Here is a 63,262-nt window from a genome sequence, read left to right on the forward strand (position 1 = left end):
GGAAGATGAAGGACAAACTGGAAGGCGACCTGTGGAGTTCTGACCTGTAATCACCTGAGGAGCTGTAATAATCTGCCCTAATGTAGCATTCTGTCCCAACTGATGCATCATATTACTACCATGAGTGACATAGCTTTGTTGATTAACAGACGGGGGTAATGCACTACCTCGGACATGCTGAGGGTTTGTGCCAGGTCCATTGGAACAAACTGGAGTAGGTAGTAGTTGTTGAATATGTGTCTGGTGACCATAGGAGTAAGGTGCATACATGTGCTGACCTGCAGCAATAAACGTAGCTTGTGTCGGTAATTGAGAGGCTTGAGAAATAACGTTTACCGTTGATACGTAATGTGGAATAGGCATGTTTAGAGTAGGTAAACTAGGTTGAAGAGTAGGAGGCATAGTAGCAACAGAATGTGAAGTATAAGACAAACCCATAGGCTGGAACTCAGGAGCGTTGGGATCGAGTGTTGATTTCTTAACACGCTCTTCAGTACTGCTTGATTTACTAACAGACGACACAGGTACATCAACAACATTGGTTTTCACAGGTGCTGACGTGCACACGCAAGTAGGTGTAGACACTTTAGTAGGTTGGTCGTGACATAGTTTGACCTTATCTTTATCGGCTTGGGTGCTGGATTTAGATATTACATTAACTTGTGGAACAACGTCTGACTTTAGTGCATCCCCAACAGATATACTCACACGAACAGCTTCGGTGTGACTTGGCTTACTTGACTGAATACATACCTGAGACAGTTGACTGCCAAGGCAATTGACTTGAGTTTCTGCAGGAGCTAGATTTGTTCGAGAATTGCTTTTCGCATTCCGCATCGAATTCTGGACTGTCCCGTTGCGTCTAACAGCACTATACTTTTCCTCCTCATTTTCCATCCCAATATCTTCATTGTCAACTAAACTAATACATGGAGAATTTTCTGTGATGTCTTGCGCTAGTTTTGCACACCGCGCCTCGGTTTCAGAGAAATTTGGAGCAGACCTGTCAACAGGTGTCCTGGAAAATAAGATAGAACTGAAATATAACTTACGTATACTCTCGGAGATCGTCATTATACGTGGAAACGACAGAAAACATTTTTTCATTCGTCTCAAACATTTCCATCGCAGAAAAGCTTCCCTGATCAAGTAAACAGTCTTTGACGACATCAGACGAGGCAAAGAACGGCACCAGCTCCTTGTCTTCCACAAAGTTGTTAGTTGAACAGTCTTTGGCGATCTCACTGTCCGTTTTTATATCATCTGAAAGAGTTCATAATTAAGTTTTTTACTCACCGACTAGGCAGTCCAACCTTTTAACGTTAGATATTTGAACCATTTTAATTTCTGTCCAGAGAATGGTTTTGTCAGCCACGTTCTTACGATTACCTTTGTCATTTTTTTGTGCAACTTGAGCGTACGTTATACCGAGGTCAGCCTTGCAATATATTAAAATTGGCACTTACGGAAGGAGAAATAGCCTTTATCACACCGTGAACATGGTCGCCTTCAAGAGTAATGATTTCCCCCACATTTCCCTACACATAAATGAAGTAAGTTATGCTTACAATAACATGGCGTCCAAGAATATACGTTAGTCTGGGGTTCGCGTATATCCCCAAGTTGTCATTTGAGGCATTCTAAGGAAGCTAGGAACCTGATAAATATCGCCATACCTGAGCATGCGCCACACGCAAAGGATTAATGGGGGGCATTGACATACGTTGATTTCGAGCTCTACAACATTTTGTTGTCGGAGAAAAGGAACTTACCTCAAAGACTTCGTCTTCCCACGTTGTGACTGACCTGACATCTTACGTTGTTGAGGAAAATGTGCGTACTGATAAGTAGATTTGGGAAACGAACAAGAAAGCCGTTCAACGATAATGAATGGACAGATATTAAGGACGTCTCGATAAGAGCAAGGAGCCTCACGATAGAACGTTTACCGCTCTAAGGGAACTTAAACAAGTTGTTCAACGTCCAATAAACTCAGTCTTTAGTCCTCATTAATAGGGATAGTAGGTTGGTGAAACTGTATTAATCCTGACACACTGCTTTCCAGTGAAGGATCAGCTTCTCCTGAAAGTATTCACTGATGGGGCTGATACCACTTGTTCGGGTAAGGCGTTCCAATGATTGACTACTCGATGAGAAAAACGGGATCCCACTTTGAGTTTATTAGATCGCGGTTTGTGAACCTTCTTGCTATGACCTCGGAGATTATTAGTGCTGGAGGGAGCAAAATGATAAGACATATTGACACCCAAATCATAATTAAAGATACGAAATGCCAGTATAAGGTCACCTCGTGTCCTACGATACGACGAGGGGAAAAGATTTAGGCATTTTAAGCGCTCATCGTAAGGGAGTCTAGAAAGACCCTTCACTAATTTCGTTCCTACACGCTGGACACGCTCAAGGGAGTTAGTATCCTTTACCAGACACGGGCTAGCTGCTTGGATACAGTATTCTAAATGTGGTCTAACATATATGGGATATAAAATTCGAAACGTTTCCTCGTCAAAAGATTTGAACGCTTGGCGAAGTGACGAAAACCTTTGACAGCGGCTGCTTTGCAATGCGCAGTTGCTTTTAAATCATGACTTAATATTACTCCTAAGTCCTTATGCTCTTGAACGCATGGAAGAGGTTTATCCTCAATAGTATAACGGTAACTATTACCGTGACCGATGTGCATTAGTACACTCTTCCTAGCATTGATTTCTAAGCCCCACTCTCGAGCCCATCTAACTAAATCGTCTAAGTCAGCTTGAAGATCCAGATGATCAGCCGCTTTTTTTATTGTTCTCCAGATTTTTACATCATCCGCAAACAATAATGTCGACGACCTAAGTAACAGCGGTAACTCATCAACGTAGAGAAGGAAGAGCAGAGGGTCTAAGATGGTGCCTTGGGGTACACCACTTTTGACCGACTTCCAATCGGATAGCGTTCCGCTGACCCTCACTCCCTGTCTGCGGTCACATAAGAAATTTCCTATCCACTCATGTACAGTACCTATTATTCCGAAGCTCGTGAGCTTCTGCATAAGACCTACGTATGAAACTTTGTCAAATGCTTTGCTAAAATCTATGAATATCACATCGACAGACAGACCGTGATCTAGGGCTGCTGTCCAATCCTCTCTCGCAATAAGCAAGTTAGTCAAGCATGAACGCTTGTTACGAAATCCGTGTTGCTCAGGAGCTAACAGATTGTGTGAATCTATGTGGCTTAGCAACCTAACCCGAAGTAACTTTTCAAATAACTTAACGACTATGGTGGTTAGACTAACAGGTCGGTAGTTAGATACTATATGTCTCTGACTGTCCTTAAATATAGGACTGACAATAGCTTCCTTCCAATCTCTAGGGAGTTGAGCGAGTGAGAGGGACATGTTGAAGTGTTTCGCAAACGGTTTTGAAATAATGTCCGCAAGAGATGACAGCAACCGTGGATGTATTCCGTCAGGGCCCGGTATCTTACCAGGTTTGAGGTTAGTTATCAATGGAAGGACAGTTTCCTCAGTCACCTGTACAGATTCAATGGTTGGTATCTCGGTGTGAGTGGGACAAGTATTTGTTACAATAAACGAAGAGAAGACTTCGCTGAAATATTTTGAAAAAGTCTCAGCTTTTGCTCGATCTGATTCAGCTAGTAATTCTGAATTTTTGTGTAACAGTAACGGGGAATACCATCACTACGTTTCGTCCGCCGTTTAACATACGAAAACAATCGTTTCGGCTATCATATACTAACTGTCGTTCGTAAGTGGAACGGGATTTGGCTATGGTTTTCTTACAGATATTACGGAATTTCCGGTGCTCACGCTTAAATGGTTCATGACCTGTCAACAAGAATAAGTCCCAGAAGTGTTTCCTACATTTTAACAGCTTCCGGGTTTCCTTATTAATCCATGGAGGGCAGTGTGATAGCTTACGTGCTGACCATGGGATAAACGGCGACGTTACGGACTCGAATGTAGCCTTAAACTTATTCCATTCATCTTCGATCAATCCATCCGCGTCGACCGACCAATCAGTCGAGATAGCACAGTTTCTGATCGCTGGAATATTGGCTCGCCAGATATTGGGACGGGGTAGAGCAGATACGAATTGTATACCATGTGTCCTAAACTTAAAGTGAATTACAACGTGATCACTGTTCACTAGTGAGGGAAGGTGCTGAATATCAAAGACATCCTCACGGTGGTGGGTGATGGCGAGGTCCAGCAGTGACGGATCGCGATTGAAACCAATATGTGTCGGTTTTGTGATACATTGTACAAGTGCACACTGAATAACGGTAGATAAAAGGTCGCTATCGAAACCACTACCTGGAGCTGTAAGCTCTATCCAGTTGATATGCGGTGCGTTGAAGTCCCCAATGATGAGACAACATTCTGCTATACTCCAAGAACAGATGTGTATTAGGATAAAGTCATCAGCAAGACAAAACGGACTACGGAATATCCCCTCAATAGTCACTAACCCATTTCTAGATTTAATCTTACAACATGCAACCTCACATGTGCCACTGATATGAGCCTCCGATATTGTTGATTGTATACGAAAGTGATCCCCAACGTATAGTATTATACCTCCTCCTTTGCGACTTGAAACTCCAACACTTCTAATACAGATATAGCCTGCAATGAACGGAGAACAGTCTATATCTACGGTGAACCAAGTTTCTGTAACAACGATTATATCGGGACATAATTCTTGCACCATCAGACTTAGCTCGGATGTTTTATTTCTAAGACTACGAGCGTTCGTGTAGCACACACTTAAGGTGTTTTGGAAATCAATCGTCTTACAATTAGCTTTTGGAAGACTAGATTGAATATCGTTTGGTGGCTTTTTAGCACTGTCAGTGATACGTTACTTTAAGCTACAAATTGAAATATTTCTTGCCGACTATATGTAATATAATCGAGAATAACTGGAGTTTAATTCTCAGATTTTCATTTTAAAACCAGAAGGTGAACTGATTGTGTTAATCCTTTTCTAGAAGGCTGTATTGGTGATCTAACAGTCCCTCTAATGTGTAAATGGATATTGTAAGTACCATTTCTCCTGGAAGTATGTTCCAAAGTTTGATTACTGGTTGAAAAACCTCTATAGTATTATTAGTAATTTGTTTATGCTTGATTTTTTAGATACTGTAGAGGTAAATAAATCCCCAAAATAAATAGCTCTAAGTTTTCGACATTGGATGCTGACCATATGTTTTAGTGGACTCATCTAGCTGAAGGCGCTCGTTCATGCATCCGCATCAGATCACGTGTGGTAACGTCGTGCTCAACATCCTCTGCAATCGCTAGCCAGATTAGATCAGAGAATTCCGATAGAACGGTAATCGCCAAATACACTCTTCCGATCTCCTCGACTCTGTCTTTTGATTTCTCTCGGTGGGTACAAATCATATTAGGTGTTACTGGTAGAAGCGTTGTCAAACACTGAATACCTGTGACATCATCAATACCATATCGCGTTGTGTGAAATCCTCTGACCTTACATAGGAATGCTGCTTTTTTTAATGACCAACAGTCAATTAGTCATCATCGATCGACTCTTTTATGTGCACTTCCTTCTAGTTCTTGTGCTATTCATCCATTTATCGTCTCCCTCCTGTCCTAGACAGGGTGTGTCCATTGGTTTTCTTTTTCCCTTTCCTTTCGAGATTCTGAGTAAGGACCGGACTTGCGATGCAGTCTTCAGTCTTCAGTAATAAGGATAGTAGGTTGGTGAAACTGTATTAATCCTGACACACTGCTTTCCAGTGAAGGCCCAGCTTCTCCTGAAAGTATTCACTGATGGGGCTGATACCACTTGTTCGGGTAAGGCGTTCCAATGATTGACTACTCGATGAGAAAAACGGGATCCCACTTTGAGTTTATTAGATCGCGGTTTGTGAACCTTCTTGCTATGACCTCGGAGATTATTAGTGCTGGAGGGAGCAAAATGATAAGACATATTGACACCCAAATCATAATTAAAGATACGAAATGCCAGTATAAGGTCACCTCGTGTCCTACGATACGACGAGGGGAAAAGATTTAGGCATTTTAAGCGCTCATCGTAAGGGAGTCTAGAAAGACCCTTCACTAATTTCGTTCCTACACGCTGGACACGCTCAAGGGAGTTAGTATCCTTTACCAGACACGGGCTAGCTGCTTGGATACAGTATTCTAAATGTGGTCTAACATATATGGGATATAAAATTCGAAACGTTTCCTCGTCAAAAGATTTGAACGCTTGGCGAAGTGACGAAAACCTTTGACAGCGGCTGCTTTGCAATGCGCAGTTGCTTTTAAATCATGACTTAATATTACTCCTAAGTCCTTATGCTCTTGAACGCATGGAAGAGGTTTATCCTCAATAGTATAACGGTAACTATTACCGTGACCGATGTGCATTAGTACACTCTTCCTAGCATTGATTTCTAAGCCCCACTCTCGAGCCCATCTAACTAAATCGTCTAAGTCAGCTTGAAGATCCAGATGATCAGCCGCTTTTTTTATTGTTCTCCAGATTTTTACATCATCCGCAAACAATAATGTCGACGACCTAAGTAACAGCGGTAACTCATCAACGTAGAGAAGGAAGAGCAGAGGGTCTAAGATGGTGCCTTGGGGTACACCACTTTTGACCGACTTCCAATCGGATAGCGTTCCGCTGACCCTCACTCCCTGTCTGCGGTCACATAAGAAATTTCCTATCCACTCATGTACAGTACCTATTATTCCGAAGCTCGTGAGCTTCTGCATAAGACCTACGTATGAAACTTTGTCAAATGCTTTGCTAAAATCTATGAATATCACATCGACAGACAGACCGTGATCTAGGGCTGCTGTCCAATCCTCTCTCGCAATAAGCAAGTTAGTCAAGCATGAACGCTTGTTACGAAATCCGTGTTGCTCAGGAGCTAACAGATTGTGTGAATCTATGTGGCTTAGCAACCTAACCCGAAGTAACTTTTCAAATAACTTAACGACTATGGTGGTTAGACTAACAGGTCGGTAGTTAGATACTATATGTCTCTGACTGTCCTTAAATATAGGACTGACAATAGCTTCCTTCCAATCTCTAGGGAGTTGAGCGAGTGAGAGGGACATGTTGAAGTGTTTCGCAAACGGTTTTGAAATAATGTCCGCAAGAGATGACAGCAACCGTGGATGTATTCCGTCAGGGCCCGGTATCTTACCAGGTTTGAGGTTAGTTATCAATGGAAGGACAGTTTCCTCAGTCACCTGTACAGATTCAATGGTTGGTATCTCGGTGTGAGTGGGACAAGTATTTGTTACAATAAACGAAGAGAAGACTTCGCTGAAATATTTTGAAAAAGTCTCAGCTTTTGCTCGATCTGATTCAGCTAGTAATTCTGAATTTTTGTGTAACAGTAACGGGGAATACCATCACTACGTTTCGTCCGCCGTTTAACATACGAAAACAATCGTTTCGGCTATCATATACTAACTGTCGTTCGTAAGTGGAACGGGATTTGGCTATGGTTTTCTTACAGATATTACGGAATTTCCGGTGCTCACGCTTAAATGGTTCATGACCTGTCAACAAGAATAAGTCCCAGAAGTGTTTCCTACATTTTAACAGCTTCCGGGTTTCCTTATTAATCCATGGAGGGCAGTGTGATAGCTTACGTGCTGACCATGGGATAAACGGCGACGTTACGGACTCGAATGTAGCCTTAAACTTATTCCATTCATCTTCGATCAATCCATCCGCGTCGACCGACCAATCAGTCGAGATAGCACAGTTTCTGATCGCTGGAATATTGGCTCGCCAGATATTGGGACGGGGTAGAGCAGATACGAATTGTATACCATGTGTCCTAAACTTAAAGTGAATTACAACGTGATCACTGTTCACTAGTGAGGGAAGGTGCTGAATATCAAAGACATCCTCACGGTGGTGGGTGATGGCGAGGTCCAGCAGTGACGGATCGCGATTGAAACCAATATGTGTCGGTTTTGTGATACATTGTACAAGTGCACACTGAATAACGGTAGATAAAAGGTCGCTATCGAAACCACTACCTGGAGCTGTAAGCTCTATCCAGTTGATATGCGGTGCGTTGAAGTCCCCAATGATGAGACAACATTCTGCTATACTCCAAGAACAGATGTGTATTAGGATAAAGTCATCAGCAAGACAAAACGGACTACGGAATATCCCCTCAATAGTCACTAACCCATTTCTAGATTTAATCTTACAACATGCAACCTCACATGTGCCACTGATATGAGCCTCCGATATTGTTGATTGTATACGAAAGTGATCCCCAACGTATAGTATTATACCTCCTCCTTTGCGACTTGAAACTCCAACACTTCTAATACAGATATAGCCTGCAATGAACGGAGAACAGTCTATATCTACGGTGAACCAAGTTTCTGTAACAACGATTATATCGGGACATAATTCTTGCACCATCAGACTTAGCTCGGATGTTTTATTTCTAAGACTACGAGCGTTCGTGTAGCACACACTTAAGGTGTTTTGGCAATCAATCCTTCTACCTATATAGGCCTTGGAAGCCAATGCTTCCAAGGCCTGAATAATCAAAAACCCTTGATGGTAAGGTTAATTTAGCCATTTAGTTTGCGAGTCCTCAACTCCTTAGGAGCATTCTTCCACTTGATTCGATCCTCAAACGGCCAATCTGGTCGAATAGGGATATTTGATTCACGAGTTTTTAGTGCGCTTTTCAATATTATGTCTCTTTCTTCGAAACTCCCGAGAACCAGCTTCAGGATTCTTCTTGGTTGGGTCTCGCCTCCAACGCATTTACCAAGTCGTATTACTTTTGTAATATGTACCCCTGGAATCTCTTCATGTAGTACATTTCTTACCACAGACTCCACCAACTGCAGGTCATGTGCATGTCTTCTAGCAGGGTCGTTATCTTTCGACTCCTCCAGATTCCAAATAATTAAACTAGGAACGGGTTTAGCTTCCTTTGAAATTGTGTTAACAGCTTTCGACCGTGACGATAGATCCTGTATATTAACCGCTGGTATCTTACGATTAGCTTTTATTGTAACAGAGTCCTGTGAGTGACTCACAACAGTGTTAGACGAAGCTTTACTTTGGAGCTTTGACGGATTGGTCTGAGAGTCCACCAAGGACTTATCAAGTAAACAGTCATTATTTTTAGCTGTTATTTGATTTTTCTTCACAGTCACGCCAGGATGGGTTTCACCCTTACCATCAGATTTTGGTAGTGCAGTATGTGACTCACAATGAGAGTCCATCAGTGAGTTACTAACTACATGTGTACTGCCTACAGCTTTTTTCTTTTGTTTCGTCTCCTACGTACCGTAGTTCATTTTTCATCCCTCAGGACATTGGGACTATTTGGAACGGTGATGATCTTATCCAGTTCGTCGGTTCCCACTAAAGGTGCATTGTTATCAATGTCAGCACCAGGTGGTATTACTCCCCTTGTTAATGTTAACGGCGATCTCACTTTTGCGTCGGTCAGAGTCGTTTGTTTGAGGCGTCGCGTAACAGCAGATACTACACTGACACAATCGTCACTGCCAGTGCCGGTGTTGTCAGCGCATGTGTCATCGTTTTTCTTGCAGGCCAAAGCCAATAGGCCCATAGCCTCCTGAATTAGTACGTTTTTGTCCGTACAGCAGAACATACAAAGCCAATGCGAGTTAGGCTTCGAGCATCTTTTGTATGCCATCGGACTTAGGCGTGCACACATTTTGTGGTACCACTTTTTACAGTCATCACACTGCATTCCCCCCTCAACGGGGAACAACCAATTTTGTTGCCCACATCTGTGAGTCTTACCAACCATTGTAATTAGATTTAAAAGATTTAAAAACACAAAATGATCACAATGTGAACACAAGTGTTAGTCTAGGAGTAAACAAAGGTACCTAGGACAAAATTTAGCAAAAAAATTTCAAACTTTAACCAAAGTACTTTTAGTTAAAGTAGACCAAGAATGCTTTTTGGTGCAATAAGTACCCAAAGCAAGTATAAACACAACGAGTACAAAAATCACTGCCTTTTTTGAAACGAGCGCGTAGAGGTTGTCATGAGTGTTGCGGTGTGCATCCTACCTACTTACAGAGTCTTTCCTTAATCTCCTCCTCACGTTCGATTTAATTTGTTCCCTTCAAAAGAAGGTTGTTGTTGATGATATCGGACCAACGGATAGGAAGTATTTTATACGGACAATTGTGTATAACTACCTGCACATTGTTGATGATTGTTGAAGAAGTGGATTCTGAAAAGTTTCTACAGGTGTTGTAATAATAATGACAACAGTAATAATGATAGTAACAGTAATAATGACAAGATGCGTGAACGAGTTTAGATTAAGCTACGAAGATTAACATGATTCAAATTAGGTCAAATGATCATAAAAATGATTATCAAGCGATTACGCCAAAAGTTGATAAAGGTAAAAGGGATGGTTGAACATACTTCTGCTGGACACAAATATCCGGATTTTTGATCGAAATAGCTATTGCTCTAGTCGTCCGAAGAATTCTCAGTCTCACAGATTTAAGCGGATTTTTGTCAACCTGATATATTATTGTGGATGGTTGTATCATATTAAGTGTTTGTACTGAATGAGCTAAAATTGAGTGTGTATAGTGAGTTTTTCGAATACCAATATAATGAAATGAAATTAATTTCACGGTTGTATTTTACACAGAGAGTCAGCTTGCTAATGCATGAAAGTATTTTTATGATGAACTTTTGTGTTGTGGGAAACTACGAAAAATTAGAAATGTCTGGAAGTTATTTTGTCATACTTTCGAACTTGCTAATAATGTACATTCATCAATCCTCATGGTGTCGATCCCAAGAATTTCACGGCTACTCATAAACTTAGAGAATTGTGTCACCGCAAGTATAAGAAAACATGGAACTCAAAACAACTTTCAACCAATGTGAAAGTGAGAATCTTCAATGCGAACGTCAAGACGGTTCTACTGTATGGAGCTGAAACTTGGTGAACTAGGACAACCATCACCAGGAAGGTGCAAGTATTTATGAATAGTTTTTTACCCACGATACTCAGCACCCAATGGCCAGATTCCATCATCAACAGCCTTCTCTGGGAGAGAACAAACCAGGTTCCAGCTGAAGAGGGAATTAGGAAAAGACGATGGAAATGGATAGGACATACACTTGGAATTAAATTTCATATCCCTAATACATATGCCGACAGAATCGACACAGAAATTCAAGTTGAGAATTTATTTGATGAAATTAAAGAGCTACACCCAGTTAGTGAAGAAAAGAAAGGCTGGTTCAAATCTAAATGAGTCGATATCGCAAACTAATATATTGTTTTACCCGCTCCACAGTCTAGGCTTTTATCCAAAGACCACCAAACAGCATTAAGAAATCTTAAACGAAATGATGATATAATGATATTACGGTCAGACAAAGGCTGAAGTGTTTTTCTAACTAACAAAACAGATTATTTCTCTAAGATGAAGTCCATATTGAATGAACATATGAGATCTAAGTTAGAAAAAAGTAACAAAGACTTAACTGATTCCATTGAGAAAAGAATCACCAAAGTACTCAGAGATCTTCTGAAAAAGAAGATGATCGATAACTCTACTTACTACAATCTACGACCTCGTGGGTCTCGTTTGCCCCACATGTATGGATTACCGAAAATACATAAACAAGGTTATCCTCTTAGACCTATTTTGTCAATGATCAATTCACCATACCACAAAGTTGCACGATGGTTGGCAGATATGTTAGAACCAGTGCGTCAACGATTAGCCACCTACACACTAAAAGGTTCATTTGTATTTGCTGACAGCATGAATCACATAAATATTGCTGGTAAGTTTATGGTTTCTTTTGATGTAACATCATTGTTTACAAAAATACCACTTCTTGAAAGCATAGACATAATTTGTCAACATTCTGACATTCTACCTCTACCAGTATCAGAATTCAAACGACTATTACTCATCTGTGCAAAAGATGTTCAGTTCCATTTCAACGATATCATATACAAACAAACCGACGGTGTAGCGATGGGAAGTTCGTTAGGTCCTGTCCTAGCAGATATTTTCATGGCTAACCTCGAAAGAACCAAACTCAAACGAGCGATTGATGAAATGACGTATTATTCGAGGTATGTTGATGATACTTTCATCGTATGTAATAATCAACAACATGCAAAAAATCTGCTACAGTTTTTCAACGAAGCCCATCCAAATATCCATTTCACTATGGAACATGAAAAAGAAAACAAGTTCCATTTTCTCAATATCGCAATAAAACGAAGAAAGGATGGTAAAGTTCAACGTTCAGTTTATAAGAAAGACACATGGAATGGTGGTTATCTCAATTTCAATAGCTTTTGTCCAATCAGTTACAAAAAGGCACTGGTCAAAACACTGTTTCACAGAACAGAAAGAATATGTACTTCCGATACACTAGAAGAGGAAGTTATGAATGTTAAAAAATGTTTAAAGAATAACGGACACCCACTGAAATTTATTGAGAAATATGGCAAACGTGAAGATAAAAAACCCAAAGAAATTACAGCAAATAAAGAGCCTATTTTTATTTAACTTCAATTCAAAGGTGACGATGTCACAGGATCAATCAATATGAGGCTAAAACGTGCACTGACAAGAACTTATCCTGCAGCGAAATTGATTGTCCTGTCCAAAACAACATGTTCTTTGACACGAACAAAGGTCGACAGGTATCCCTTTCATGTTACCACCAACTGTGTATACAACTTTACATGTGCCTGCCAAAGCAGTTACATTGGTAGAACAGAAAGGAGAGCCTACGTCCAATTCAAAGAACATATTCCGAAAAGTTCAAAATTAAATGGATTGAACGCATTCAACAGTGCCATTGCAAGACATCTCCTTGATGCAGGACATGAAGTTGATATACTGAAGTCCTTCAAGGTGATTAACAAACAATCAAACTCAAACCTTTTGAAATTTGCTGAAGCAATAGCAGATCTATGTATACAAAAAGAGACAGTAATAAATCTTTCTTTACCCTGGAAACAATAACCCCTTTTATTCATTTATTTCTTTATTTATTTATTGCGTCATTACCCCAACTCTGTTGAATTATATCATACATAAATGATTGATTTCAATTCATATTTTCTTTATTACCATTAATCTGTTTTCATGAGTTCTAATCACTATTTCGATGTTCTGGAACTTTCCCTCTCAAACTGTATTTATTCGAGAAAAAGAATTTTTTTATGACCTCATTAACCCTATCGGAATCTTTGCTACATCATGATACACATGTATTGATCCTTAATCACACTCTAATGTATAAGTATATCAATATCTGTAATAATGTTGAATTTCAAATAATTTAGGTTGTAAGCAGCTGATGAGAACGTAACCAAATAAAATCAATCCATTTATTATTCTGCATCAATCTTTGTTCTTGCTCCCTTTAGGATAATAAAGGGAACTATTTGTATGAAAAATATAATAGACTGCCTGTATGATCGCCCATCTAAAACAGATGTTTTTTAGCATCTATTTTTGGCCATCAGAAAATAACAAAATTTTTAAAGATAATATACGTGAATGCTAATAATGTTAATACTCTGGATGAAAACTGATGAATCATGTAATGATAAGCTGAATGTCAGAAGCATGGCAATAATTAATATCAATGAACTGCATAAAACCAGGATGTAAGTATAATGAAAGTCCATGGGACCGAGGAAGAGTAGTGATGAAAACTATTATAATGATAAAAAAGAGATCTTTTAGTACAAAAATTGCATGAATAATACCAGAATTCGGGCCAGATACATATGATGGTTGTCACATATCTATCCGGCCAATGTACTCTTCTTCTCGACTTTTTTGTTGAACTTTGAGTGGTGTTTGTTGCAGGTAGCCTGTTTGAGTCTTGTTCTGCCGTGAATTTAGGGTATTTCATTCTCGTCTGGTTTTCAGCGCTCTCTAAAGATTCTGAGTCCACTCGATCACCGACAACAGTGTTATATTTACCTTTCCACAGTTACTGCTTATTGTTATTCCGGATGATATTCAAAGAACCCTAGCGCGGATTCTGTAATGAATGTCTTACTTTATCATTTCTGATGAATACAGATAGGTATTTGTCTGATTCGATATGCACGAATGGTCATGCTTTATGGGTTCATGGAGTGAAGTACCTAATGGATTCCACTTGCTGTCTTAGATGTTGTACGTAGTTGGTGGCAAAAATCCACCTGAAGAACGCAGCGTTGTTCCATGAACCAACTCAGCAGCACAGCAACGGGCATCTTGTTTGTGAGTTGAGTAGATTTTTAGTATTATCAAAGGAAGCTTGACATCCCATTTGTGATCTTTCTCAGTGTCTGTTACAGGCTTTCAGTCGTCGTAGAACCTTTCGATTATTCCGTTAACAGTCGGACGATAAGCTGCCGTTCGAATTCCCCTCAAATCAAAAGTTTCTGTAAGTTGTTCGAACAGCATGCTTTTCAAATAAACCTCAAGGTCGGTTGTAATTGTTGCTAGGACGTCAATTTTTTCAATCCAGTGTTCACTGATTTCCTTGCATAATTGAGGCTGTCCCATATTTTAGTGAGACTGTCATAGACCATTTCGTGCATTAGTCTACACGAATTAGTAAGTGCGCATACCCATTGGAAACTAGTAGTGATATAACTTGTGGTGGACCAGACAAATATGAACGCAAAAAGTATAAACAAAGTTACTAAAGATAAATAGTAATATTAATATATATACAGTTAAATGTTACAAATACAATAATAATTAAGGACGTTACTTAAATTGCCCAAACGTTGCGTGTTCTGATTAGGTCCAGTAATGTAAATCCACAATTATAAATGCTTGATGACTCTGAGCAGGTTGGCGAACTCTCTAGCGATATAGTCCAACGTAGGATGTGATATATTCCGATTACAGTCTATAAATGTAGATAGTATTTGATTCAGACTTCCGTTAACTCAATCACAAATGGAAATAGAACGAGGAATGCGAGAGTAGTAATGTATTTGTTAACCCGCAAGAATGTCACGTTATGTAATAGCTCAACGGAAAGTGTCTTCAAGGTCAATGACTAAAACAACACGTACAGTCATTTAATGATGAATGTACATACAGTGAAAAATTGACAAAATAAATACAAATAATATTAAAAACTATTTACAAAATAAGCTTGTTAGAGTTATCTCCACATAGCTCCCCCCAGAGTGTCCGGAGGTAACACTGGTTATAATAACAACAACAAAAATGTGAGAATATGATATGTATATAAAAAAAAAATAATATTTACAGTTATAACCAACAAAGATGTGGAGATGCGTATGATATGTATATTAGTGAGACATACCGTGTGTTATCGAATGAAAAAAATAACAGTGATGTCACAGAATAACAAACACAAAAAAAAAAAGAATATACTGTCATTTAATGTTTTGTTTAGCTAACAATGATAATAATGTGTAAAACTGTTAATGACCCACACACACACAAACAAAATTGAACTGTTTATTTTTGTGACAAAATTTTTTTTTTTTTGAAAAAGTGACAAAACGAATAATTGTGGGAAAATGTGATTAATCATATACACTGTTAAAAAAAAATTTTTTTTAGATGGGATTGATAGTGTAGGTCCTCGATAATTGTTTGCTTTGATTGTTTTAGTTTTTTTTTATATGGCAAAATGTACGTAACGCTTTGGTTTTTTTATAAGTCTCCCAGAACGTGTTAAACAAGAGGGTGTAGTGCTAAGTTTTTCCTCTTCCTCTTGTTTCTTAGCAATAGATGGAAGTGATTTTTTGTTCGCAGTATTGTCTTCTGTGTCATGAGGGACTTCGTAGGAAGCTGGTTTTATTCGGTCTATAGAAATTGTCTCATGGTTCCCATTTTTGTTGATAATGAAATATTTGTCAGTGCGTTTTATTACTTTATAAGGGCCTTCATATGGTGGTGTCAGTGGCTTTTTCACCGCGTCTACTCGGACAAAAACAAATTTGCACGTTTCTAAATGTTTATCGAGATGGACTCGGTTGTCGTATTCTCGAGGTGGTATTGCTCTGATGCTCTGCATCATTTGTAGTAATCTGCTTACAAAACGAGAAGGGTCTCCTGGTGTTGTGGTTTCATTCTTGACCAGTTGTCCTGGTAACGTTAATGTCGTGCCATAGACTAGTTCAGCGGCCGTGCATCCGATGTCTTCCTTTACAGACGAGCGAATCCCAAGGAGAACGAGCGGTAAAGCATCGCTCCATTTTGAAGGGTCCGGTTGTGCCATCAGAGAGCTTTTTAGTTGGCGATGGAATCTTTCAACCATGCCATTAGCTGCCGGATGATAAGCTGTCGTTTTAACATGATTTACTCCAAGAAGTTTAGTGAACTCGTTAAATAGAACGGATTGGAATTGGGGACCGCGATCTGTTGTGATTATTGATGGTACGCCAAAGTTGGATATCCAGCGGTCGAGGAAAACTGAGGCCACTGTCTCTGCCGATGTGTCTTTAATGGGGCATGCTATGGCCCATCTTGTGAACCCATCTATTGCGGTGAGGATATGTGTGAAAGAGTTTGATGGTGGCAGAGGCCCAACTAAATCTAAATGCACGTGCTGGAAGCGTTTGTCAGGGATAGGGAACTTCCCAATTGGACTGTAGGTGTGTTTTTGCGTCTTACTGCGTTGGCACTGGAGACAGTTACGTGTCCAACGTTTAACATCCGAGTTGATTTTAGGCCACACAAAACGTTCGGTAATGAGCTTTGTTGTTGCTCTGATGCCTGGATGTGAAAGACCATGCAAATGCTGGAATATTTTTCGTCGGCAAGCATGTGGGACAAACGGACGATTGTTGCCTGTTGAAGTGTCGCACATGATGAATTCGTCTGAAAGGGGAATAGGTACAGGTTTGAGGTCTAAGCTAGACTTTTCTTTGCAGACTTTTAATTCTGCATCGTCTGCTTGTAATTTAGCCAAGGTTTCAAGGCTGATGTCATGATTGAGTACCATCGTATTGATATCCCTCCTAGATAGTGCGTCTGCAACAATGTTCGAGTGACCTTTGATAAACCTGATGTCTTTGGTAAATTGTGAGATATAATCAAGTTGTCTTGCTTCTCGTGGGGAGTGTTTGTCATACGATGTGCTAAAAGAATGGCAAAGGGGTTTATGATCTGTCATAATGATGAAATCACGACCCTGTAGCAAAAAGTTGAATTGTTTTACTGCTAAATACATAGCTAAGAGTTCGCGTCCAAAAGTACTATAACGTTCTTGTGCTGGCGATAATCTCTTGGAGAAAAAGGCAATGGGGGTAATCGTGTTGTTTACTCGCTGTTGTAATACTGCCCCTACGGCTTTTTGTGAAGCATCCGTGCATAGGATCAACAGTGTTGTGGGGTCAGTATTTAGGTGTTGGAGCATGGTAGCATTAGCAATCATGGATTTAGCTTTTTCAAATGCTACTTTGGCATCGGAAGGTAACTTGAATATTTGGTTCTTTTCTTTCTTGGTACCTGATTTATCGTTTTTCAGTAAATCTGTCAATGGCTGTAGTACATCGGCACAATTTGGTAGAAATCGTCGATAAAAATTACATGTTCCAAGAAAACGGCGTAGTGATTTTACTGAGGTTGGTTCTGGATAGCTGGAGATGGCTTTGACTTTCTCTTCAAGTGGTTTAATTCCTTGGGAATCAATGTGGTGTCCCAGGAATTCCAGAGATGAGGCGCCAAATATACACTTCGAAGGGTTGATTACAACACCATAACTTTTGAAACGTTCAAAAAGCGTGTGTAGGTGTTGAACATGTTCGTCAATGGAAGAACTAGCGATTAAAACATCGTCGATATAGACAAATACGAAATCCAGACCTCTAGTTACTTCGTCCATAAATCTCTGGAAGGTTTGAGCGGCGTTTTTTAGTCCGAAAGGCATCCTCAAGAATTCAAACAAGCCAAAAGGTGTGATTACAGCTGTTTTCTCGATATCCTCAGGTGCCATCGGTATTTGATGGTATGCTCGGACTAGATCTAACTTTGAAAAATCTGTTTTCCATGTAGATTTAAAGAAAAATCATGCAGGTGAGGGATCGGATACCGGTCTGGGATAGTCTGGTTATTCAATCGGCGATAATCTCCACATGGGCGCCAGTCTTGATCTTTCTTGGGAACCATATGCAGCGGCGAGGCCCAAGGACTGTTAGATTGTCTGATTATCCCAAGTTGCATCATATGTTCGAATTCTCTCTTAGCGAACTGCAACTTGTTTGGAGGGAGTCTTCTCGCCCTGGCGCGAATAGGTGGTCCTGTAGTAGTACTACTGTGTTGGACACGATGTGTGGAGCATTCGTTTTGGTAATCAGCTCTGGTTATACTTTCATAATTCGATAGGATATCGGTGAAAATTTTGTTTTCAGGTCTTAACATACGGACTCCATGAATTTCGTAACTGGAGATAGTTGTGCCACTGACCTGTAAGCTTGTGTTTTTGTCGATTAGTTTCTTTTTTGCCATATCTACAAGTAGGTTGTAAGCACCGAGAAAATCGGCCCCGATAATGGGTTGTTTGATTTCAGCTACGATGAAAACCCATGTGAAACGTCTCCGGAGACCGAGATCTAAAATAAGTGATTGCTCGCCATAAGTTTTAATGACTGTGTTATTGGCTGCGACTAGAGACAATTTAGTACTCTGAGGGTGCCGTCGTTGAGAGAGCTGTAATGGGATAATGCTGATTTCGGCTCCTGTATCGACCAAAAAATCTGAGCCCGAAATTCGATCCCTGACATGAAATAGACGGCTCGGGTAGTGGCCAGAAACAGGCGCCGCCATCACTGTCTGGCCGGGTCGTTTCCCTGATTTTCTGTGTCAGACGCAGAAAATGTGCACGGTCGTGTACAACGCCGTGCTTTGGTGCCGTATTTTGGTGGTACCAACAAACATCAAATGTTCGCTTCGGTGACCGAGACCGTTGTCTAGAAAAAGATCTTCGTCTGGAGGGGGATCTCGATTGTCTAGCTTGGATGGTTGCTATGGTCGATTGCAGTGACGCCAGCTGGCTCGTTAATTGTGTTAACTGCTTTTGAAAGGAGGCTAAACAGCTAATATCTGTTGGTCCAGGTGGTTGCAATGAGTTCACACAGTGATTGTCGTGGTATACTTCCATCATTTTATCTGCCATGTCGGCTAAGTCATCAAGTGCGACGGATTTCCCTGAAACACTGAGAATTTGTCGAACGCTGTGTGGTAATCTTTGAAACCACATTTGCTTTAGGAGGGCTTCGTCTAGCTTGTATGGACCGGCGAGTTGTTTCATGTGGCGGAGAAGTTGCGAGGGTCTTTTATCACCCAAGTCACAAGATGTTAACAACTGTTGTAGCCTTTTCTCATCTGAGACCGTGGTGCGTTGAATAACTGCTGCTTTTATCTTATCATATGGCTCAGATTCTAGCACGTGATCGATTAAATCACCAACTTCAGCGGCAATCTCGATAGGAAGTGCGCCGACTACGTAGGCATACATTGATGCCTGAGATCTTATGCCTCTAGCCATGAATAAAGCTTCAATTTGAGCAAACCAGACTCTGGGATTATTAGCTCCATAAGTTGGGAGTCTGAATTCTGAGATAGAATTAACTGGACTAAAATTATTTTCGGGAGAGTTCGACAATGAGAAAAAAGTTGTTACTGGAGGCGAATCCATATCAATGAGTTTAGTGGGAGAGGACATTACGAGAAAAAAATAAGCCAGTAAATTGTATGAAATGAAAAACAAAATAACCGTTAGGATAAACACGAGGCTCACCAAATAATTGTGGTGGACCAGACAAATATGAACGCAAAAAGTATAAACAAAGTTACTAAAGATAAATAGTAATATTAATATATATACAGTTAAATGTTACAAATACAATAATAATTAAGGACGTTACTTAAATTGCCCAAACGTTGCGTGTTCTGATTAGGTCCAGTAATGTAAATCCACAATTATAAATGCTTGATGACTCTGAGCAGGTTGGCGAACTCTCTAGCGATATAGTCCAACGTAGGATGTGATATATTCCGATTACAGTCTATAAATGTAGATAGTATTTGATTCAGACTTCCGTTAACTCAATCACAAATGGAAATAGAACGAGGAATGCGAGAGTAGTAATGTATTTGTTAACCCGCAAGAATGTCACGTTATGTAATAGCTCAACGGAAAGTGTCTTCAAGGTCAATGACTAAAACAACACGTACAGTCATTTAATGATGAATGTACATACAGTGAAAAATTGACAAAATAAATACAAATAATATTAAAAACTATTTACAAAATAAGCTTGTTAGAGTTATCTCCACAAACTATTTCCTTGTGATTGAAGTCAAATCTATCGTCAGCTCAATATAAAACTCCTGTAGGTGATATGATGCGTCCCTGAACGCCTGACTATTGACATTGGATGCGTTGTCGTGCCCGTTTTCATGCATCTTTATGTTCATCCATGCGAACGATCCAATGGGAAGTTTTGCTGCGGCTCTTGTCGACGGATGAGTAATTTTTAAATGCTTCGCGTCATGTTATAAGGTGCCTAGGGACGAATTTTACACGCTAAGGTTTCTGTATACGAACACATCAGAATGTATGCATATATATACCTCTCTACATCGGCCCATCTAAACAATCAGGTTAAGCAGGGTTGTCCAAAATTGTCAGTCCTTTTCAACTTTGTCATGAATGTCAATCTGGACACAGCTCAGGTGGGTGTAGATAATAGTGGTGCGAATCTGTTATATGGGGAAAGGCTTTTCGACCTTGCGTATGCAGATGATACTGTCTTAGTGTTTGACGGCACTCAAGTTATGTAATCCGCACTTATTTATTTGACGGTCAGTCTGTCCGTGTGGCATGCGTTTTGCAATTTCTAAGTGTAAGTAACTCTCACAAGACTGACAGGAGCCCGTGCCTACAATCACTGCTGTCATAGAGCAGTTAGAAGTGGTCGAAAGGCTCCTGTAACTGAGTGGCTGTTTGTGTTCTGGTGGTGGTGTGACTGATGAGATCAATCTACGTATAGTGCAGGCCGGAAGGACCTATGGCGAGGTGAGTTGTTCTCGGTGTCTTCGTGGGGTTAATCAACCTGTAAAAGAGCAGTTATACTGGTCGTTAGTAAAAGCAGTTTTACTTTGCGCTTGTGAGACATCCTTATCGTTCAGTACTTCCTGACATGCTGAATTCTCTTCTTTTTGGTTTCTTTCTAGTTGTTCACCGTATTTATGTTGCCTTCCTTGTGTAGATCTTGCGGGGCTTGTAAAGTGTTGCTGAGAACTATCTTGAGTTGGTTAACTTTATCATCTCAAATGAGGGCTGCACTGAACTTTTGTAATGTTGTTTTCTCATCAGTTCAATGCTTCTATAGCTTCATTTTCATCTTAACAACCACCAAGTAGTGATCTGAAGCTATGTTATTCCCTCTCTTTAATCTCACGCCCTCTGTTGATCTGCTGAATGTTTTTCCGACCCAACTATGACTAATCTTTTCTCCTTAGTGTGATCCTTTGAAGCTCATGTAGACGTGTGCATGTGTTTGTGATGAAATATGGTTCAATCTATAACCACTTTGTCGAATACACATGTCCGCTTCCCCATTCGTTCTTACTTTCCCTGTGAAACGTCTAAGTGTCTTATGGACGTAAATGGGGTCGATCTGGTTCTCCAAAGTATCTGGCGAAATCCATTTAGCTCGTGTATGAGTTTGTGAGGGAAAATCGTTCAACCTATAAATATTATGTCGTCCCTCTTTTCTACCCTACATCCTCACATGACATGAGCACAAGCGGTGTTATCACTCATCAGGGTGGTCATTTCCTTTCGTGGGGATTTTTATGTGATGGACTACAGACTTCTTATTGGATCATTCTTTATCGTCCCTGCTGTCAACATTGATGGACGCTTAACAAAGAATGTTATTCACTGTAAGCCCTTTATTATTTTTATTGAAGTGTAGTCTGATAGTCCTGAACCAATTAAACCGTCATCTTATAAACTCCATTCGTGCTTCTTCAGATGTTGACAGTGCAACTCTTTTAGATAAAAAAAACCTGCTCCGAAAAAAACAAACTACAATAAAGCGGCGATTAATTGCCGGAATTCTTCGCCGCACTAGACTTCTTTACCTTTGTCTGTTACCCCACGTAGAGTAGCATAAGCTGTCCACCAGCATTCTCCATCCAACTGGCCTGAGCCATCCTTTCCGGTTTTTTCCAGTTGCCATTCATCTTTCTCATATCTACTCCCAATTCCCAATATAATGTGTTCTTCGGTTTTCTTCTTTTCTGTTTACCTTCGGGATTCCAAGTTACCATATGCCTCGTGATGCAGTTTGATGATTTCCGCAATGTATGTCCTATCCAGTTCCACCGATCTTTCCTAATTTCCTTTTCAGTTGGAAGCTCTTTCAAAGTAGGCTCTCGCTGATGGTATCCGGCCAAATGATAGTGAGTATCTAGCTTAGACAATTGTATTTAAATACTTGTACCTTTTTGGTTGCAGTAGTTTCGCACGTTTCAGCTCTGTACAATAGAGCTGTCTTGAGATTCGTATTGAAGATTGGAATTTGATATTGGTTGAAAGTTGTTTTGAGTTCCATGAGTTCTTCAATTGTAGGAATGCGGACATTGCTTTGCAAATCCTTGCATATACGTCCTCATCGGACCATCCACATTCATCGATGATGCCGTCCAGGCACGTGGAAGTTTTTACATCTTCCACAGCTTTTCCATCAAGAGTGATTGCGCTGAATTTCGTTGTTGTATTCCAGGATTGTGCTTTTCCCCGTGTATTTTAAGGCATAATGATGCAGATGCTGCTTCTATACTGGCTTTCCTCGCCTGCAATTGTCTAGCGACCGTCTCGAGAAAAATGCCAAAGGTTTACAGGAGTGGTTAACCCATTGTTGTAAGACACCTCCGATTGCTGATTCGGATGCGTCTACTGCGATAAAAATGGGTGCTTCAGTGTCCTGATGTGCAAGCATTATTGCTTTAGCAATAAGGTCCTTAACTGTGGAGGATGCTTCTCGCGTGGTGTCGTCCGGATTGATGGATTTCGCACTTCCAGGAAGTTGGTCGGTTAGCGGTTTCATAAGTGACGCGCAGTTCGGTATGAATCGTCTATAGAAAATTACCCGGCTGTTAAATGTGCGTAATTGCTTGATGGTGTTCGGCTCTGGGTAATCCAGAATGGCTGCCGCTTTAATTCTAAGGGGTCGGATGCCGTGCGCATCTTTAGTGTGTCCTAGGGAGTCCAAGGAATTAGTTCCGATTTGGCATTCCCGAGTGGTTACAGTAATGCCTTCTTAGGGACCATGTGCGACGGAGATACCCATGGGCTGTTTGACAGTCTTATGATATCTAACTCTATCAATAATAGAATTCGTTTATAGCTAACTTCAGCTTTTCGGAAGCCAGTCGGCGCGCTCTCGAGAATACAGGTGGTCCTGTAGTCGTGATGTGACGTGTAACGTTGCTGGTTACACACGGTAATTTCGGTTGCGGTTGGTATATCCGAGAATAATTATCTAGTATAGGTTGATAGAATGAGTCTATCGTGTGTCTGACTTTGACAGGAGATAATCTGCAACCGGAAAAAGAAGTTATGCGAGCAGATAGTTTGGCGTAAACTCACTTTAAGGTAAACGTACCTTTTGCCACATGTAGCGATAGGCTTTCCGTCTGCCACCTGCAGGTGTGAAACAGATTCGCGAAGCCGGTCGTTAGAATTCTCTGAAAGAACGCTAACGTCTGCGCCAGTGTCGATGAGGTACCAAACTCTCGTTATCTTACCTGTGATGTGTAACAGACGGCTATGTTCGCCTGATACGGTTGCCGTTAATGCGTTTGTTTTTTGTTATATCCCGATGAGAAAAATAAGTGGTAATTTTCGGGATCCATTTATGGACCGATACTACGAGTATATTTTTATCGTATAACTGTCATGTTACTAAACTGTTTATATTCATGTTCCTTTCGTTATGAGTTTTAATTTGACCTATGAACTATTATTATACTATTTACCATTCTTAAGTTATGGCCTGTCTGTTAATTACTATCTCCCTCATTCACAGCCACTTTTGGCCAAATATTGTACAAATGTTATTTTTTATTTTATTGTACGTTGTGGTCTGTTTGATTGGTATATAAACCCCGTATGTTTGAAATAAATGATTCATATTGCAGAGGCTGAGATTTGTGTTCTGGACTCAACTGGTTGGGCTAGACAGGGAAGCAGGATCAATCAGGACTCTAGGTTGCTCGCACGTGTTTATGCGTCACTGGTTCAATCGATAATTCGCTGCTCTCTGATTGGCGGTATCGTTGCGCTATCCAATATACAGTGCACACAGATTCACAATTTATAAAATTTTTCGTGTCGGTTGGTTTTGAGTTTGGAAACCTGCAGGGTTTTCTGCAATTTCTGGAGGACTTTTCATACTGGTTATGATACCAGCACCAGTCAGGGTTATCAGTCTCCCGTGGTCTAGAGACAAATCGCCTGCGTGAAGTGCTTCTTCACAGTGTGTGTGACCGCTTACGGTTATTACGAAATTGCAAATAACGTGTAATTGTACGACATAACTCTGTTATGTCATTCTGGGTCGTTTGAGGTTTTTCTTTAAATGAAAGAACTTCGGTATTAGAGAATTTCGTGATTTCAAGGATGTGGTCAGCTCGTTTACGGAGTTGTTTTGAAAGGAGACCAGAAGAGCTTGCACCTGTTGAGGAAGTTTAGATATGGAACGTTGTCTGAATAATCCATCATCGAAGGTTTTTGGCCGATAACCTCTCTCATTCGTTGCAGCATGTCTGTCGTAGAACCATGTTGCAGGCCGATGTTATTAAGGAGTTAGTCTAACCGTTGTCGATTGGTTAGATCTCCGCGTTTAAGGATAGGTCGTTTCAGTTTTTCATATGGTTCCAAACTATCACTAGTAAACATGCTAGATGTTATGTACCTGTTGAATTAGTGAGGTAGTGCCCTGGCTACTTCGAGGAATTGTGCACGTGTGTCGATCACGCCGTGCTCACAGAAGTCAGCTTCCGCGTAGCAGAACCAGGCTTCGATGCTGTCTGGCTAGAAGGGCATTAGCTGAAACGAAGGTGGTGATATAGTTTCTAACTTAAGTACCTTAGGCGTCTGTTCAGCCATGATGAGACATCAAGTACGAGAATGAACGAGTGAAGAAATATATATCCAAAACACGGAAAAATACCACTATATATAAAAAATTAAAATAAGGCAATGATATATAAAATCCCAATTTGATGTACCAGATCACGTTAGGCTCATCAACGAAGATGCCACGGGTATTTGTAATTTGGCAACGCTTTAACCAGTAACACCTTCTTATATGAATTGTACCCTCCAAGTGAAATCAAAAGACAAAAACGAGGAGGTTCAAAGATATATTCGATAGTCTATCAATATATAGTGGATCGACTGATCTAATCTGGGTAGCGACTGCAGGGGATGTTGAGCACGGCGTTCCCACTCTTGATCTGGCACGGATGCATGACCGAGCGCCTTCAGCTAGGTGAGTGCGTCAAAACCAATGTGGTCAGCATTCAATGTCGAAAACTTACAGAGCTATTTATTTTGGGGATTTATTTACCGCTGGAGTTTGTATGGAACACAAAGTTCGGATTATTTTCAAAGTTCAAATCGTCAAGTTGCATGCAAGCCGTCCATTGTATTCCGTGCTTCCCGTCAGATGTGTCGGTTTTCATAACCCAGTCAACCGCCAGGTGAGAGGGAGTGGAAATAAGTACACCGTACACGTACACTGCAATGCTAACGACGGTTTCATAAGGTTCTCCAATTCACACTGTCAAATGTTTTTCATAGTCATAAAGGTTGGTGTATAATGACAGGTTCCTTTCAATTGATAGTCCAACAGTGATCCGTATTGTCGCAATTCAGTTTGTGCACGACCAATCCTTACGTAATCTAGCCTGTTGATCTCGAAGTTGAGTGTCTACTGAATCTTTCATCTGGCTCAAATACACTCTGTTGAAAACCTTTCCTGATACTCATAGTAGTGTGATTTCTTTGTAGTTTTCACATTTGTTCAAATCTCTTTTCCTGGGTACCCTGATGAGGTGTTCTCCTTTTTAATCTGTCGACAATTGTTCTTCCTCCCAAGCATTCCTGAATAGAATGTGGAGCATGTTTACAGTTGCTTCCACGTGTGACCTCAGTGATTCAGCTCGTATGTTGTCGCGTCTTGATGCTTTCTCACTCTTGACGTGTCTGATGGTCAACTTGATTTCTTCCGTTGTTGGTGGAGTGACATCTATAGGAAGGTCTGTGTGTGTTGCTTCGATGTTCAGTGTGTTCAGTGTGGATGGTCTATTCAAGAGTTCCTTAAAGTTTTCTACCCATCTGTTCCTCTGTTCTTGAATTTCAGTGATTGACTTACCTTCTTTGTTCTTGACTTTTATCTCCGGTTTACTACATTTTCCCTGCTAGATTCTTTCTTGTGTCATGTATTTGTCTTGCATTTCCGCTATCGTTTTCATGTCTTCCACGTATTTCTGAGTGTTAGCTCTAATGCTCCTTTTCTCTCTCTTATTTGCTTCTATGTATTCGGTCTTTGCTTTAAGTTATTATTCGAAGGTTAGGAAAAGTGGTGCAAAAGTCCTTCTTAGTGCAGATCGAATGCTACCGACCAAGTTGCAATGTGACCACCAGTCTTGGTGACACGACACTGCGTGCACTATGTTGAGATAAGATGGTGGCTGGAGGTGGTCAACAGGAAACCCTGGACTCGGGTTTCGTGCCACTTGCCATACTCGTCAGTAAGATATACCTGTAATCTTGAGGGAACTGGTTCTCCCAGCTTCCCAGATCTGTGTAAACTGAACTTTACACTACTGAATATCAATGAATCAGTATATTTACTATGTGAAAAGATTTACAATACAACACAACACAACACAATACAATTAAGTACTTATAACTGATAGATATACCTAATCAACTAAGTTACTCTTCAAGATACGATTCAATGTCAGATATATATCATTTTAAGAAATTAATTATGTACATTGTTCTCATTGTACTTGATCAAATCATTACTCGTTATGTAACATTGTTTATGAAATTTCACTGATAATATTAAGTTTCTCATATAATCGACTTATTAATGCAATTAGAATACATTTAATCAACTTGATTTGTATTAAATTCATTGGAGATATTTCATTGAATTTATCTGTTATAGATATAATACTATTTATATTGAAAATATAAAGTAAATCTTTATAATCTATATTTATTAATGTATCAATTAAATATGGATATTGTTCAGTGAACCAATCTATAATAAATAATGATCGAATAATTGTGGATATAGATTCTTCTTTATGTTCCATATTACTACTACTACTACTACTACTACTACTACTACTACTAGTAGTAGTAGTAGTAGTAGTAGTAGTAGTAGTAGTAGTAGTAGTAGTAGTAGTATGAGTATTAGTGTTAGCACTAGTAGTATTAGTAGTAGTATTATGAGTAGTAGTGTTAGCATTAGTAGAATGAGTAGTATGAGTATTAGTGTTAGCATTAGTAGTATGAGTAGTATGAGTAGTAGTGTTAACATTAGTAGTATGAGTAGTATTGGTTAGTTTTTTTGAATTCATTATATTAAATGTTGTAGATGCATGAGCTAATAGACAATTTAATAAATAGATTATTGATTTATTTGATTTCATGATAATCATATTATGAATGATAAGTTTTATCCAATCATCTTGATGAACAATTCCATTGAGATTGTTTGTTCTATTCAATATGATTGATAAATGTGATGTGTTTAATATAAGTTCAGAAAAGAAACAATTAATTTGATCATTGAATTGATGTATGAAAATACCAATTTCAGGATGATCATTGAAAATACTTCTGATTGTTGATACTGTGATTGCATATGGATCATTTTTTGAAATATCTTGTAACCATTGATCAACATGGACATATTCTTTACTCATTATATCCTATATATAAATGGATAATTGATTCATATGAATAGATTCAATGAAAAAATAGAAAAACATAATGATAAAAACTCATATTGCTTATGAATTCAATGGAGGAAACTAAATTAACGACAAAATTATATCTGATGATAGTTAACTTTATTAAGTGACTTTAATTAGACAACTATTGTGCAGTAGGAACAACAACAGTGTCGACCTACTGATATGCTTGAATACTATTACGAGTTCGTTATACTCGATAGACGAAACGAAAGTCAAAGATACAGTGACACGATAAGCTATTCTAATCCGTTGTCCCCGGCCCTTCTAACTAGATCAAGAAGTTTTGATGAGGCATCCAGAAAATACGAGGTCACTAAGCACACAAATCAAGCTTATTTATACAATGATAGAAACGTTATTGGAAGAGCCACAAAATAGCGTACTAAAAAGATCCGTCAACCAATGACAGTCAAGGATTTCGGAGTAGGAAATGTAAGCTGTAGATCAACTAAGCGTCTCTTGACGCGAAAAGATAAAATTCAAATTTTCAGAATAAAATTACAAAATCGGGAACTTTTCTAATTGAGTTCTGTGGATCTAACGTCTTCAATATTTACAAACCCATAATGGTTTATACCTGAAATCTCTATATATTTCAGCAACCATATAATGTGTAAACAACAGAGTTACCATCCAATGGTTCATCGTTTTGATTTCTATCAGTTTCCTGTACTGAGGGTTTATCATTTTTTTTTATCGCGTACCTACCAGAAGCGAAAATACTTCATTAAAACCGACTTAATAATAAAATAATATCTGTAAGGTATTAACTAAACGTAAAGATGGGTCACAGATAAAGATTTACTTTTACTGAAGTACACTCACAAGGATATGAACTAATACAGAAATAGTTTGCCCTTGACCTGATGCATAAAATAAGTTTAAATCAGGTGACAATAAATTGTTAATGCTTTAGATTAAAACAATATCCATCGTCATGGTGTTGATTATAATTTTGAATAATCCAAAATATTTATTATAAATATTGTTTGAGATTTGATCTTTAATTGTTTTAGTATTATTCAAATTATCAAAGGTAAAATTATGAGTCCTCAACTGCTTATCTCAGTGAGATTATAATTTATGGGGGATCTTTGAATGAGGCTAAAGTGACGTTGAATGTGTCCACTTCATAAGTAGAACCAAATAAGGGTTATAAACTAGTGTGTGAGGAATCAGGATTATGATTTACAGTTGATAGTTAGGATTAGGAATTAGATTTAGGGTTATCATCATGAACTGAAATCAGCTATAATACCAAGACTCTATTTAGTCAAATGGTTGACTGGATTTCGCACCCAAATCCCAGACCTTTTATCTCATATCTAATTGTTTCATCCATAAAAACAATTGTCTTGCTCTTATCTCTTTTATTTCATTTTTGCAAGATCAACAATTAGAATGATGTTAGTGATTGTAATTGTGAGGTTATGTGAATTGTTTCAAATTTAGCTGATTAATTAAGAACATTTACTAAACCGTTTGGTATAGTCTGGCTTGTATCTTCCCATTCAGGTTTAAGACTGCAATTGATCATTCTGTTATTGGCATATGTGCATACTGTGCGTATGTCTCGATATTGCCTTCATTGCTTACAAAAACCTTGTGAATTAAGGCAACCCCATTGCACAAGCAAGTGACTATCAGGACTCAGCAGCTGAGTGGATAACGTGATGGTGTTTGAAGAAAAAGGTACTGCTGGGTTCGAGTCTCAGAGTGAACATCAACTCTGAGATGCAGGCACATCCAGCTGACGAGTCTCAAATAGGACGAAACGCGAGTCCTGGATTCCACTGCTAGCCACTATCCATCATTTACTAAACCATTTAATGAACGAGATGATTAGATCCGTGGCATTCAAATTTTACAATATTAAACAGTCATTGTATTCATTAAGCTACTCAAAAGGAATTTGAGAAAACAAAAAAACACAGGAAATATACAGGAAATACTACTTTTTTAAATTTAAACTTGAAAACAAAAATGCATCTTTTAAAGAATTCATCAAGAGTTTACATATATCAATACAGACTAACCATCTATTCTATGTATGATAAAATGAATTAGACTTATTGTAATATGAAAGATACTTGTTAGTTTCAATGACTCTATTCGTTTGTTTTTTTCAATAATGACCAACTATGAAGTGTTATTACACCAAGACTAGTCATTTTAAAATATATCAGGTTTTGTTTAACTAACTTTTTACAAAACTATTGAAATGCAACGAGATTACCTGGTACTACAATTTCTACGTTTATCCTAGTACCTTTGAATACAATAACAAAATGCTTTTTTATAAAGAACTGTGGTTTTCTTGTCAAGTGATAATTCTTTTGTACATTATTTCATTCGTTATTTTGAATTAAAAGATACAATAACTTTCATTGTGTTTACGAATTTCTCTCCAACTTGATTTTTAATCGATTTATGACTACTAGAGTACAAATTGGACAGTTCGGTGAATGACTATTGAATATGGCAAATTCGACTATATCCAATTATTATAAGGATATACTCGTAATGTATGGCGAATATTTCTTACTTTTACTGTACAGTTAAATGTTTTATGTTATGCATTGTAATTAGTTATAATAATAAAGTGTAATTCCATTCTGTCTACTTCCACTTCAAATTCTTATTTATGTCTTATTGAAGTTTTAGCTCAGTTGGGATTAATAATAATTCATCATATTCCAATACTTTATCATGCTGTGGAATTGAGAGTAAATTAAACATATGAAGTTTTAATGATGTCTTAAATACAACAGCATAGTACATTTCAACAGTCTATTAACATAGAACTCCGCCTGGAGTCCCTCTAGGGACTACTGCTGGTCCAAATCCCGGATAAAGTAGGAGGGTTGGGCATGGGGTTAGCGAACCCATCCCGTAAAAAACTAACTCGCTTAAAAAACACTAACCAGAAAAACTATTGAGCATAGAATTATAAGAGAACTATTAACATCTATCCACTAACCTATCATATATGATGGTTGTCTTATTAAGATTATTCTACATAAATATAATTGGCTATACTTTAACATATGAAAGTAATCAAGTATATAATCGAAAAATTACGTCAATTTCGGCAAACAATATGATAAACGTGCACGAAAAGTTTGAAAGCAGTTGAAATAATCACTGAATAATGTATTTCTTAACTTGTTCTGCTAATCAATGAAACTAATCAATAGGAGCCTGGTTATCATAGTGATACAGTAGGTCAATTAGACGTTGACTAAATAATATGAGTGTTCAAATGGCTAAAATTTGGTTTCCTTTCTTAAGGAGTGGGATACATATCGCTGATGAAAAAACGTGACTTAAACTTCAGAAGGAAATATATGTGTGGTGTGAGTTACTTAAACCCACATAAGTAGTAATCAGACATAGAATGTATTTCAGTAGAAGATCGAGAAGGAAAGAATGGGATGAAAAGAATGGTATAAAAATGCAGGAACAATGAAATCTGAGACAATGGACTGATATTTGCTCTCTAATTTCGTGTCAAATACATTCGATTGTCCCCACTCGTGTTCTTGTTCACTACATACGTATATTCGTTAGTGTACATTTTAGTTCTCTATTCACTCTGTCCTCCCACTCAGGTAATCATTCGAGCCAATGGACAGAAAACTGGTTTATCAGTATCACAGTTAGACAATGCCTAACACAAAACTTGATGTTCATCATTTAGATTCAAAGCCGAAATCTATTGCCAGATTTGATGACTAGCTATAAACATTCCATCTTTATCCGTAATGCACAACTACATTGTAGAGAATACTTTAATACATGAATATTGCCTAACCTAACGAATCGTCTGTCATAACAGGTAGCTTATCCACAGAAACTCCTGACAATTTGTCAATCAATGAATCAAACAAAATGAATATATTTCATATTCATAATGAATAACTTACTAATCTTTCCATTTCATATCTTTGAATCCATGTCTCCAATTCAATTTGAAAACAATTAGGCTGTTGAGTACTTTCCTTATATAATACATCTAAAGAGAAGTCATCAATTACACATGGTAACTGTACTAAGTGTTCAATGAGATGTGAAATAACGTTTTCCAGTTTTTTTCTCATAACTTTCTCATTCACAGTTATTGTGATTTTATCCTTATTCTGTAGACTAAGATTTCTATTGGATTGTGTAAATATTGGCAAAATGTATGATAGTAATAAATTGATTATTTTCATTAAATGAATGACCAGTTTCATGCGATGACTTGTTGTTTGCCTTGATTGAGTTCCTATGATGTGTTTATCACGGTCTTCTAGTTCAACGCATATTTGTGTTTCTTTGTTTCCAAGACAAATTGGTTGAGCCGGCAATGTAAATGTTACCTAAAATGACAAGATATTTCTAAGTATCATTTTAATTGATCAATAGTTTGTAAATAAACTCAACAATAGTACCAGTATAGTGAAAAAGAACACATGAGGGGAAAACCAAAATGGATTTGAATACAAATTTACAGAATGTTTTAGTAAAATCTAAGAACCATACAGTAAATACTTCATTTACAAATTATCCATCAATCGTCTCAGATTTCATTGTTTCTTCGTTTCTCTGTTGTCGTTCTCTTTGCCTTGATCTTCTTAATCTTCTGCCTCTAGATATTTCACTTTCTATTGATGATACATGCTACTTATCTCTGTCGACATCAGTAGTGCATCCCACAACAGAATTGTTATTTCTTCGTAAAAGAAACATGATACAAATTAGAAAATATTTTACTAAATGAACAATGTTCTACAGTTACTGTCCAAATATTCTTCTGTCAACTTTCAGATCAAATCCATTGATTCTTAGATTGTGTTTACACTGGAGCATATAAAATAAAACGGTAACTATTGACCGATATGATTCAATATTCCTGTACATTTTATTTGATATAAACTGGTTGAAAGCAATTAACAAGAGACCTTAGATCTTGATTTTCTTATTATTATTATTATTTGTTGGGGACGTTAGATCCCCAGAACTCATTTGGGAAAGGACCTAATTTTGTAATTTTATTTAGAAAATTAGAATTTCATTGTTTTCGCGCCATAAGCGCTCTTGTCGCCTTCGTGACGTATTTCCCACTGGGAAATATCTTAAATGCTATTGGTCCGTTGCTTCTTTTAGTATGCTATTTGGTAAGTCTCTCCAAGGACGGTCTTGTACTCTATATATACGTTTTAAATTGCGTTTGTTGTTATCGCTCGTTTCTGGCTGTTTGCAGAATATACTTCTCCGTTCTAAGCTTGGAATTCTTCCTCTAGGACGCATCAAATAGCTAGCTTACTGGTCTTTGGTCACTGAGTCTTTGTTCTCGTTCGTAGATTAAGTGAACTCGTGATAGCTTCAACCCTAGCATTATTAATGGCTTTATTCAATATTATAGTTTTGGTATAAGATAGAATTGTCAACATTTCTTCATCATAACTACAATATTGAGAGAACTAATACTCCGTATAGTCATTAGTTGGATGCATATCATTCACTGTCACAATGAATGACCATTTGAGTAAAAGGTACCATTGAATAATGCATATTTTTGTTTTAGTACAAAATTCTTGTTGTCAATGAAATTCAATTGTAATTCAATATGATGAAGCTTAACGATGATCAAAAGGAAAATTTGATCACTTCTTTTAACTGGATGATATTTTACCCCTATGAAAGACAGATGATATACTTGAAAGAATTTAAGACATTCTAACCCCCTAATAATCTTACTTGAGTTAAAAGAAGCTCCATAATTGTAATCAGTTGATTAGATAATCTTATACAAACATCTAAAGGATATTTATCCAAAATGATTGTTAAATTATGATCTAATTGATTTAATTGTTCATTTATAAGATGGATAATATTTAAATTGTTCTGTTTTTTATGTATGAATTCATTGATCATTTTAGTTTTATTAATCCAATGATCTAATTTATTTATATATATAGTGAATGTATCCATATGATTGTTCATTTGAGTATTACTTGTATCCATGGTAACATTTTTACAGAATGGTTTAAACATATTCATTAATTGTTGTAAATCTTCATTATCCGCTGTTGTTGAATAGATTATTGTATTCTTTCTAGTTGCCTTAGCAATTAATCTTTCAATATTATCTTCTTCTAAGGATGGTGAGGATGATGATGATGATGATGATGAAAGGGATTGTTTGATTGATGATGTTTGGTATAATTGAAAATGTGTTAAATTCATTAAATTTGTAATCATATGTTTGAATTGTTTATTAGAATAATACCATCCATTTATTGATTTTTGTAAAATATCATATCCAATAAAATTTCTATCGGTTAAATAGATGTGTAATTTTCGAATGACACTCATAACTGGATCATGATCATTTTCTCTAAAAAGAAGAAAAACAAAAACAAACATGAAACGATCAATATTAGTGTATAAATGATCATGAACCATCATTATATTAAAAAAAAATCAGGTTACATAATGTTTAAATCCTGATGAGAATTAGGCATGGTAACTGGTTAATATTATCCACGTTTAAATGTGTTTTACACAAGTGATTATTTCAAATCGAATTTTTATAACCATTATCAATTCATATTGAAGGTTATATTGCCATATGATTAAAATATTTCAATCTTGAAAATTATAACTAGGTGTAATTTTATTAATTAATGATAAAAAGGTATTAGGGATTAATATCAGAAGGGGTTTTGTCGATATTATAATAGTTTAATAGTTGAGTTCATGAGTCAATTCGACCTAGACCACCATGGAAAACCTGGACACACTGAACGGCCGTTTCGTCCTATTGTGGAACTACTCAGCAGTTCACATCCACGATCCCGCCTCCCGCGAGATTCAAACCCAGGACGTATCAGTCTCGCACACAAGCGCTTATCCATTAGACCACTGAGACAACATCCATCAGTGTTAATGTATTAGGGATTCACAAACTTATTCATGAACATTATTAAACAAGGAATGAAATACTGATAATCATTACTGAAATAAAGAATATTGGGAAAGAAATACTCAACTTGAAAGAGAAACTGGTAACTTTTATTATCATCAATAATCATGTAGACACTGGATTAAGTTTTTTTCCAATTATGTATAATTATTTTTTAATTATCCCGCTAAAAATAAATTCCCAACTGAATCACCGGATGTATAAAAGAGGATAATAATAAGAAACATTGAAAACTGTTCATTTGTCAACTGTTTCACATATGTATAATACCATAATTTTGTAATATATGATCTCAATAGTGAACACATTCTACATGAGAACTGTTATATTTTAGTGGCCCGTGGCTCTGACTTCAAGATCGTACGAATGATTGTCATCGCCTATTCTCGTATATAATCGTCGACATAAATCGCGTTAGTCAATAACGGAATTAAATAAGTCGAATAACGTGGATTGATTTGTGAATACATATATTTTGTAAATGAAGCGAATGAAACAGAGCAAAGCAAAGACGACACGCAGGGAAGATGGCTGGGAAGCCAACTCCATCTTTGTCAAGCGTTACTCAATACTTATAGTCAGACAAAATAAAGCTACAGACATGTGATTAATGGGATAAGAAGGGTACACACATATACGCTCATATAAAAAGTTAAGACTGATAAGCGAATAATTGACAAGGTCAAAATATGACTCAAGTAGAATGAATAGAATGGGATGTCCGAAAGCTAGAATAAGGTATATGGGCTTAACATAGTAACTGACACTACAATATCTTGACGAGAATTATTAATGGTTACACCTGAGTACTATTTATGAACCAATACGATAGATTTATTCTTTTATTGTATAATTGCTATGTTATTAAACTATTCATATTCTTCTTCCTCTTATTACAAGCTTTATTTCGACCTATAGATTATTATTATTAGACGATTTACCGTTCTTAAATTATACCCAGTATATCAATTACTACCTCCCACGTTCACAGCCACAGCCAGGCTTGATCTTGTATAAATGTGTATCTTATATTTTATGATGTGATGTGGTCTGTTTTGTTTGTATATAAACCCAGTATGTTTGAAATACATGATTCATTCTGCGAAGACTGACATTGGTGTTGTGGTCTTTAACAAGCAGGACTATGCAGAAAGAAGGACCGATAACGACTTTACACTACTTGTACGGGTTTTATGGGTTATTGGTTTGGTCGATAAATCACTTTTCTCTAATTCACGATATCATTGCATTCTGTATATTGATAAGGCACAAACTCACAAGAAGTAACATATAAAATGTCAAATGTATCACAACTTTTTAATCTCTGGTCACATTTCACTTTGAAAATTCTACTTTCTATTGGATTCACTGATTAACAACTACATTTTTATCTTTACGGCATTAATACCTTTTACACTGAGTATTTCAAATAAAATTAAACTGTACCTCATATCGGCTTAATACATGAGCAGATCATTATTATGTGCTGTTAAAGTGTCGAAGACTAAGATCGAGTTCTGTCTTCTTCAAATTGAGTTATTCTGGGAATTCTTAATTCACAAATGAAATTCGATCATTTTAGACAATCAGACTTATTCCAATTCATTTAACTTCATTATGAAATTTGTAACAGTTAAATATTAAGAAGACTTCAGAAACATTGTGGAATTTATTTTATTCTCTGAATATATATGGAGGCATTGATTTGTAGTGTGGTGTCGAGTCGCGGTTGACTATGATCACCACTACAGGAAGACTACATGTCAGTTAACCGATAAGATCCCCCGTAAGCCAAATATCAGAAGGCAGTAGTCGAGATGTATTCTTTGGTGATCCCGTGGTGTCGAAGGAATACCGAGATCGTGCCAAAGGAGTACAAGTGTGGTTACTCAGCGTAACCGAATTTGCGCAAGGTCACAATCAAAGGAAGGTAGAATATCTTTAGTACAGTACAATTGGTTATAATAATAATTGCTTCCTTTAAACCAATTGCGTTCTCTTGATAAAAGTAGGTCACTACAGATTTATTAACTTAAATACTTCAACTGTTATTTAATGAAATATTTTATCATACTCTTAATTAAGAGGTAAGTGTTATGAACGGGGAATTAAGAAGCCCAGACAATTACGAAAGCTATTTTCTTGGGACGTTATTGCATTTCATTCAAACCCTGTAAAACACTTATATTTATTTTTGTCCCCATCTTATTCTACATAACACGAGTTTTCATTCTATGTATCATTCACTAGCATACCCTTTTTTGTTCCGAAAATATTGTAATTTAAACATAATATTTTGCACTGTATTTTCTACCCTAATTCCCTGTTTCGGGCATAACTGTATTTTTCCAAATTATTGTACGTCGTGGTCAAGATATTCACTTATTTATTCATGTACATTTTTGTACTAATCCGAATTCAGAGAATCCAGAGTTCAGTGTTCCAACTGTCTTGTCTTCTTTCACTTGCGTGCTTGCCAACCAATCAGGATTTAGAATAGTTCTCTCTACCCCATCTCGAACTCACGCGTATTAGACTCAAGGTTAAGCCACTCAGCCTAACGCGTCAAGGTCATAGTTTAGTCTAGACAGATCAAGGTGAAGTCATAACAAGTATCACGGGGTAAAAGCGATTCAAGGTCATAACAGTAAGCAACAAACTATTTTCAAAAGGGAATTTGTGGATATGATGGTAATTTTAATAGTTGAGATCATGATTCAACTGATGCTAGACCACTATGGAAAGCCTAGAAGCACTGGACAGCCGTTTCGTCCAACTGTAGGACTCCTCAGCAGTGCCCATCCACGATCTCACCTCGTGAGATTCTGACTCAGGACATATCAGTCTCACGTGTGAGCACTTAATCATTAGACCATTGAGTCGGCTGGCATCCAACGCTGTTAATTTCTAACTTCAACTAATCCACAAAATTGAGCGACACGTCCACCATTGTCATCAGTGAACTCCACTGGTCACTACCTCTCACTAGAACTCCAGGAAATACCTCTTGAAGACCGTCAAAAACACATTATTTGAATATATGATTTACTAAATAACTTTCAAACTAAAAACACCTCTTTATATAACTTACGTAACTTTAGAGGTTAATATCCCAGTTTGTTGATCAATATTCACATCATCTATGATAGCACATTTCTTCTCGACTTTTTCTATTTTATCTGTAAACTGTATTGAATATTAAAATTCTCAATTGAATTCAACTGAAAATTTACTCTGAAAAAAACATCTTATGGTTATTCATTGTGGAATGACTTTACCTGGGCAATCCGTTAAAACTAGGAAGCATTAAACAACTGTCTTCTAACATAATAAAATGAAGCATTGAACTAGTTGTTTGATTAATGAAGTGACAGATGTTATTTTGCCAAAGAAATCCAAGTGTCTTGTACAGTCATATTCACAATGAAAGAAAAACAAATAAGCATTTCGTTGTTTTTCTGAGTTCTGTTGTCAGTTGGTTGCCTATATGATTTAATTATTATTTATGTTTTCAGTAAGAAACAATATCAATATAAAAGTGAGAATCTTCAATACGAACGTCAAGGCAGTTCTACTGTACGGCTCTGAAACTTGAAGAACTACGACAACCATCATCAAGAAGGTACAGTTATTTATAAATAGTTGTCTATGCAAAATACTCAACATCCATTGGCCGGATACCATCAGCAACAGCCTTCTGTGGGAGAGAACAAACCAGGACATACATTACACAAATCATCAAACTGCATCACTTGGCAAGCCCTAACTCGGAATCCCTCAGGGGAAGTGGAAAGGAGGAAGGCCAAAGAACACATTACGTCGGTAAGTAGAATCAGATATGAAAAGGGTAAATAACAACTGGAAGGAGCTGAGAAGGATTGCTCAGGACAGAGTTGGATGGAGAGTGATGGTGAGCGGTCTATACACCTTAAACGAGGGGTAATAGGCGGTATAAGTAAGAAAAACTTAACACTAAGCTGTAAATATTTCATCATGGGATGTGATGAGTTATCAGGATTCAATTCATGAAGAAGTTAAAAAAAACTGCTGAGCGAAATTAAAGAGATTTTCAATAAAACTACTGATTCGCATTTGAGAAATACTGTCAGTTACTAATATCATTTAAACTAGGCATCTTTTATAATGTCCTTACATTGAATAGTTTAAATGGGATGAGGAACTTTAAACGAAATACTAAACACATTTTAATACAGTTAAGTTCTATGATTTCAATGGTATAATTGTGACATATTCATTTCCATTGTGAATAACACCAAATTCATGTGTAAGGGAGAAAATTGCTCTACCATATGTGGAAATCATCTCAGAAATCACCACAAAGATTACAAAACCTTTTTCATATCAATATGCTTCACAAACCACCAGAATCACTTTATTCCATTTTATACAAACCGTAAGACATAACAGTGAAAGGATACAATACAATCTCAACTACAAATAAGACTGAACCAACCTAGAGAAACAGTTAAGTGAACAAAGTAGACGCCCCATTCGCTTACGCACATACGAGCGAAAACGATGAGTAAAAAGTGACGATATTTTATCATTGACCAACCATGGAGATGAATAGAACTGTGAAAACTTTAAAATTTTCAATCGAGAGTATCCTTAAAATGATGGAGAACTTCTAGTAGCGTGATATAAAAGTCAGTCGTCAGTTTAGAACTGACGTCAATTCGCTACATGGTCGGGATGATGCAAAACACGAGAATGCAATCACAAAGAAAGTCATTTGAATGACATCATTTAGTGCTTGTACAATAAGTGAGCAGTTCGTTTTAATCATGAAGTAGGCTAGGATGGTGACGCCCAGAATGACAATAAAAGCTCTTCCATTAAACTATTTAGCTTCGAAAACTTAACAACATCAAACTCATTCAGTTGAACTACACATCTTTATCATCATTATAAAACAGATGATTGAAATTCCTACCATTTATAATAACTTACCTTGACATTTTGTTTAGTATTCTTAATAGATTTAACGGTTTTTCGTTGTTGTTGTTGAATCTGTTTATTGATAAATTTCACACAAATATGATTATAATTTCGTGTTATTTGACATGTTAGAAACATTGCTAAATCTCCAATACATTCAATATCTAAAATAGACTAGAATTGAATGTAATTCATATTGTATCATACATTGAAATGTATTCTACAATCTAATTGTCTTTGTGGATGATTCATTGTATATAACCATTCTTGTCCAATAATAAAATGTTTAAATTGTGGTTTCTCATTATCTAAATGACAAATGGAATCAGACCAAAATAGTAAATTATCAAAGTCATTTTTGCATAATTTATGTCTTAGTATTCTTTCAATTGCACAACCATTTTTATACATTGTATCACTAGAATATGATAATTATGAACAGATATAGGTTTGTATGTAAATGAATCAGTAATGAAATACGTATCTAAGTAGATGGATGTAATTTAAAGTAAATCTACACATATATTTAACCAATTAAAGTATATTAGATACAATGGTCAACATATCAGATGATTGAACGAATATTATTTCTAATTATCCTATTGGTTATTTTCAATTCCATATGTCTCAATAGAAAATCTTCAATTGAATTTAATAATCAAATGATGATCTAGTTGTTTTAATCTACTGGCTCCACGATTTCAATCCATCTCTTGGTCACAAGTCTATTGTTTTAAGTCTGCTACTCAATTATAACCATGCATTAAATGACAATAATTAATTGGCTCCCATATTTTCATACCATTACCCTCATTGATATATTTGACTGAAACAGGAATGAAAAGTATAAAAGAATAAGTTGAATGTATTTGTTTCATGGTTCCATTTCACTTTATTACAACCTAGAAACAATGGTAATAATTATTTACAACCAAAGTATGTATTTCATATCCTATTAATGGAGATTAATAGGATGAAGGCATTAAATATGGAGGGATTCGAAAATGTTAGAATGAATAAACGCTTATATGCTACCAAATTTGAAAATTCTAAGGAAGAAATCTTAAAGCATATATAGATGCACGTTTCTTGAAAACGGTAATGTAATAACAGCTATGGATTCGAATGCAAGAACCGTCCTTTCTTTCCTTCCAATGTAAGTTATTTGGGATGTAAATGTACACTGATAATTACAATCGTTGATAAAACGAGGGGAACATCTGCCCACAGACATCTTCGAACTATGATTAATAGTTCTTCAATATTCTCCTCTGAACATAGTTTCAGTGCACAATTAAATTGCTTTAACCAAATGTTTTTTGTATCTTATTGAACAGAAGTTATTAACTTATTGTACCCAGAAAAAAACAACTTTATACTAATAAATTACTCTTAGTTATGACATTTGATAATTAGTAGAATAAGGAGATCAAAAGTGGGATAATAGAGTGCCTATGGTGAAATTATAATGAGGGACCAAAGAAAAAAGCATAACCGTAGCTGCTACCTTGATGCGGTGGTCAGGCTTGCCTATCGTGATGACCCAACCGAGCTATATTGGCTGGAACATATGTTTCTGTAGGTTCTACCATGCCAGGCAGGTCGATTGGAGAACGGTAAGACTAAAAGCAGCAACTCAAGGTCTGAGGGGCTCTATGAAGAACAGAGCTAACACGTCAAAAACCTCCCACAAAAAGGCCGTGCGCAACCGGCCTCAAGCAGTTGTCCCTTGGGCTCTGCGGTCACGCTCCCAAGTCTTTAAGACCAACACTAATCCAATTTCATTTTCAGGTTCCTCAGGAAATACCCTTCCATGGTGTGGGCAGCCAGGAAGTGAAACCAGCCCTCATACCCGTAACAGCACACGAAACCAAGTTGGTCACATTCAAATCCCTACTTCACCTCTTAATACCACTCTTATCTCCCCGACTAACCCTTCTCACGACTTTTTTTACCTCGCACCGCTAAGGTAAACGATTCAAGTACGCGGAACGTTATTCCTGGTCTCCTGAAAACAAAGAACCAACTCGATTCACACGTTGTGTATCTGGAAGCCCAGATGCTGTTTCACGTGGACTGGCCGGCGTAGGTATAGCATTGAGTCCTGGGGCAGAAGATGAGTTTTACGGAAAGCTTTCCGACCATCTCCGAAAAGCTAGGCGCTCTGAAGTAGTAATAGTGGTTGGTGACTTTAATGCTCAAGTAGGTAAACTAAGGGAAAGGGAAAGACACCTAGGTGGATCTTATGTTGTCGTGGCTCAAAGGACAGATAATGGCGACCGTCTGTTGCAGCAATGCTCAGATAACCGCCCGTTCCTTGCAAATACTAACTTTAAGCATAAGGAAAAACATCTTTTAACATGGCGACCCCCTCATTCGTCCCAACGTTCGACCCAAATAGATCACATCACTATCAGCCACCGATGGAGGGGCTCGATAGAAGGCTGTCGCTCATTCTGGAGCACATGCCTAGATTCAGATCATGCTCTAGTGCGAGCGCGCATTTGCCTGCGTCTTACTGGACGTAGGAAAGACGCTGCAAGGAAACCTGTTAGGGTCCTGTTTAATAATAGTCAAGCTAAGAGTATATTTCAGGAATAACTAGGAAAACAGTTAGGCAGCCATGTAGGTGATGTCCACCCTGAGGCAGGATGGAATGATATCCGAAAAGCTGTGGAAACAGCAGTGATATCTACTAGTACGGTAAACCGTAAGGTTAGGGAGCAACACTGGATCTCAGCAGCACCTACCGCACTGATAGATGCTCGAAAACTCATTCCATCTGGCTCTGAACATAACGAAGAGCAGAGTCAGCTTAAGCGCAAGCTGACAGGAAGCCTACGCAATGATTGTGAACAGTGGTGGGTAGCGAAAGCAAGAGAGATGGAAAAGGCAGCGGCAATAGGTAATAGCAGACAATTGTTCAGACTTGTTAAGGAGACCGGTATTAGGTATTAGGAGAGCAGTAGGCCCTGACAGGTTTACTCCTGAGATTTTTAAGGATGGTGGTCCAGTATTAGCAGTGAGACTAACTGAGGTCTTAGGTAGAATTTGGGAACTGGACGTAATCCCATCTGACTGGTCTCAATCACTGATTGTGCCAGTCCATAAGAAAGGACAAAAGTCCTCTTGTGACAATCACAGAGAAATCAGTTTGACTAATATAGTGTCTAAAATATTAGCTTTAATAATACTTCGACGCCTAACTAAAGCTCGTGAAGAGCAGACTAGAGAAAACCAGGCTGGTTTTCGACCTGGACGTGGTTGTATAGACCAGATATTCACACTACGTCAGGTCCTAGGACATAGACACACATTCAGACGCCCCAAAATAGTAGTATTTCTTGACCTTAAAGCAGCATTCGACTCTGTTGATCGTGAGGTTCTATGGCAGTGTTTGTCATTGAAAGGAGTACCAAAGAAGTACATTAACTTTGTAAAGGCTCTCTACTCGGACACAACTGGTCGAGTGAAAGCTTATGGCGAACTGTCATCAGAATTGATTATCTCAAGTGATGTTCGTCAGGGCTGCCCACTCTCTCCATTCTTGTTTAACTTTGTCATTGACGTACTTTTAGAGATGACACTCTCCTCATCTAAATTTCCATGGATTGAACTTCTACCAGGAGGTTCACTTGTTGACTTAGAATATACCGATGACATTGTTCTGTTTGGTGAAGGCGCTGACAAAATGAAGTCTTCTGACAACTCTAAGCAACAATGCAAGCATGTTCAGGATGCGATACTCTCCCTCGAAATGTAAAATGTTGCTTCATATTTGGGTTGTATTGACACTCGAAATAATGATAGGGAGTGAAGTAGTTGAGCGTGTCGACCCCTTCACTTATCTTGGAAATCTCATCAGTCCTTGTGGTCTGGTGTGTGACGAAATCTCAGCAAAGATACAGAAGGCTCGACTAGCTTTTGCCAACTTGCGTCATTTATGGCGTAGGCGAGATATCCGTCTATCAACCAAAGGACGGGTTTACTGTGCAGCAGTTCGTTCTGTACTACTTTATGGCAGTGAAACGTGGCCGGTAAGAGTAGAGGATATCCGTAGGTCACTAGTATTTGATCAGAGGTGTTTTCGAAGCATTGCTCGTATATCGTGGGACCATCGAGTAAGTAATGCAGTTGTTAGGAAACGGGTACTAGGTAAGGATGACAAATCAATTGATGAAGTAGTGAAACTTCAACAGTTGAGATGACTGGGACACGTGTTACGTATGCCCAACCACCGGCTGCCCCGACGAGCGATGTTTTGTGGTGTAGGAGTAGGTTGGAAGAAAGCTGGGGGTAGTCAGAACAAAACATGGCACAAATCCATGAAGTGACTGACAAGTAGATTGTGTCATGTTGGTAGGTGTAGATTACCTGACTGAGGACCGCCATATGATGGCAACCGATAGTTAGAGACCCTGAATGACATTGCTCAAAATCGTTCGTAATTGCGCAGGTGCATCCACTCTTTACGTCCTGTCAAATTCTAATCTCCCGAATACTCCTTGTCTCTTTTTTTACTTTACGAAATTTGCTTCACTGAATTGTACTTCTTGAATAACAGCTTCAAACACCAATGTTTCCGATTACTGATTATACTCTTACAACCTCTACCACCACGGGATTTGAATGGACAATGTGGTATGGCAACTCGGACTGATGTACGTACGTACGAACTTCTACGTTGTTACTAACTGACTGATCTAGCTTCAGTTATTGAGATTACTCATACTTACTTACTTACGCCTATTACTCCTAATGGGTCTTAGAGCACCAACCAGCATTCTCCAATCCACTCTCTCCTAAGCCTTCCTTTCTAGTTCTATTCAGTTATTGTTCATTCTTGTCATGTCTGTCTGTCTTTATTTCGCGGAGTAATATGTTTTTTGGTTGTGCTCCTTTCTTTTGACCTTGAGAATTCCAAGTGAGGGGTTGCCTCGGTAACCAGGGCAAATAACTGAACCTACTATAATGTTCAATAAAACGCCTTCTGGTACTTATCAATATATGCTCACTAATGACTGGTTTCAAGGAGTATTTTCAGGAGTTCTAGTTAGAAGTACTGATCAGTGGATTTCAGACGGGTCTGTTATGAGATACTAAGTCCCTGAAGACAATGGTGTATGTCTCGCTCAATTCAGTGGATTAGTTGAAGTTAGAAATTAACACTGCTGGATGCCGGCCGGCTTATCGGTCTAATGGTTAAGCGCTCGCACGCGAAACTGATAGGTCCCGGGTTCAAATCTTTCTAGACGGGATCGTGGATGTGCATTAGTGAAGCTTCCCACAGTCAGGCGAAACGGCCTTCCAGTGCTTCCAAGTTTTTTATAGTGGTCCAGCTTCAATTAAATCATGATCTCAACTAATAAAATAAAATGAGACTGCAATCCCAAAGTTATAGAAGAGATCAAAATCATAGATTTACAAGTAAGTAATGTAAAATCAAGTCATGTTATGGACTGTGTTAATTCAACAAAATTATGGTATGCAGGTTGACAATTCAATAAAACGAGTTCATGTCAGTCTTAACTAATGTAGACATGAAACAGTCACAGTAACTTTCTAATGTGACCAAATTACATCATACTAGTGATCTATCACATGATAAAAAAACGTATAACGGTAGTGGTTTTACTAAAAAAATAGAAGGAAAATTGTATTTTGTTGCTTAAGAATATGATAATACCTGACTACAGGAGTTAATCTTGAGTCTCAGAGGCAGTTTATTTTGTATTATTCATAATGCGAGAATAAAATGATCAATGGACCGAATTTCTGGAGGAATTATTCTTCACTAGAAGGTGTTGACGAATAAATAGCCACATTCTGGTGTTCTTATTCTGTTCCTCTATCATAAGTTTCAGACCATTCTTATTGTCAACATGAATCACTGTGAAAAACAACTGGAAGGAGAATAAATAAGTAATGATTTCAGCATACCAGATGTTGGGCAGCAATAAGCATCAACATAAAGAGTGGAGTTTTTTTGATACATTGGTATGGTATTTGTACGAACTAATAAAAGCCTTGTACTTGATTGCTCGCTGAATACGCATTACAAAAATAATACGTTCATTTGTGCTCATATAGTTCTACCTGCCTCAAACAGCAACATTTCGGAAATTCCTAGTTATCAAACTGAAACGAATACTTCTAATCATCATAATTAGGTAGGAAGTGCAGTAGATTATCTTCGAGATAATTCCTAAGATCCAGTAGACGCTCAACTTTGAGATCAACATGCTGGATTGCGTAAGGACCGATCGCGCACAGACCGAATTGCGACACCACAGATCATCGTTGAACAATCAATCGGAAGGAACTCGTCACTATACATAGAGTTCCTGGACTGTAAGAAAACGTTTGACGTTGTGGCTAGGAAAACCTTGTGTTACCTTCATCGACAATATGGTTTGCCTAAGAAAATCGTCAACATCATACGGAATTCATACAACGGACTACGATACAAAGTCGTGCAAGGAGAACAGCGGACCGACGTATTCCAAGTTAGGACCGTAGTCAGACAAGGATGCCTATATTCAACCCTTCTCTTTCTTCTGGTGGTCGACTGGATTATGAAGACGTCAACATCTGTGATGAAGCACGAAATACAGTGGACAGTTGAATGCAACTTGACCTAGCCCTTATATTTCATGCAGAGCAATTATTGCAGGTGAAGAAAGCCTGTGCAGCAATAAACTACAACAAACACAACGGAATAGACACATAATATACCAGTTGTTCGTTTGAGATTTGAAGTAACTAAAGCCACCATTCGAACTGGATCCCCGTCACCATCACAGTTTTGCACCCAAAATGCATATCCACGAGTAGCTTCCACTTTTACTGGAATCGACTCTTTTATTGTGGTAGGACAATTACCATTGAAGTGAGAAGTACGTCTGACACGGGAAACTCCACGAAAATCAACGAGTATCACTTTGATGGAGTTCCTCTAGAGCCAAAACCTTGAAGGAAAAAAAATAAATTTCCGGAATTCGTATGACACAAATGTGTCTATTCAATGAAAATGAATAAAGTGATTCGATCGGATGTGTGTTTAAATGACACTATGTTGTTTTATATCCGATGTGCCAAATATATCATGGGTTTTGATATAACAGGTCACACAAAACCGTCCTAATCTTTTGTAAATGTTCATGACTATGTGTCTTCAACACTCATAGTAATTTATTCCACATGCATCCAGGCTACACAATATTTAAGCTATTATTTATCATAATTTGCTTGATGGTGATCTTGCAGTCAGAGGCAATATGAACCCTCAGAGTTTTTTTTATTTTGGGAGGTCCAAAATCCATGACCCTTGAGTTACTGCGAAAAATGATGAAATGTTTGTCGTTGAACAGAGAGTAATCTAAACAGCAGTAGGTAGTCGAGCTTCTTTTCAATTTGTATACGGATAATAAACTTCAATCTGGAGTAAAGTCGTACGAAGTTTAATTTTTGGTAGACAAAGTGTGCTATATTGACTGATGAACTACATATGTGTTCTTCACAATATTCAGCTATTGTCCCACATTAGTGGACATAATCTGAGAGGTGCTCTAGCGAAATCGCGTTCAGTTAAATAGAAGTTTCTGTATGAGGTAAGTTTGATGAAATTTTTGAATTCTCAGACTCACGGTGACAACATTACGTTATCGCATGGTCCTAGTGAATTCAGTTATACTAATTCCCAATAGTCCATTACTTGTTTGACAATGTATTTTAGTCATCGAACCTGCCAACAACCTCCCAATATGAATATTGAGCTGTGTTTTGTACAAACCGAATTCTGATATTTTACGCACATAGTTTCCTTTATAAGCACGAACAAAGATTCTAGTAGAATTGCGGGAATTCTCCTGAAATGCCTGGTATATTACTAGTCAGTTTGGAGTCTCTCTGGAGATGAAGATCGTCGAAGTCATCATACTGTAGTGCTTGAAAGAACTTGTTTAAAAATATCCTGCAACAGGTTGAAGAACTAAACAATTCAGAGAAGCTACAGCTCCAGCCCGTCTACAAAATAATCCGACTAGACAAGACATATAAGTGATTGTTAGAATGCGGTGAAGACCGATAGTAAATAAATTTCAAGACGTTTTTACGAAAATGAATTACTAAAATAATTTGTTTGACACAGAAGTAGAAAGTCCCATGAATTTAGAAGAAATTTGTTTTAATTCGCTACACTTGTTGAGGTACATATTAGGATAGAAACACCGAGTGTGGGTAGTTGAACGTATATCAACATGACAACAATCGAGTATGGTGGGGGGCCATCACTTGAGCAACGTCGGGCGTTTGCAAATTTGGAAAGTGGTGGACATGTGCCTGGGTAAATTATTTTTATCAACCATATTGGACTTACATTTTATTATAACAAGACTTTATTGAAAAATTGTTGAATATTAGTTAGAATAGTATAGTATATCAATAGTTATCATTTTGCGCATTGTCTTAAATAAACACTTTTGAATAAAAATGTAAATTCTTGTGTTGGCCAAAAGTATGTATCGGATAGGGAATCTTATGTAGCCATTTTAATTAACTACACAACTAACTAAAGTACTTTTTATCCTTGTATGCACAAGGTATTTCCCAAGTGTAAATGGAATAGAGACTAACGAGTTTGGTCTTCATGGAGAGTGTAATTTAGTTTGGGATAGCGTTTTTGGTATTTTAAAATAACAGAATCATGTCTTTATGAGTTTAGTTTTTAGTGGCTTGATGCTCTAACTTCAGTTTGATTTTACTGGATTCACTTTAGAGGATAATATGATGAAGTGGTTCTTATACGGGAATGGGTTTTGGATTCCTGTGTTTCATACACTCGTTCCCTCAGACAAACAATAAGAGAAATGAAGCTGAGAGTCAGACCTAGGGAGGCAAACATACTACATCGTTATAATACTTATGAAAAACGTTAGTATAACTCAAAATGAACAATTGGTAGTATGGCAAAGAGGCAGAGACTGTGTAGAACAAGGAGTGACAGGCAAACCCACACAAGGCTCATAAGTGTGGAAATAAAAATTCGAAAAAGAAGACATCTATATAACCTGAGGTACACAAGTTCATATAAAAAGAGCAGAGCTAATACGAAAGTGAAAATAATTCAATGTTACATGCTATCTGAGGCACTAAGGTTCGTTCCAAAGCTGTTGTGAACCATGTAAATGTCAGTTAGTACTACAAACTACAATTTCAATCGCTTGGACCGTGCTTTACTAGACGGATGAAGTTAGCCTAAACCTAGATCAAAGGAATACTAAACCCAGTGCATGTTAAACTGGTTGTCAAACTAGTAGTGCCATATTTTAGTTGAGAAGAAATATGTGTGGATTTTTAGGGTAAGGGATTCGTCAAACTAAGTTGTTCGATGGGTGTTCAGGATACAACTTGTTGGTTTTCATAGCTCTAATCGCTGGACTTATGGATTTAAACGCAACCGCCATCTGTTAATCTACAATGTGCACTATGCCTCGTGTACACGCTTGTTATCTGCCCGTGTGATCTTTTTTTAACCTAATAAACTTGTGTCTTCGGGCAAATATTCTATTTTATAGACTTTAGTGTCATGTTTTTATTCAGAATTCAAGAAGCATAGATAAAATATATTATTGGCTTGGTACAAATGAAGTTGGAATCACGTTAATTCCTCCAATTTTTTTACACTTTACCTAGTTTTCTATATTTATTTATGTATATTCATACATCTGATACGAAAATACAACGGAATAGTGGCCAGTGCTATAAATTCATTTTAAAAAGTTGGCAGTTTTTATTTAAAGCCACAACAATGTTTTTAAATATATCTGAGGATCGTTTCCTGGTAGTTTCAAGCTTGTTGTGTTTCAATCTAGTTCTTTAATCAGCTGAGTTCTGGAGAAAAAGTCTTGCGCTTAAATGTTAAACACATCTTCCGGTTTACTTCTCTGAAAATTGACCTCAACAGCATTTTTTACAAGTTATTTCTAGATTTTCTTCCATTTCCTGATATATATATATATACTTAGTTCACAACTATAATTAGGATTACTTAGAATTGTTTTTTTGTGTTAGTCGTTCTGTTGTATGGCGAATAATTAATGGAATTCCGGATGAATAACCATTCACTATGACCTTATCATTGCTGTTAACCTCTGTTCTTTTCGTCAAAATCCGTGAAATCCTGAAGTATTCGTTAGATAGCCATAAGAAATGAATTTATCTTCGTTGTAGCCGGAAATTGACCACTATTTATTGGATAGTGTGAAGTAAGCATTATAGAAAGCAATGAAATAGAGTTACAATATTCGGTAATAAAGTAATGATGTATTTGTTGGAAAATCATTTATTTACTTGTTTTAAAGAATTATCATTCACAAATTCTTAAAAAGTCAAAAATTCCAATTTCTACTCACTATGACACAAATATATCATTATTTTATTGTTTTGTGTTCAATGCTTAGCTTACTTGAAAATATCAAGTCAAACCTTGATATATATTAATATATCTTTAAACTTATTAACAGTTCAACGATCATTTTATTCATTTGATGTAATCATTTTGTTTATGTTTCGTGATATTCGAATGTCTTTAAAGCTAATTATGTCCAATATAAAATAACATTCGAAGTGCTTATAAGAAAATATGTAAAATATATGAAATGGTTAACTTATAGGTTCTTCTATAATGCCGCTGGTAAGAATGAGTTTATAAAGTATGTGATGGTATCGTTTGACATCAGAGGAAACTTGTTGTAATGAAATAGGTAAATAATAATAGTGTTGTGTAAGTGTAAAGTTTTAAACATGATAAACAAGAGATTTTCTAATTATGGGAGTGTATCATTTTTAATATTCATGCCATGTTGTCTATCTCTTTTTACTTCAACAACTTAAACATTTGATGTTGAGTCATATAAAGTGATTGTATGAGAAGAATAAAAGTGTTCATAGTGGATCGTAAAGTTACTATGAATTTGATAACTTCAGTATGAAATCTGCAGAAAGCCGTAAAATCTTATCATGACAATTCCATACAAATAAAGGTTTCTTATGTGTACTCGATGAATTGGTTTATATGAATGCTGTTAGTGCATTCATGTAAGTAAATCATTCAAAGTCTATAGACATTTTGACTTTGATTAATAAACTTATGTTTGAATCATACAAGCAAGTTTGATAATTTGATTCGGTATTTTGCTATATATCAAATATTCTAGATCATTCTAAGTGATAAGACAAAATCTTATCTTAATTTTACTTTTAGATACATGGGATTTTGTCCACAATTTAAGTATAGATATGGTCATACTTTTGGAAAAGAAACATCAGACATAGCTAAAGTAACTTGGTTTTTCGGATAAACGTTTTTTTTAAATGTAGGATCTTCCATATTATTCTGGGCCACGAATTCAAGTGAGTTTTAACATTTTAGTAAATTATTGATTTCCTTAGGAACCACTTCGTTTTTATCCTGTTTCAGACGAAAATAGCAAATTCGAAACTTTAAGATCTAATTTTAATGATCATGTTTCCGAAAGAATGTTACCAAAGGCAACAGGAGATAATAAATATACAGGGGAAATGATTCCAGGATATTCTGGTACGTATACACTTTCCATATTTCAGTTGTTATTTCATAGGTGATATACCTCAAATGAATTTCAAATTTGGTGGAACATATCGTACTCTCTCTGAAGAATGCGTTGATCAGTTAGTCAGAGAATATAAATCTGCTGAGATGAAACGAAATAAATTAAAAGAATCATCTAACTTATTAACTAACCTTCATCCTATAGCACATGATCCTTTAGTTAAGAATCATTTAAATATATGGGCAGATGATATGATGAAGAGGAACTCTGGTGTTTACTCAAACAAGCGTACAACTGAACCACCTATTCCAGGTTATAAAGGTTTTATTCCTCGTATGGATACAACAGAACATGGTTTGGCTAAACGTTTTCATGAAGCCGCTCAAAGTAGCTTAGAAACATTTAGAGCTGAATGTAAAAATCATTTTGATCATATTGATATGCCAGTGACTAGATTAGACACGTAAGTTGAAAAGGTTTTAAATGACGTTTGTAAAGAAAAAAGATAAACGTTAAATTGTTTTTTTCTCATTATGAACTAATTGTTATGATTAAATATAACAAATATGAAACCGTAAAGATGATAAGTCAGAATAGTAGTAGGTTTCTTCTTTCCAAGCATACAAAGAGTAAGTGACTATAGTTTGAATAGAAAGAACTTGCTAATAAGAATGCTATTACTCAACTTGATAGTTTAATAGCAGTTAACCCTTTCGATACATATAAATAATACAGTAGGAAAATAAAGATGACCAGGAAAATGTTATATATATTAGCAAAATGCATTTAGAATGATCTGGCCATAAATTAACTTGCTACGATATTTATTTGAGAAATAATGGTCATGATCTAAGCCAAACCATCACTGAAGACCTGGAAGCAGTGGACGGCCGTTTTGTCCCAATATGAGGCTCTTCGGTGGTGGGCATCCACGATCCCGCACGCAGGACTCCAATCCGTGACCTTCAGCCTCGTGTGTGAATTCAGCTATTAAAATTACTACAATCTCCACAAATCCCCATTCTGAAAATAAACATTACACTAAACCATTTAGAACTTAAAAAAAATATTGGAAAAAGAATAGAAACAATACTGCTCTGTATATTGGAATTAAATCAATAGTTCCAGGGTAGGTTTATTTTAAAGACACAGAGAATGCATGAATTTTGTATAGCTACAGCTTCAGGAAACCTAAATATTCGAATTACGTAACTTTTATACGAAACTTCATTGTGTGATTTAACATTTATCTTATAACCCATTTCAGCAGTGGTTACAAATGACGGAAGATAGGTTTTTATCATCTCTTATTGGATCAATGGAATTGATCTGTTCTTAATAGATATTCAGATGTCTGACCAGAGATAATTTGCATCCATTTTCTTATTATACTATGTAAATCATTTTTTCTAATTGGATTTACCAATAGGTGATTTTCATCATCATTAACATGGTATATCATGATTACTTGGTGAGACTCTAACCCAAACATCAAATTATACATAAAATTCCAGAAATAATGGTACTATATTTGTTTAGAAATATAGTCTTATTATGGCAAACAACGACATCACTTAGTATGTATATCACTCGTATGTTAAGGTGTCAGTCACGCTTTCAAAATTTAAACGTATAAAATTGTGCTCTAGGAACAATTTCATAAAAATAAAATCTGGACATGTATCATAAATGTTAAGAAGCAAGAAAGGGGAAACGTAAGAGTTTAATGAAAGTAAACTAGTTTCCTCGTTTATATAAATTAAGGAAATTGATAACAACAAATAGGTTTCAAAGAGTCAAACAAACGAGAATATGAAATGTTAGAAGTAAGAAGATGCAGTGTAATAGAAATGAGGAATGAACTAAATGATTAAAAGTACAGGATATTTGCTTTTTTTTCCTAACAGAACAAATCACGTATTGGAGTATGCAAACTGAAACTACTGAATATTTATAAGTAGTATAAGATTATACACGAAATTTTGATAAGCACAAAGCAGACAATACTAAAAAATAGAATAAATTATTTCTAAAATTATAATCAGTGTATATATGAATAACCGATAATACATGAACTCATGAACGACATTTGTTTGGACTTGCGCAAACGACCAAAAATTATCAGTTGTAGTCCTGGATGTCAACCATTGGGAAACTACAACCCGTTTAACAAATTAGTGGCAATGTGAACTCAATTGCTCAATGAATAAAGCTTTGAGATTTAGAGAGATCAGTACAGAATTTGAGTCTCAGTATGAAAATAAGTGCCATGATGCAGATAGATCTAGCTAATGAGTATGAAATGCAACAATGCTCACGTCGTGGATTCCATCTATGACCATTTACTCTACATACCACATCATAAGTTCAGAATAGAAAACCAGGTAAAATCCAGGACAAAACAGGATGGCTATTGCTGAATTATTTGAAACTAGAAGAAAACAAATGTAGTATTTTTTTATTGAATAACAACGAGCAATATAATGAAATGAAAAGTGATTGAAGCACAATTTTGAAACGATTTTACTATTCAATATTGTAACTTATTTTTTTATCGGAAGAAGATCAGTATTTGTAATAATGAAATAAGTACACTAGTTGAAATCATAAGCCAATTGAAGCTAGACTACCATGGAAAACTTGGAAGCACTGCTGAGGAATCCTACAATGGGACGAAACGGCCGTCTAGTGCTTCCAGGTTTTCCATGGTGATCTAGCTTTAATTGATTCATGATGTCAACTATTGAAATGACTAAAATTTCCACAAAACCTTTTTCTGAAATAACTACAGTTTGATCATTGAAGTTAATGAATATGATCTTATCCTTGTAAATAATGTTCTCATATATAAATTGTAATTGCTATTTCAGTTGTTCACGTCCACGTACTTCAATACCGTATAAACCAAAAAGTAATTATTATAGTGCAAGAATATTTCATCAAGGAGGTATGATACCAGATTATGAAGGTCATATTCATGGTAGGTAAACTACTCTTATTATCATTTAGATAAAATGATTTAATACACTTGTTAATATAAAAAGAAATTTTCTTTACAGAAGTAGCCATATGCTTCCAGAGGAGGTATTGTAGACCGGGCAGTTGTTGAAGCATCAAATAGAGTTGATGCTCCGGTCTGGGCATCCGGGCAGTATCAAAGCCCACATACAAATAGGATGGTGTGGCTCATATATATTTGGTGCCCCCTTGTACCAATATTTATGTGTTCAAATAAACAAATAAATAAAGCCATATGCTTCATACATATTAGATATTAATTTTAGTTAATGAAGGCAACATAGTTAAAACACTTATCGGTTTTCTTGCATATTCTAATTGTATGCTCGTAAGCTTTCGTTTAGGTATATCTGATGTCTGCTCGACGCAAACACATTATCATCTAATAGAAACTTATTATTCTACTTATTTACAGTGGTCTTGAGTTCTGTTAGAGGTTGGAAACACGACTCAGAATCGATCACAATGGTGTAGGTGTATACACTCTTTATATTTCCTTAAACCGTAAGATTAAAATCGCTTCATATTTTTCTTTCTACAAACTAATTCTTTCTCCTTGTATCACATCCTTATATGCAATCCTTCTTTTATATATTACTACTATTGAAGTAACTGGTTTTATGAATTCGGTGTTCATCTTGTTGTGTTAATGAGGTATGACAACTTGGATTGATGTATATATGTGCGTGGTCCTACATTGTAGCTGACTGACTGATTCTCCTTTATAAATGCAGAAATGTATCATAAACTTTTAAATTTGTTTATCTCATCAATTAAGTCACAACTATCAAGTAGCTTGCAACTGTTAGTACTTTATATAAGGTGAAAAATGAAGTATGATTTAAATCAGGTGTTGAGTTTAAATGAATGAATGAATGAATGAAACACTATCTTCAATATTGAAAGTTTAAGAATAAATTGGGAAAAAGAAAGAAAATACCAAACTCAATAAGTAAGACCATTTGAATGGATAAATAAACTTTCATCACAGCTCAATATCATTAAAATTATTTTACTTAAAATTATAAAACTTATCAATAGGATCTATAAATGACTTTTCTTAATATAGAACCTTCAGTATTGTGATGAATGTTTCCATCATCTGATCATATTATGATCTAGATCAAATGATCATACTTTATCTCTTAGCCTTGATATGATCCCAATTTTCTTCATTAAGGAATAGTTGATAGAAGGAATTTCCATTTTCTCAGTTGCTATGATGTTGGGTTTCCTAAACTGTTTCATTTTGCTTTTAGATTCAATATTCCAAAATTCCACGTTTACTTATATTAATTTCCATTCATAAAGTAACGAATCTACGTAAAAACAAATCATACTACTTATATAGTTTTTGTCTTTATGGTATTCTGTATAGTATAGTATTCTGTGCAGAATACTTTTCTGAAATTATAACACAATAATCTGTTATAGTCTATCTAATATTTACAGGGTTAGTTTACTATTTTTGAACAGTATATCTATAAGTAGAACATATGTAGTTCATTTACTATGAGATTGTTGTTGAGTGATTATACCAGTAAACTTTCAACTAATTTCAACAGTTGAGATCATGAGCACTGCTGAGGAGCCCCAAAATAGGACGAAGCGGCCGTCCAGTGCTTCCAGGTTTTCCATGATGGTCTAGCTTCAACTGACTCATGATTTCAACTATTGAAATTACTACAATCTGCACAAAACCCCTTCTGATACTTTCAACTAACTGACTATAAATTCAAACTCTGTCCCAATAAATTTGGTGAAAGTAATTGGGCAGTATGTAAGATGAGTTTATAACATATATATTATATTTGATGTATAATTCACTTTATGTTTAAACATTGCTTCATTCATTGATTTAGACTTCCAAACTTTTCTAAAACCCAAAATACAATTTTACTACATTTTGTGTTAATCCCTTAATGAATCTCAATCGACTACTGCATCTCTCTTCTAATGTGGTATGGCAACTTGAACTGATGTACGTACGTACGTACGTCTACGTTGATACTGACTGATTGATTGACTGAATACTATCTGGTACTTGATGAATTGCTATAGTATATGAGTAGGTTAAGTTTCACGAAGGTATCTCCAATCAATACTTCAATGGTATTGAATCATTAATCACAAGTTCGTAAACGTTTAATTGGAACTAGTGAACACAGAAATACCATATGATTGGAGTTATGCAATGATAGTAATGAAATCAACTGTACTCATTTCACTTCAATGTAGTATCTTTGTCAGATGTAAAAGAATTCCAAATGGTATTACAAATAACTGATTGGCACTAAATAGTTTATTGCTTGAAATGTATGTTTACTCAATAATAATAATAATAATAATAATAATAATAATAATAATAATAATAATAATAATAATAAACATCAAACATAATGACGTATAGTAATCGGAAATGATGTTATCTTTGTTCTATGTATTGTATTGATGATGGATAACTGATAGTTATGTTGTTTTCATTGAAATTGTTTAATTATATCACTTGGATATATGATTTTAAATCATGATAGTAGTTAAGTGAATCCATATGGAAAATGGAAAATGACATGTTTATTTTATGAATAAGATAAATAACTAGTGAAGTATTGATTTCAGCTTATCTAGGTTGTTCCTAGTGTAGTATGAAAACGCTTAATATGACAAAATGATATTGGAAAACATTTCAGTTACATCGTGGCAATTGATGATTATTTAATCATTTAAATGTTTTGTTGTATGTTACACCTTATCAACCTTTATTTGTACTACAGTTATGTTTATTCAAGCCTAAACTGTATCAATGAGTCGATTATTTATTTATTTGAACACATAAATATTCGTACAAAGGGGCAACGAATACATATGCGCCACACAAGTCGCCTTATTTGTGTGTGGGTTGTGATACTGCCCAGTTGACCAAACCGACGTAGGTGGTTTACTTAGTGGGCTACACCCCGAGCTATTGACCTAAAGATCTAACCTAAAAGACAGTGGAGCAACTGCAGCCCGTAACCAACAATAGTTTCACACGCCATTTATTCCTTTATTATCTTGGAGCTCATGTACACCATTGGTTTGTAATCAGGGTTTTCCAACTCCTTCAAATGTTATCCTCCATACCATCAAATCGTGTAAAGCTCCGGACATTCGGTTTTCGTCCTTTTCTATTTTCGTAAACAACACTGGTGACGCAAGAAGGCAATGAGTAGCACCTCAATTATGTAACTCCAATAGACTCTCTCTCTTTTACATCATCAATTATTGGTCATGTAAACAAATAAACTTTATTATTTAACTTCTTTTTTTTCTCAATTTCTTTTATGAATAGGTTATCAATATCATGTTGGCAAAAATTTCGGTAATACAACACGTGATTTAGAAGTATGTGCACATCCATATTCATGTTATGGGGAATATGTGAAAATAAAAGATTTAACATCAAAATATCTTTCATAAAAATAACGAACTGATTTAATTTTTCTTCTTCTTTTGTTTTTTTTATTTTTGATTTTGTTTTCATTACTTTAAGCCGATAACATGACGTTTATATTTGAGAGAGCGCCAAAAAATCACTTGTTTCTATCTTCATTCATGACCTTGTGCGTATGCATGCGCGTGCGCGCATGTGTGTGTGATACTCCTTTTTTTCTAACGTGATTAATTTTTTTTTCATTTTGATGAGACTTTTTTGTTGTTTTAATTTTAGTTATTTCACTTTTTTAATTATCAACAAGATGAATTGAATTAGTATTTTTCTTTTTATAAATAGAGATAAAGATGTTTATTTTTTGTTGTTGTCAAGGCATGAGACAATCATTAAAACAAAAAAAAGAGAAAAAACTTTGAACATTTATGAATATTTTTGTTTATTTATTTCATTCAATAAAATAATCAATAATTTTCATATCATTTGTTGTTTTTCTATGTTTGTTTTTTTTATTTTGGTTGATTTATCAAAATAGAATATGATTGTCATATTCTTGAGTGCTATTAAAGGTATGAGGGCGGTTGTCACTTACCGGTTGCCCACACCGTGAAAGGGTTCTTCTGGAGGTATCTGAAGAGTGAATTATATTGGAGGTAGTCTTAGTGACCTGAGAGTGTGAGCACAGTGCCCAAGAGAGAACTGCTTGATGTCGATCACACACGATCTTTTTATGAGTAATTTTTGTGTTAGCTCCGCACTTGTTGAGACCTTACCGCCGGAGACGGATATCCGTGGGATAAGGCAAGGTGTGTATTTTAGGGTCGACCTTTTCTAACCCCAACCCTTCTTGTGGGAAGGCAGCATCGCTGTCATTCATGCTGGTTGTCTGAAGGAAACACCTTACTGCTGTCACACCTCTGTACAGTTAGCAGTACGACTTCGCCTTCGGACCTTGGGTTTGTTGCTTTTACTCTTACCGCTCTTCAAGCGACCTGTCTGGGATGTTAGCACCTTGAGGAATGGTTGTTCCAGCCAGTATAGCTCGGTTCCTTCACAGCGATAGGCAAGCTCGACCACCACGTCAAGGTAGCAACAACGGTCGGGTATTTTCATATTAGTTTATATATGATAGATTTTATATGAACCTATTGTACTAGTTGGATCGTTTTATAATGTAAATTCTTCATTGAAAGATGTTAAAGCGAGATTATAATTTATAGACGTACTAGTCAGGTAAAAGATAACAGATCTTAAATTTCGGCGCGAAATTCATTCATTCATTTGGTTAAATAGCGTCTTGGTATTTTGGCTGATATTAGTTTGTGATGACAATCCGTAAATCTAATCCCTATTCCTAACTATCAACTGTAAATTACAATCCTTATTCTTTACACAGATTTAAAACCTTCATTTAGCCTTAGTCAGTAACTGGACATTCTTAAGACCACTTTAGCGTCGCTCAGATGTCATCCATAAATTAAAGTTTCACCGATGTTAAGCAATTGCAGTTATGAGATCACTAATGAAAAGCTCCAAGATGGGTTCCAATTGTTCTAGTGAGATTATGCGAATGATAGAGTTTCATAATGTCATATTTCATATTGTTATTCATTGGTAGCACTGAATATTTATCTTACTGAATTGTGAAGTGATTTTTTTTTAAAAACACAAACCATTAGATCTTATCTTGGTTTATTGAAACAATGAGTTTGATATAAGACTTGACTGATTTTCGAGTGATCGATTCCCCAAATAAAACAGAACACAATCCAATGCCTTAAAGTTTTCAATTCATTTTCAGTTTAAATTTGTCCTTCGAACAATTTGTCATTACAGCTAGTAAATATATTATTATTATCAGCTTTATTCAATATTATATTTTTGGTAAAATATAGAATTCTCAACACAAAGTATTTCAACAAGTCACCGTTTTTTACTTCTTGGCCGATCCTGACGATAAATATTGAGTGATCGCCAGTTAGATGTTAGCAGTTCAGTAAATGAACATCTGAATAATGTACATTCTTTTCGTTGTATATTGCCAGCAACTATATTGTCTCTTATTGAGCTTTTTGTAACTTTGACAACGAAAGATTGTACACTTTTCAGAAACGCAGCAGAATAGGTTATGCAATTAATAAACATAACGATATATTAAAACAAACAAAAATAGATAACTTGTCGAAATATCTAGATGGAAGGAACAGGTGGCCCAGATGCTCAAGCAGGCCGCCCTTTAAACATTTTAAGGCTACAGTGATAGAATTAGAAATTATTTGAAGAAAAGACAACTCGACAATATTTATCTTTTGGGGAGATAAACTTTAACTCAACTATTTGAAACGTAATTGGTGAATTCCTCCCATATTTCATTTAGAAATTAACATTTATTTATTCAAACACATAAACATTGGTACAAGGAGGCACCAAATAGATATGCATCACATAAATCATTTGATTTATGTAAGGGATAGGATTACTGCCCAGGTGACCAAACCGAAGCAGGTGGTTTACTTAGTGGGCTACATCTCGAGCTATTGACATAAAGGTCTAATCCAAAAGACAGTGGAGCAAAGTCAGGAGATGCAGTTCCACGGTAGCCGGTGACCAACAATTGGTTCATACACCATTTCTTCCTTCAGGATACTGGGGCCAATGTACACCATTGGTTTATAATGCGGGTTTTCGAACTCCGCTAGGTGGATCCTCCATATCCAACAACCCGGTTAAAGCTCCGGACATTCGCTTTTCGTCCTCTCGAATTCGTAAACAACACTGGTGACGCGAGAAGGTAGTGGGTAGGACTGAACTATAAAAAGATGAAAATAACAGTAAGGGAAGGACAAAAAGCCGTGGCAGTATAATATGAATTCATTTATGTTGTGGATTCTCCTCAGTTGTTTACAACTTAAAACTGCAGTATTTTTGATCAAAATGAAACAAGTGTATGTATTTACATTGGAAGCGTATAGAATAAATCGAGTTAATATATGGAGGGAGAATAATATGTAGAGACATAATACGCAAGAAAGAACACTGTTCATTTGTTTGGTCATTTATACTCTAAATATATGAATATTTTAGAAGATAATGGTAACAGAATTGCTTGAAACTGAAGACAGATTACGTAACACAGACTTATTGAGTAAAGCTCAGAAGTAAGAATTAAGATATTAGAGATTCTAACCAACTTTGTGGGAAGGTGTCTTACTTAATAATCTCACAAAGTTAAGGTCATCATGGCATAGTGATATTGATAACTGAGAAGAGATGGGTGATGACTATCAGAGGAATCCAATACATATGTTTCATCTTTCTTGATACTCGTCAGCCTGATGAACTTGCCTCCCAGAGTTGATGTTCACTCATGTACTGATTCCAACGCTAGACACCACCCATCTCTGATTAAAAATATTTGTAACTTACTGGCAATATCGAGTAAGTCCGCACGGGATTCATGTATGCCGAAAGAGTTTGATCTGTCGCAGTCCTAAACATCAGTCGGCAGATCCAAAGAACCAATTTATATGAATTAAAATAAAGATTGATAACTGTTTCTATTTAGATACATAAGTTAGGTTTGAACCTTTTTATTATAACAACTTTGGCAAAGCGTAACAATTTTAAATTCTTTTGTTTATTGATTATTTTGAAAGATTTGGAAACTTCAACAGCATGGCCACTGTAGATCAAACGGTTAGAAAACGCGCTGTTGAAAACCTTCTGTCTGTTAAATCTCAACTTTTGTGGAATTCGTTCCTGAACCCTCTTTTCTGTCCTTCAGACGTATGTTCCTTGGAGGGTACGTGTAAACTGATAAACACAACTTGGAAATAACATAAGACGAATAGTGGTCAACATTTAATTGTCGCAATGAGTATTCAGTTTGTTATAGAGACACCAACTTGATAGCTGGATACGTACTTTTTTATTATTCAAGTTTATAAATGGTAAAAATTGTATAGGAGGTTGAAATAATGAGAAGAGGCTTGTAGACCATTTTTGATGGCATAATTTATAAAAATTCATCTTGATGATTTAGTCTAAGATGCTATGGTCAGAGTATTTAATATATCTGAAAATTCAAAAATATTTTCTGAGTTTAGTAAATTTGTAGCAGCGTACTCATTTCTAGAGCAATTTGGATGACTCTCCCGCTCTCCCAAAGTGTACGAGCATTCCATGTACCTAAATTAATGGTTTCTCTGGCTGTTAGAAGGGGTATCAGCCATGAGGCGTTATAGATCTTCGAAACGAAGATCTTCTAACTCCCAGGGAGAAGTTTAAACGATTCGAATTATTTTTTTCTGGTTGGCGTTTTTTACCAAGTTAGTTTTCTACGGCGGCCTATGCCCCATTGGGAGTAACAGGAGTAAGTAAGCAACGTATTTCTGAACCTTCTACGATTTCGGTGCAGTTCTAGTGTGAGAAAAAAACACGTAATCAAGATTTTGGGCAGAGCATTAAAACAGGTTGGATTGACTTTATTAAGTATAAACTTAACTGGACCACTAAACATCTAAATCATGTTTGCTACGGATCAAACAATAATTAAATAAATTGATGTGAATTAGACTTCTAGATCACTTATATTTCACTGTAATACAGATTTATAATTATTTGATAGTAGTGAGTACGCTGTTTTTTTTTAAATGGAGTATTGTTCTCTGGGCTGGATGCTTTGGTCGCGGAGTTTTCATCTTTCTTAAGAACGATGTCATCAACACAAACCATCCAGGTCAGAGAACAAATCTTCATCAAAATCATCCACCTGAGCAATAAATCTTCTCCTCCATGTCAAGTGAGTAAACTGTGCTAAGATCGACAAAAATAAACTCATGAATATTTTGTTAACTGATAAGAAATCGTTCTCAGTTAGATTGTCAATAGTTCTGTCTATTTAAATTCATTTGTTTGAGATCTAGTACGTCTAACTCAAGTTGAAAAAACTCTTCCTAATAGTCCATCTCTTTCACTGATCCTTCAGTTGTAAATATTTTATATTAGCTCTATGGTAGCATCTACATTTTTAATTCATTATGCAGTGAATTAATGAGTCTAAATCGATAAGTCTTGTCATTGAAAAGCTACTTGTTCTGTCTAGTTATCGCTGATTATCATGTCGAAATCGCTTGTCATTTATACGCGAAAACCAGGAAACACTTTAATTTCCATGATGCGAAAGC

General features: G+C 36.6%; 3 protein-coding genes across 6 annotated transcripts in view; 1 reads left to right on the plus strand and 2 right to left on the minus strand.

Moving 5' to 3' along the window:
- ATXN2_1 (Ataxin 2-like) overlaps window positions 1-1,963 on the minus strand; it is an 11,112-nt gene extending 9,149 nt beyond the window's left edge. The window contains exons 1-7 of one of the 2 annotated variants that reach the window (XM_051214074.1): window positions 1,773-1,963; window positions 1,677-1,737; window positions 1,569-1,640; window positions 1,467-1,538; window positions 1,297-1,438; window positions 1,053-1,263; window positions 1-1,018 (exon numbers count right to left, since the gene is read on the minus strand). The exon at window positions 1-1,018 is cut by the window's left edge and continues 6,366 nt beyond it. In XM_051214074.1, coding sequence (XP_051067194.1) covers window positions 1-1,018; window positions 1,053-1,263; window positions 1,297-1,438; window positions 1,467-1,538; window positions 1,569-1,640; window positions 1,677-1,737; window positions 1,773-1,813 — 1,617 coding nt within the window. In that variant the 5' untranslated portion in view covers window positions 1,814-1,963. Of the gene's footprint in view, window positions 1,019-1,052; window positions 1,264-1,296; window positions 1,641-1,676; window positions 1,738-1,772 lie in introns of both variants that reach the window. The other variant, XM_051214075.1, reaches the window with a different exon arrangement.
- Window positions 1,964-26,549: 24,586 nt separating this feature from the next.
- MS3_00005989 (uncharacterized protein) lies at window positions 26,550-40,448 on the minus strand (the record flags this gene model as incomplete). Of its 2 annotated transcripts, XM_051214076.1 has the most annotated exons (7): window positions 26,550-28,063; window positions 32,035-32,469; window positions 33,851-34,490; window positions 38,170-38,312; window positions 38,357-38,561; window positions 40,050-40,211; window positions 40,245-40,448. In XM_051214076.1, 3 exons carry the CDS (start codon window positions 34,466-34,468, stop codon window positions 27,164-27,166), a joined length of 1,953 nt encoding a protein of 650 aa, XP_051067196.1. The 2 variants fall into 2 exon arrangements, with proteins under 2 accessions (XP_051067196.1, XP_035586652.2); XM_035729551.2 differs by lacking the exon at window positions 38,357-38,561 and having other exon boundaries at window positions 27,164-28,063; window positions 38,170-38,264.
- Window positions 40,449-48,208: 7,760 nt separating this feature from the next.
- Window positions 48,209-58,553, plus strand: MS3_00005990 (uncharacterized protein; the record flags this gene model as incomplete). Of its 2 annotated transcripts, XM_012940580.3 has the most annotated exons (7): window positions 48,296-48,381; window positions 51,301-51,376; window positions 51,417-51,449; window positions 51,489-51,636; window positions 51,677-52,091; window positions 54,499-54,608; window positions 57,978-58,553. In XM_012940580.3, the coding sequence occupies 7 exons, from the start codon at window positions 48,296-48,298 to the stop codon at window positions 58,103-58,105; spliced, it is 996 nt and encodes a 331-aa protein (XP_012796034.1). In that variant the 3' UTR covers window positions 58,106-58,553. The 2 variants fall into 2 exon arrangements, with proteins under 2 accessions (XP_051067197.1, XP_012796034.1); XM_051214077.1 differs by having other exon boundaries at window positions 48,209-48,381; window positions 51,301-51,449.
- Between the last annotated feature and the right edge of the window lie 4,709 nt (window positions 58,554-63,262).

Source organism: Schistosoma haematobium, chromosome 2 (genome assembly GCF_000699445.3).
Source record: "Schistosoma haematobium chromosome 2, whole genome shotgun sequence".
Taxonomy (NCBI): Eukaryota; Metazoa; Platyhelminthes; class Trematoda; order Strigeidida; family Schistosomatidae; genus Schistosoma; species Schistosoma haematobium.